This window comes from Amborella trichopoda, chromosome 1 (assembly GCF_054954075.1).
Source record: "Amborella trichopoda isolate Santa Cruz 75 chromosome 1, AtrichopodaSantaCruz75HAP2 v2.0, whole genome shotgun sequence".
Classification (NCBI taxonomy): Eukaryota; Viridiplantae; Streptophyta; class Magnoliopsida; order Amborellales; family Amborellaceae; genus Amborella; species Amborella trichopoda.
The window spans coordinates 36,860,314-36,932,402 of NC_142336.1; the positions used below are offsets into that span (position 1 = coordinate 36,860,314).

The 72,089-nt window shown below is 39.5% G+C and overlaps 1 protein-coding gene and 1 long non-coding RNA gene across 2 annotated transcripts; both read left to right on the forward strand.

Annotated features, from left to right (window-relative positions):
- Window positions 1–13,955: 13,955 nt before the first annotated feature.
- Window positions 13,956–29,762, forward strand: LOC18433229 (VAMP-like protein YKT61). Its single transcript, XM_011624654.3, has 6 exons — window positions 13,956–14,374; window positions 22,492–22,589; window positions 26,227–26,331; window positions 26,529–26,594; window positions 28,672–28,758; window positions 29,471–29,762. Exons 1-6 carry the CDS (start codon window positions 14,179–14,181, stop codon window positions 29,519–29,521), a joined length of 603 nt encoding a protein of 200 aa, XP_011622956.1. The 5' UTR covers window positions 13,956–14,178; the 3' UTR covers window positions 29,522–29,762.
- Window positions 24,705–25,012, forward strand: LOC148783808 (uncharacterized). The gene is made up of 2 exons (XR_016053330.1): window positions 24,705–24,771; window positions 24,867–25,012. It is a non-coding gene; the product is annotated as an uncharacterized LOC148783808 (long non-coding RNA).
- Window positions 29,763–72,089: the final 42,327 nt, after the last annotated feature.

Genomic DNA, 72,089 nt, shown 5'->3' on the forward strand with positions numbered 1-72,089 from the left:
AGCCAGCTCCAAGTCATGAATTGGATATTTTTTCTCATATTCTTTCAACTGTCTGAATGCATATGCCACTACCTTCCCATATTGCATTAATACACAACCCAAGCCTTTATGTGAAGCATCACTATAAATCACAAATCCCCCACTCCCCTCAAGAATAGTTAAAATAGGTGCTGAAGTTAATCAAACTTTTAGTTCTTGAAACCTCTCATCACATTCACTTGTCCACTCAAATTTGACATTTTTCTGTGTCAATCGAGTCAATGGAGTTGCAATTCGAGAAAATCCTTCTACAAATTTTCTGTAATATCCTGCCAATCCCAAAAAGCTTCAAACTTCAGTCACATTACCTGGTTGTTTCCAATTAACAATGGCTTCAACCTTTGAAGGATCAACTGATAGACCTTCTTTTGATATGACAAGTCCTGAAAATGTCACTTGTTCGAGCCAAAATTCATATTTACTAAGTTTGACATACAGTTTCTTTTCTCTTAATATTTGCAATACCATTCTTACATGCTACTCATGTTCCTTCTGATTCTTGGAATAAATTAAAATATCATCGATGAATACCACAATAAATTTATCCAAAAGGGCTTAAAGACTCGATTCATCAAATCCATAAATGCAGCCGATGCATTGATTAATCCAAAAGGCATGACTAAAAATTCATAATGGCCATACCTTGTTCTGAAAGCTGTCTTGGGAACATCTTCAAATTTAATCTTAAGCTGATGGTACCCAGATCTAAGATCAATTTTTTAAAACACTTGTGATCCTTGTAATTGATCAAATAAATCATCAATTCTGGATAATAGATACTTATTTTTCACTGTCACTTGGTTCAACTGTCTATAATCGATACACAATCTCATGGTCCCATCTTTCCTTTTAACAAACAGTAGCGGAGCACCCCAAAGTGACACACTGGGCCTGATAAACCTTTATCTAATAATTCTTCCAATTGTTGTTTGAGGTCTTTAAGTTCTACAGGTGCCATTCTATAAGGTACCTTAAAAATTAGGGCTACCCCTGGCAATAATTCAATAGAGAATTCAATTTCCCTGTCAGGCGGTACTCCTGGCAATTCTTCAAGGAAAACGTAGGGAAATTCTCAGATAACCGGAGTGGTATCCAAATTTATCTCTTCCTTCCTATCTTCTTTGATATAGGCAAGAAAGCCTTGACACCCTTTTCGAATGAGGCGATTAGCTCGAATACAAGAGATTAAATATGATGGGGAGTCTTCTTTCATACCATTGAAGTAAAATACTGTTTGATTCAGAATAACAATCAATATTTGCATGGTATGCAGAAAGCCAATCCATGCCTAAGATTACATCAAAATCTTGAATTTCTAGGAGTATTAAATCAACCAACAGTTCCTTTTCTTCTATCATTATTACGCATGATTTGTACACTATATTGGTGTCACTTGAATTTCCCATCGGTGTGGCTACCTCTAGAATATATTCTAATTGTTCTGGTTCTACCTTTGAGTGCATGCAAAGTGTGATGACACAAATGAATGAGTAGATCTAGGATCAATCAAAACATGAGCTACTTTTTTTAAGATAATAAGAGTACTTTGGATCACTGATTTTGAGGCCTGAGCGTCTTGCTGGGTGATCGCAAATACTCTTCCCTTCATCTGAGGCTTTTGAGCTAGCTCCCCCTGCTTTGGAAGCTGTTGCATCTGTAAGCTAGGACATTCTCGAATCTGGTGCCCCAATTTTCCACATTTAAAACAGGCTCCAGTATTCCAATAACAAGGGCTCGATCCATGGTTTTTCCCACATTTTTTACATAGTTCTATTGGGCTTTGAAGTGGCAAGAGCCTTGGCTTCTTGTTTGCCCTTTCAAACTGATATCGATTAGATGGTGTGGGTCTAACCTGACTCTTCTGATTTTTCGTCTTTTGGTAATCTTCAAAATCTTTTTCGATAATTTGGGCTCGATCCACTATTTCAGCACAAGTTCTCAATTTTAAGACTGATATTCTGCTTCTAATAGCTGGTCTGAGACCCCTTTCAAATTTCTTCACCTTTCTTGCCTCATTGTTAATCATATGTGGTGCAAACCTGGCCAATTCAGTAAACTTGGCCCTGTACTGTGCTACTGTCCAGTTTCTTTGGATTAATTCTAGCAATTCCATTTCTTTTTTGTCTCGAATAAAATCTGAAAAATACTTTTCATTAAATGCCTCTATAAATACTTCCCAATTCAAGGGTTTATTTTCTTTGACCAATACTCCTTTTGCCATTCGTCACCACTGTTGTGCTTCACCTTCTAACATAAAAACTGCCAAGGCCACCTTCTTATCATCAGGACATTCCATTACCTCGAATATTTTTTCCAATTGCATAATCCATCCCTCGGCTTCTAGTGGGTTTACAGCACCCTTAAAAAGATGTGGGTTCAATTTCTTAAATTGTTCGATATTACTCTCACCATTTCTCGTAACTGACTGCCTGGGTGGATTGTTGTTTTCCATCTGATGTTGCATTAAAGCAACCATATTTTCCAAGGCTCTGTGAATTCCTTCCATATTAGCTTCAGCTATTCTGGATCTTGACTTCGTCCCAGTCTGTACACACAATAAATGTGATTTTAAGTACATTCTTTTTAAATTTCTTAAGACTCTTGAACCTATCGCTCTGATACCATAATTATCACACCCCAAGAATTTACAAAACTGATATTCCTGAGATGTGACAGTCAAAACATATATATATTTCTTGATAGGACAAATTTACAGTGGCGAATTCTTACAAGGTAACAAACGAAAGTTTAAGCACAACTACAATATCTTCCAGAGTTGATCGTGGCGAGCACTCAAAAGGAAACCGTAGTTAGCCTGAAAAAAATGTCTACCATAATTTGATGAGTTTGGCTACTCAGTAAGTGATCATCATAATCCTAAAACTAATCATGGTTGAAAGTTATCAATATTTGAAAAAGGAGATCTATTAACATAAATGCATTAACAGTTTCACTTTCAAAAATGCATAATTAAGTATAATCCGAATAATAGAAATGCATATATCATTTTAACAGCAACGCATAATTCAAAGGATTTCACAATTTACCCTACTGGCGTCCCAAGTAGGTCACCTATATACCCCATCAGCGTCCTGATGGGTCCACTTAATCCCTATCGGCGTCCTAGATAGGTCCACTTAATCCCTCCAGGTCCACTTGTACCTCACCGGCATACCGGATGAGTCCACTTAATCCCTACCGGGGTACCGGATAGGTCCACTTATACCTCACCAGCGAATCGGATGAGTCCACTTGCATACTTAAAGTATTTCTAGATCTCTTTAAACATTCGAAAGCAGCAATATCATGTACTCAACATATCATTGGAATTATTAATATAAATTTCACTGAAACCATAATAACAAGCACTTTCAATAACACTTCAAAAATAACCAATCAAATATTTTGGGCTCAAATTTAGAAAGTTAGCAGTTCGTAAAGACATTTTAGCATAATTGCCAATCTAATATGTATAAAAAAAAACTCTTATAGAAATTCAAGAATACGGAATTATCACAATTTATAGGATGTCAATTCGCAAATAAACATTTCACAGACAATGCTATAATCAATTGCAAAAATATCAGTTTTCAAATAATAAGGCAGTCATTTGCACATGAAATTTATCATGACTAAATATTCAAAAACAGTAAAAAGAAATCTCACAATTTTAATAGAAGCAGAAATATCGCATTTATTTTTAATAATTTTACAGTATTTAAAATTTCTAACAATAGACAAGAAAAATAAATAAATTTGTTTTTCTAAGAATTTACAGCATTTAAGATTTCTAACATAGATAAAATATCATAATTTTTATTAAAAAGACTATTTTTTCAAAATAATGAGGTCGCTTGCGCATAAAATTTATCACGCCTAAAATTCATGATAATAAGCTGAAGTAATTATTTCATTTCATTTTTATAAAAAACGGATTATTTTTTTCAAGATAATGAAGTCACTTACCTAAAATATTTGAGAATGAGCTTCCGATAAAAATTCGGCTAGAAAGGGAAGCTTATTGTATTTGTAAGAGGGAGAGCGAGAAAGGAGTTGTTAGTCGACGTCTTACCTTTCGTCCTATTTAATTTTTTTTGAAATGCCTGCACCTCATGTATGAGGTGTCTCGTAAAAGTCCGCTTTTAATACGTGAAAACCACGTCCACTAAAGGACGTGGCAAAGAGCAAAAGCTTTTGAAAGTAGTGATGGTCCCTAAGGACCATCATACGCATATGAACCATCACTTATTTAAAAGTTTCTTCTTCTTTTTTTTTTTTTTGAAATTTTAGGATTATTATGATGCACCTTACCTTGTCTCTTTTCTCAAAAGTTTCAAAGCTAAAAGTTCTCACCTCCTTAAATTGCTATTTATAAGCGAGAAATTAGAAAAAGAGCCTGTGCATAATTGGTTAGCACTTGATGATTATTTTAGTGGCACGTGTCCATCTCCCTATTCTTTGTCTTTCTAAAAAGCAGATCAAGTGTTATCTCTCTTTTCAGAAATTTCAAAGCTAAAGGTTTCTACATCCTTAAGTATCTCAAACAATCTCTCCCATTAAATTAAATATCTATCGTAATTTCTTTCTTCTGATTTCTTTCTTCACTCTCACTCATCCCTCTCTCCTTAAATATCTTTTTCTTTATTTCTCCTTAAGTCTCTCTCCCTCTCCTCCTTTCACTCTCTCTCATTCTCCACACTCTCTTCATCTCTCTCTCTCAACGTGCCATCTCTTTTTTTATCTCAATTTTTTCTCACGATATCTCTCTCCTTTCCCTTTAGAGTCACTGTGTGTATGCTTATGTGTGTTTTTTCTATCTTATTTTGTGTTGTTCTAATTTGGACATGTTTTTTTGTCAGATTGTGATTACGGCCAATATTTCATTTAATCATAGATTTGTGAATGGTGTCAAATTTTAAACATCATTTTAAAATGTTAGGTAAAAAACTGAGTTTCTTTTATTTGTTGTAGCTAGGTACTACATTACTTTGTGTCGTTTGTAATTTAACCTAATTACATTTTTATTTATTAAATTCATAAATTTTAATTATTGTTTGATTCAGAAATAAATATCATTTGGTTCTAATTGTTGTATTTATGTTCATAAATATAGTGTTGTATACAATAATGACAATTATATATTTTAATTAAGGAAAAGTTTATATAAGGTTGCAACATTAAAATGTAGAATTACATATGCACCTAAAAAATCCATAAGAAAAGGTTGTTTTAATGTTGAAAAAACTTCTAATTCATCATCTCGACATCGAGATGTATGAATATGGAAAAAAAAAGATCATCTCGACATCGAGATGTATGAATATGGAAAAAAAAAGATCATCTCGACATCGAGATATATGAATATGGAAAAAAAAAGAAAAAATTCAGTCCCAGAAATAGTGCATCTTGCAATATATTATCCAAACGGTCCATTTTCAAGATTTTCATATGTTTATAGATCTAACCATTTTTGGAGTTTAAAATTTTATAATTAGACACGAAAAATAATTTGAGATAATTCTTAGAATTTTTCCATCAAAATTACATATTATGATAAATTTTGGAGGTACGCCTTAATTGGATTGTTCAAGGTTGCAACTTTATAGAAACCACACCCTTTAATTAATTGATTAGTAGAATATTAATTTGATAGTAACAATTAATTACAATGGTATAATGAAAGTTACATAAATTAATGTATTAGCATCATTTATGAGTGACAAACGAATTATATATAATTAATATATGTCGTATAATTAATCAAAGGAATATACATAAATTGAAAGTTATTAAAACTTTATAAAATTTAATATTTATTTAAAAAAATTTCATTATCATTATATAATTATTTATGAAAACTTCATTAGTGAAGATTATGATAATTATGATGTAGTATCAAATAATTATAATTACATAATTTTATGGATAATAAATAAATTTTTAAAATTTTATATATTTATATATTTATATCAATTAATAATATCTATCATTAATGATTAACATGATGATAATTAATCATTTTGATTCAATTAATTATAACTTATAGCTATTATATTATTCATAATGAAAAATAACTATAACTATTATTCATAATAATTAACATGATTATATATATTAATATGCATATATTTAAAGTTATTAAAACTTTATAACATTTACTATTTATTTAAAACTTTATTATTATCATTTTATAATTATTTTTTATAATTTCATTAGTGGAGACTATGATAATTACATCATAGTATCAATTAATTATAATTATATAAATTTAATGATAATAAATAAAAATTTGCAAATTTTATATCAATTAATAAAATTAGTCAATAATAATTAACATGATGATAATTACTCATTTTGATTCTAATAATTATAATTAATAGCTACTATAGTATTTATAACAAAACTATGTACAACTATTATTAAAAATATGAAGTCTATAATTGTAATATTTTACTAAATAATTATATTTTGTAAATGGCAACATAAAGCAATACAAGGATATATATATATATATATATATATATATATATATATAAGATGCTACGGTACGCCGATGGGTGTACCTGTAAGAATACGTCCAACAGCCCAGATTGAATCTGGGCCGATTTGACGGCCACAACCTTATTTTTTATTTTAATTAATTTTTTTTTACAAATTAAATCACTTGAAATTTTAAGCGTTTGTTCTTCTCATCAAGGCGCACCTAATAAAAACATCACAAAAATAATTCGTAAAAAGTAAATTAATCAAAATACCCTTGGAACTTTTAGAGGGTATTTTGATCAATTTATTTCATGTAAAATATTGTTTTGATATTTTTATTAGATTCGCCTATTTTTAAAGAACACATGCTTAAAATTTCAAGTGATTTAAATTTTTTTAAAAAAAGTTAAAATTAAAATACGAAATGAAATCGTAACCATCAGATCGGTCCAGATTCAATTCGAGCTGTTAAGCATTTACTGTAGCAGTACGCACATGAGCCTACAAAATCTTTTTCCTACCGTATAACTAATCATACTTTTGTAAATGGCAATAGAAAACAATATATATATATATATATATATATATATATATATATATATATATTCATGCTGATGTAAACCATCTGATTTTAAAAAATCTAACCACAACAAAAAGAAAAACTAAGAGGAAAATCCTATGTCATTGGTGATTCATGAATAAAAAAAGGGTGATATACTTCTTGTCTGGTTTTTGCAACGATGTAATTTGAAAACAGGTTTCTTGCGTCTGTTGCGCATGTATTCACATCAGGGACATGGAGAGCTTCAACATGCCGGAAACAAATTTAACGCTTAAAAACTTGTCGTTAGCGTATCAATGAGAGGATACACATGTAGTATACGTGTCCAAATTTGGGCACATATTTTTTCAAAATGAGAAACGTGCATCCAAAGTTTGCTACGTATACCTAAATTTTAGACATATGTCTAGAATATAGACATGTATTCCATATTTTGGATTTACATATCTAATTTGAATAATAATACCACACACATGTGAATAGGGTTTCAAAAGATCATCATTATATTTTGACACGGATTTTTAAAAAAGTTATCGATTAACCCATTCACCTAAATCCAACACCAATGATAACTTTTTTACAGAATGTATCAAAATTTAATGATAATCATTTTGGGTCCTACTCACATAAGTGTGGAGGCGTCTCATAGTGTCATTACTCATCTAATTTTTTTGATTTATGAATCAGCTTTTATTTATGGGTGTGGTTTATATAGAGCCTAGGCTTTAAACAAGCAAATTACAGCCTACCTTCAAATAGTATGGAATAATGTGATTTCAATATTGAAATTTTTTGTGATAGCTTTAAAATATATTTTCATCTTTCCTTAAAAAATTTAAGGGCCAGTTTGGATGTCAAAAGAAAAAAATATTCATATTGAAAAAAAAATGTAATTTTTTTATCCTCAATTGAGAAACGTTATCGTTTTATTTTATTATGTTGGTAGACTGTTTGGATGTCTCTTAAAATATAAGAAGATAATTTTATTTGCCAGATATGTCTGTTTGGATGAGTTGCAATTAATCCATAAGAAATTTCAAATCCGATTTATACAATTCTATAATTTAATTATATTGATTCTATACTTTAATTATATTGATTCATTTATCTAGATTTGCAGTTTATTCCTACAAATATGGGAGACAAAGAGAATGCGAAGAACCAGAAAGCAGGAGCAAGGAGAAATTCAATATTATTATTAAACAAAAGAGCAGTAAGAAGTTGAATATTATTATTAGATAGAGGAGCAGTGATAAATTGAATATTATTATTAGAAAGAGAGTAATGGATGGCCAAAAGAGGCTTTGTTTGCAAATGTTTTGAGGTTTGGGCAAAAGAAGTTTGCTCTGTAGGTATTTTGAAGTTGTAAAACATCTCGCTCCGTATACTTAAAAAACCATTCCATTAAATTTAGAGAGAGAATAAAGGCTCTTAGAGATATCGAGCAAAAGTTTGAATTGAAAAGGAATTACTATCCAGCAATTGTCGAAATGCTAGAGAGAGCTCTATGAAATTAGAGGCTTTATAGAGAGAAAGATGAAAGGATTCTAGGGAGAGCTCTATAAAATTACGGGCTTTCTAGAGAGAAAGATGGAAAGGATGATAGGAAGAGCTCAGTGAAATTAGGGGCTTTCTAGAAAGAGAAAGACGGAAAAAAAATGTTCATTTTTTAGAGAGAAAAAAATTCGATGGGATGTTAGGATTTGTAGTTGAGGATGAGAAAAGAAATAGCAATGAGATGGTGTAAAGGCGAAGAGAGAAGCGAAAGTTTGGGGGAAAAAAGGAAAGGCCAAAAGAGAAACGAAAGTTTGCGGAAAAATGCGAAGAGAGAACCTAAAAAAATTACGAGCCAAACAAAATTTAGTCAAATTCAAATTTTTTCAGCTCAAATTTTTTGGCACATTTGGCTTAGTGTCATTATCTATTTTGTTGAGAAATAAATGTTGATGGGGTTATCCAAACAGTTCGAGTGCCTATCTCAATCTTTTTTTCTTGTCATTGAAAAATATTGCAATTTTGGGTACATCCAAACTCATCTTAAAGCTTAAAAAATAGTGCAGATCAACAGATCTATGAAAACTTGAAAATCTTGAAAATTGACGGTCCAAAAATACGTTCCAAAATACGCTATTTCTACATGTTTTTCTCATATCCATGCATCTTGATGTTGAGATGATCAATTTTAAGATATTTGGGCATCAAAACAACCTCTTCTAATGAAATTTTTGGTTGTTTACAGCCTTAGCTTTATATAAACTTTTCCCTTTATATAAATATATGAAAATTTCAAATGAAGGCATTTTAACGATTCAACAATATATGAAGGTGTCATATCCATCATGATGAATCTTTTAGTATCCATATACGATGCAGTGTGTCCAAATCCGACATCAGCACACAGGTCGATATCTTTTTACGCTGTCGAGAAAAAACCAAAGCACAACAAAATATGTCAACTAATGAAATTGAGGGACTTCAAAAAATATATGTGCAAATACAATTTAAGATATTTAAATAAAAAAAAAAAAAAAAACCACGGCCTAGCGTTATTTCAAAGCCAATGATTATTAGCAACGATTATTAGATTATTGATATCAATATGCCAATAATTGACATGATTATAGATATTAATCTGCATAAGTTTAAAGTTATTAAAACTTTATAATAATTACTATTTATTTAAAAAATTATTATTATTATATAATAGGAAAAGTTTATATAAAAGCCGAGACTCTAACCAATCACATTAGAGCCTACCATAAAAATTTCACTAGAAGAGGTTGTTTTAATATCCAAATATCCTTAAATTGATCATCTCTACATCAAGATGCTTCGACATTAGAAAAAAATGGATTTCAAGTTTTTGAAATAGTACCATCTTGTAACGCATTTTTGAAGATTTTCAAGTTTTCATAGATATACTCGATCTACACTATTTTTGAAGCTTTCAATTTTATAATTAAAGATAAAAATATATTTTAAGGCTATCACAAGTATTTTCAGTATTGAAACCACATTTCTTGACACTATTTGAAGTTACACTTTACTTTGATTGTTTAGAGCCTTGGCTCTATACAAACCACACCCATAAGTATTTATTATAATTTCATTAGTAGAGATTACGATAATTTCATCGTATTATCATTAATTATAATTACTTAAATTTATTGATAACAAATAAAACTTTTTACAAAATTTATATATTTTATATCAATTAAAAAAATTTATCAATAATACTTAACATGATGATAATTAATCATTTTAATTTTATTAATTATTATTCATAGCCATTATAAGGAAAACACTACGCAACGCCTATAGGCGAAAATGAACAGTGATTTCGTCTATCCTAAAATCTTTAAAAAATATAAAAAAAAATAATTTACAAGAACCAAAATACCTCCGAAAAGTTTTGGGTGTATTTTGGTCAATTAGTTTTTACATATAATTTTTTTTATATTTTTATTAGATGCGCTTCAGTAAGATGTACATACCCTCCAAATTTCAAAAAATTCCGATTTGTAGAAAAAATAATAATAAAAAAAATATTACCGGACAATCGTGACTGCACAATAAAATTTGGACGATGATGAGGGTAAATAAAATCGCTATTTATTTTCACCTATAGGCGTTGGAAAGACTTTTCCCTATTATAATATACATAACAAAAAGAATTGTAATATTTGACTAAATATTATACTTACTGCACAAACACTATAATTCATTCTTACACATGTTACTATATATATTGATAATAATATTATTATAAAGAGATATTCTAGGTCCATTTTTTTATTTTTGGAGATACTTTTGTTCGGCATTATAAATGTGATCAATATGCGTATAGCCCATATGGTTACTTTCAGAGGACAGGAGCCAAAAAGTTCATACTTTTTGTTTGCCGTACAGTTGCGAGGAGAACTCCACCTGGTAATAAAGACCACCTGTTCAGCATGAAAGTTTGTTTCTCTAAGGCCGGGCCCTTTGGGACGTTGCCAGTACTTCTAGCATGGAGAGAGAGAATACCAAACACATTTTATTTCGGCAAAACATTATATGTTCTTGCGAAAAACTTGAAAATTGATGGTTCAAAAATGCATTACAAGATGAATTGTTTCTAAAATTTGAAATTTATTTATTTTATCATGTCCATGCACCTTGAAGTCGAGATAATGAATTTGATGACATTTGAGCATCAAAATAAGCTCTTTTAGGGCCTGTGTTGGGTACATGGATTTCTAATATTTTGGATTTTGCCAAAATCCAACGTTTGGATTACTTAATGACTAGGATACTTAAAATCAGAAAAATCAAAATCATCGAAATAAGACTTACTTTTCCATGATTTTATTTCTTCACCAAAACCTGTTTTCTTTTTTACATTTCCAAAGTCCATGGCTCACTGGCTCCCTCGACCAGAAACATAGGAGCATTTGGTAGGTATGAAAATTTTAGAGAGAGAGTACCAAAATTTTTTAAAGAGAGAAACTATCTCAACTTTTACCTTTTAGAGAGAGAAAGCATGTTCAATTTTAGAGAGAGGAAGTATGTTAAAATTTTAGAGAGAGAAAGTATATTAAAATTTTAGAGAGAGAAAGTATCAATTTTTTTTAAAGAGGTGAGCTATCTCAAAATTTTAGAGAGAGAAACTATATCAAATTTTAACTTTTAGCGAGAGAAAGTATGTTAAAATTTTAGAGAAAGAAAGTATGATAAAATTTTAGAGAGAAAAATGTCAAAAAAATTTAGAGAGATAAACTAACTCAAAATTTTAGAGAGAGAAACTATATCAAATTTTAAGTTTTAGAGAGAAACTATCATAGTTTAGAGAGAGAAAGTATATGCAATTTTTTTAAGAGAAAAACAATCTCATATTTTAATTTTTAAAGAGAGAAACTATATCAAATATTAAATTTTAAAATGAGAAAGTATTCTTAAAATTGTAGAGAGAGAAAGTATTCTTAAACTTTTAGAGAGAAATTATTATAAATTCTAGAAAGCGAAACTGACAACAAAAATTAGAGAGAGAATTATCTCGCTTTTTAGAGAGAGAAACGACATCAAATTTTAGATAGAAAAAGTACATGAAATTTTTAGAGAGATAAACTATCTCAATAAAAATTAGATAGAAACTATCTCAAAATTTAAGTTTTAGAGTGAGAAAGTATCTTAAATTTTAAATTTTAGAGAGATAAAGTATATCAAATTTTAGTGAGATACTATATCAAATTTTAAAGAGATGAACTATTTCACAATTTTAGAGAGAGAAACTATCTCAAACTTGAAGTTTTAGATAGAGAAAGCATCTTAAAATTTAAGAGAGTAGCTATATCAAATTTTAGAGAGAGAAAGTACATAAAAAAATTTAGAAAAATAGACTATCATAAAAATTTTTGAGAGAAATTATATCAAATTTTAGCTTTTAGAAATAGAAAGTATATTAAAATTTGAGAGAACAACTATATCATATTTTAGAGAGTGAAACTACTTAAAAGTGTTTAGAGAGAGAAACTATCTCAAAATTATTGATGAATGGAACTATCTCAAGTTTAAGTTTTAGAGGGAGAGTATCTTAAAATTTTAGAAAGAGAAATTATATTAAATTTTAAAGAGAGTATCTTAAAAATTTTGAAAGAGAAACTATATTAAATTTTAAAGAGAGTAAAGCACCTAAAAATTTTAGAGAGAAATTATCTACAAAATTTTAGATTAACAATTTCTAATTTTAAATTTTGGATAGAAAGTATATTAAATTTTAGGAGAGAGAAACTATTTCAAAATTTTTATAGATACACTATCTCAAATTTTGAGTTTTAGAGAGAGAAAGCATATACAAATTTTAGAGAGAGAAATTGTATCAAGTTTTGTTACCAAATAATAGACATGGAAGTGATTGCAAGGAATCCATAAATTTTATATTAGTTTATCCAAACTAGAGATTTGAAGAATCCATGACAAAAATCCTTGATATTGAAAATCCATAGATTTATTTAGGATTTCAAGTATCTAAGATTCCTAATTCTCCTATCCAAACAGCCCCCTAGTGAATTTTGTGATGTGCACTCTAATTTGATTGTTTAGAGACTTGCGCTAATATAAACTCTTTCCATATTGTTTAGAGCCTCGCACTTATATAAACTCTTTCCATATCAAATTGTTATTTAACTTTGAGATATTCTACCTCTGCGCAATGTTGTATTTTGATCATATAAATTGAAGGGAAAAAGAAAAAAGAAACAAAACTAAATAAATCGACGAAGCCTACGATAAAAGGTGTTGCATTAAAGGCGACTAAGCCTAATGACGATAAAAGGTGTTGCATTAAAGGCGACTAAGCCTAATGACGATAAAAGGTGTTGCATTAAAGAATTTCAGGTTGTCTACCCTTTTGCTCGGCATGAGGGCTGCAAGAAATTGGAAATGGAACTGGATGAGATCAATTCATCTCTTTGTTATTTTTTATTTATTATATTAGTAAATTTTGTTTAAAAAGTAGTTTTTTTTTTTTTTTGGGGTGAGTTAGTGGCCTAGATGAGATCAATTTATCTCTTTGTTATTTTTCGTTTATTATATTAGCAAATTTTATTTTAAAAGGTGGCTTCTTTTTTTTTTTTTTTTTGGTGAATTAGTAAGGCCCCTATTATTAGTAAAAATTGAGCTTAGGACGTAGTGTTGCAAATCGTTCACCACTAAAGGCTGGCCCTTTAATTGGGCATCCAAGGTCCAAAAGTATAAAATATTTATCTTAAAGATGGATGCAAATATGTGGTCCATCTAAAAATTAATTGAAACTAACGGTCCAAATGTTTTTTTAGAAATATTATTTTTAATTTTTAAAATTTATTTATTTATTCATATTCATGATCTCCATGTTAGAGATAACCTATCCTTGAAAATTACGTCAAAAAATTAATCTAAAAAATAGATTGATTAAGGAGCCCGTATTTTTACATGTGCGGGCGTGGCCCGCATGCCAACCCCGTCCAATAATTTGTGCAGTTGTTAATATCAGTTGTCCGTTATTAGAAAAATTCGCAGAGAGAAGCTCAGAAAATATATTCATCTGACTATTAGAGTTTGTGGATCATCAAAAAATGAAGATCACGGCATTGTTGCTCATGAAATGCAGCAACGATGAGGGATCTGAGCCTCTGGTTCTTGCGAGCGCTTCAGATGTTAGCCAATTTGGTTATTTTCAGAGGACTGGAGCCAAAGAGTTCATCCTTTTTGTTGGCCGTACAGTTGCGAAGAGAACTCCACCTGGTCAGAGACAATCTGTTCAGCATGAAGGTCGGTTTGTTTCTCTAATTGTTTTCTTTTGTAATGAATTTTGAGGGGTTTCTTGTTTTTATTGTTCTATGAGTAAATTGTTGGAAATGGACAGAATTTGATGATTATGACTGGAAATTGGGATCATATGACCTGCATTTTGGATCTGGTCCTTCTATTTGCACTAACAAAGATCTGAACCGTCAATTTGACCTGTTTGCATTATGGGATATATCATCAGAAATTTTCTCTGTAATTGTGCAAATTGTTTAAATTTTTACTTTATTTTCTATCATTTACTTTTTTATGGGGTACGGATTTTTTGGTTCGAAACACAATTAGGGCTTGTTTTTTTCCTTAATTTTTTTAATTTATTTTTCACATTCAGTTTGTCTGTGGTGAGTTCTTTTTCTTGTGTTGTTATGCCCTTCTGTTTTATCATAAATAGGTTTCCAAAGATGTGGTTAAGGGATCAATTGTTTCTCCATGTTTATTTTTTGTTGATATCTATACTTTTGGATTGTTTTTTTTTTGGGGATGCATTTGGAATGCATTTGATGCATAATTGGGTTATTTGGGGTTTGTATGGTAGGGGGATCATTTGTTTTTGTTTGGTGGTTTTGGAACGTAATTCTCTTATATGGGTGTTCAAGTAAGAGTTATATTATTGAACTACCAAAAAAGAAGAAGAGAGTAACAGTTTTAAGGATGGGATTATATTTTGAGGGGTTGCTTGGAAATTGATACAAGTTTTATGATATGATACGGTTCTCTTTTAGCAGAAGTTAACGGTTATTGTTCAAAAAGGCAATCTTGAGATATCACAATGAGCTCGCCAGATGGAATAAGAAAAATGTTAGACATTTGATTCTAGGAGGCTACCATTCTTGTGACTATTTTCTGGTTCATATATGTAGCTCTTCTATAAATTGATGGTCATGTAGCCCCCAACTTTACTCTCTAATCTAAGCTATCCCTTTGAGGGGGAAAATGGGCCATTTGATACAACCATTGGTGCTCTCAATTTTTGTGTTAATACATGGAAACCGAGTATCCACGGTTGAGCTGAAAATCAAACTGAAGAGAACATGACTCATATTAATATGCTCTCTAATGTCAAGTTGGCGACCTCAGAATTTGAAAAAACTAGAAAATATAGAAGATTTGTGAAATCTTAACATTTCAGATGATCACTTTCGATACTAAACCCAAAATTGATAGAAATTTCGATTTTCTAGTTTTTAATCTCATCAGCCTTGAATCCCTCTAATATTTGATGAATCTTCACTCTAAACCTTCAAAATGATGCCCAAAACAATATCAAACAAATATGAAACAATTACTCAAAGATGTGGGGAAAAAATTTCTATAAAAACTTTTGGAACACAACTTTCTTTTCCTTTTCTGAGTTTTGATCGATAAGACCTGAAGCGGCATTAATGCAAAGTTAGAACTTTGGAGAGATGCTCTAGAATCTAAAGGTTTCAAACAAAATTAGCCGGACTAAGATAGCGTATGTGAAATGCAAGTTTGGTAATAATAGGAGTAGAGACGAGGAAATAATTAAGATTGACGGCCAAGAATTACCAAAAAGAGCGCACTTTCGACATCTTGGGTCGATAATCCAAGAAAATAGAGAGATTGAGAAAGATGTCACACATAAAATAAGAGTTATATGGGTGAAGTAAAGATGTGCAACTGGAGTTTTATATGATCGTCGCATACTAATGAAGCTGAAGGGAAAGTTCTATAGGACAACCTTGAGACCAGCTTTGTTTTATGGGTCGGTATGTTGGGCGGTCAAGAAAAAACATACACATAAGATGAGTGTAGTTGAGATGAAGATGTTGAGATGGATGAGTGACAAAAAGGGATAGAATTCGAAATGAATACATTGAGGAGAACTTAGGTGTGGCTCCAATAGGCTATAAGATGAGAGAAGTAGACTTAGGGGGGCTGGCCATATGTAGCTTAGATTGAGTATGAGCAAAGGTTAGCCCCTGAGAATTCCAAAGCACACCTGAATCGTGGTTAGGTGGTCCCCAAATTGGAGGATCTTGATACGCAATGTGGTCCAGATGGCAAGATTGCTTTCCAATTGCTCACAAAATCAGCCACAGAGTAGGCCTTAAACGCCTCAGTACCCTTTGCCCAAAAATAACCATTGATCCATGATATCCTTCCATGCTTGGAAAGAAGCTTCCTTCCCTTCAAAGATATGGCTGCTCCTTTTTAATCAGATAGGCCCAAAGGTTGCAAAAACCAAGGCCCACCACAAGAAGACGCTGGATGAGGGGAATGGAGGAGAGTAAAAGGACACCCATGTCTAGTCAAATGATTGGAAGAGGCCAGACCACAGCATGTACACAACTGGGTAATTGAAGAACAGGTGATTACACATGATAGAGCAAGTGGGAAGCTGAACATCTCTTCTATGCAAGTGGTCAACCATAAGTGTCTTTTGAAGAGTGCACTCCAGTTGAAAGCCTGGATTTTGGGAGGGGTAGGAGCAACCCTAGCCTAGTTCACTATTGAGTGGCCAGGAGGGTGTTGGTATAGGGCATGGTAGAAGGATGAAACTGAGAATCGACCAGAGTTAGTCGGAACTAAAACTAGCTTGTCTATGCCCAACTGTGGCAGGTAAATTGAATTTGAATGGACTATGTTTGATGGGGCAGTGAAATCACAGAGCTCAGAGTCTCACAATGACATGAACTGTGGTTCCAAACTCTATTCCTCGTAAGACATCATAGGATTGAGCAACTGAAGTACCAGGGTGAGTGACCACTCTGAAACGTTCCTGTTGCATGGACTCTGCGACAGTTCACTCCAAATTTAACATTTTCTCCCCTTCTGACCCTGAAAAGCATATGCTTCTTAAAGTGTTGGTAGCTTACCATCAGGATCCCCAACCACCAGATGTCTTGGCTTTAGCTCCACTGCATTGAGGAACCTTGCAGTCCTGTTGAACTCATTTTTTAATTGTACCATAATGCCACAATTGGTTTCTGGACTTTCTAGTTCTGTAGTTTGAATGACTTGCCTCGTCACTATTTCTACCATTATGGTCGCACTTTGCTATGATATATTTTCTTTTAGTTAACAAAATTGTCACCTTTCTGAAAGAAAAAGGGTCACATTGCTAAGGTCCTACACCATGATAAGCCCAGCAACATGTATTTTCTGCAACACTATTTAGAATAAACAGTGCACATGAATATCCAGCATTCAATTAAAGAAGAATAGCTGCTGAGCTCCCCTGCAAATCTTCATTCTATTGGATGATCAAAATGGTTGCGGAAAGAGCATTAGGGAGTCCATCTGAAGATACATGGAATAAAGGATTAAGAATGGCCAAGGAGATATTGGGACACTACCTTGTGATCTCACTTGTATGTGTGGATACCCATGTAGGACCCATGACCTCCAATATTTTCCAAACCTTCTATCTCGTGCATGTCCTTCCATGATGTGAACACTGTATTTGTTATTTGTATGGTGTGTTGGGTCTAGGGTTGTTACCATCCTCCTCTAAATTTTAATTTCCAGAAGGACCATCTTCATATGAACAAGAGTTTTTGTAATAATACATTTGTTGTGCAACTTCCTGCTAATTACTAAAGCTCTTTGAGAATGTTTTGCACTAATTTCTTGAATTTCCTATACAAGCCATATTGGAAGCTCTTTTACCCCTTAGATCTCTTTCTGATTTTGATCTACTCTTGGTTTAAAACCAAAGCCTCAAATGCTCTAGATCTCTTATTCTTAGAACACACAAAAAGATTTATCACCTTGTGATGACAGACTAAAGAAAGGTATTTGGAACATCTCATCGGTGGAATGGACCATGCAAACTAGATCACTCATAAATATCATCATATGAGTTAGTTCAAGTGGAAGGACTGAAAAGGGCAAGGGTTAGGCCCAAAACGACGTGGTTGGAAGTGGTCCCAAAAGATATGAGGACTTATGGCCTCATTGAGGATATGGCCTTAATAGAGCAGAATGGAGAACCACGATTCAGCTAGCCGACCCCAATTAATTGGGAAAAGGCTAAAATGGTGATGACGAGGATGATGATGATGAGCTGTCACCATTTTAGGAAAGACTCAGAGAGTTTAAATTTTCCTCCACTTTAATTTTCTTTTTGGGTATTGCTATAAGCTATACTTGTATTTAGTAATGATGATGAAGTGATGTGAACTTGTGGGTCTTATACCCAAGTTTGAAGGATTGTTGACAGAGGAATTTGGTGGTATGACAGTGATATTGGTTCCTATGGTTGTCGATGTTTATGTCTTGTTAGTAATGTTCGAAAAACGGGCGGGTTGAGGACCATCCCGAATTACTCGGACTAGACAGGTCCGGTCAATCGCGGTTTTGTTGGTCAAGCTTGGGATCTTAAAAAAAATTCAAAAAGATTCATTAAAAAATCCAAAAAGATAAGAAATCTATGTGTGATGTGTTTTTTATGTTTTATATCATTTTGGCACAAATTGGAAAGTGTTTTGGCCATAAATACTTATTTTTATATTTTTCCTTCTTTTTTGGATTATTTTTAAAATACCCTTGATCACAAATTGGTTTTTCAAACTTGACAGATTCCTCATCTCAATTGAGTGGGAATCTATCTTCCCTGTTTCCCATGCTTGAGCCTTGCTTAAATCCACCTCCAACCACTACCCCATCCTCCTTGATACTATACCAGTTTCTAAAGGCCCCCCCCCCCTCTTCAGTTCGGAATGGCATGGTTGGAGGAACAAAATTTCTCAGCCTTCTTCCTAGTTGGCGGGCTTCTCTCTCTCCCCTTGTCTTGGGTTGGGCGGGCTTCAGGCTCCAACACAAACATCAGATGCTCAAATCTCACCTCAAAGAGTGGCATAGACTACTCCCTATAAATTTTCGCTCCCATAAGGAGGCTTTACTTTCTTCCATCCAACTGTGGGATTCAATTGAAGAATCAATTGAAGAATCTAGAGGCCTTTCACCTGAGAAGCTCCAATCTAGGGCTAGAGCAAAATTGGACTACCATCTCCTTTTGAGAAAGGAGGAAATCTTTTGGGCCCAAAGGTCTAGGGTCAAATGGTTCAAGCATTGTGATCTCAATATGGTGTTCTTTCACATAATCGCAAATTGTAGAAGGAGCAATAAATCCATCTCCCATATTAAGGTTGGAAACTCTTTCCTTGTCGAACAAGCAGTGGTGGATTATTTCACAAATCTTTTGTCCCTCCCCCCCGGCCCCAGCCCTAGCATGGCTGATCTCTCTTTCCTCTCCGTACCTCAAGACAAAGCAACCTGACTGGAAAGACCTTTCATTGAGGAAGAAATCCTAGCAGCCATCTCCTCCCTCGGGCAAGACAACGGCTCGGGCCTTGATGGGTATCCAATAGCCATGTTTAAAATTTTTTGGGACACTTTCAAACCTAAAAACTTGGTTTTCTTAGCTTAATTCCACTCTCGAGGGGTCATAAGGAAGGCCATGAATGCCACTTTCTTGACCCTCATCCTGAAGAAAGAAGGGGCCGAAGAGCTTAAGGACTTCAGGCCCATCAGCCTCATCAACCGCTCTTACAAGATTCTCTCCAAAGTCCTGGGACTTCTGGCTTCCAGGCTGAAAGGGGTCCTCGACTGGGTAATATCCCCGTCTCAGGGGGCTTTTGTCAAAGACTCCTCAACGGAGCCCACATTGCGCATGAATGCATCCCCGCTCGCATCCTCTGCAACATTCTTAGCCTAGTCATTAAATTGGACTGGGAAAAGGCTTACGACCATGTAAGCTGGGATATCCTAGATGAGACCCAAAGAAGGATGGATTTTGGGTCTCTATGGCATCTTTGGATGTGGGTTTGCTACTCAAACCCTCACTTCTCTGCTCTTTTGAATGGCTCTCCTGTGGGCTTTTTCCTCTCCTCGAGGGGCTTATGCCAGGGCGACCCCCTCTCCCCTTCCTTTTTGTTATCACAGCTGAAGTCTTTAGCAGATATTTATCCAGATTTTATCTCCACGCCTACCTTGTCGGCTTCAAATCTTCTAACTCTGGCCCCACCATTTCCCACTTCCAATATGCCGATGACACCTTCCTCTTTTGCAGCGCTTCTTTGGAACAAGTCGACTCCCTCTATCTCTTCTTGAAGTGTTTTGAGTTCGCCACTGGTTTTAAGGTTAACCTGAGCAAGACCAAAATGATTGGAATATGTAGTTGTCCACTCTTTGGCTGAGAGATGGGGTTGCTCTAACGGAGACCTCCCCTCCACTTACCTCGGCCTCCCCCTGTGTCATGGTATGACCAAACTGGATCAATGGAGACACTTGGTTGACAAGTTTGATCGAAGACTTGCTGGGTGGAAGGGTAGATTTCTTTCCCCAGCTACCCTCATCAAGGCTACCCTCTCCATCACCCCCATTTTTCAACTGTCTCTTTTCTTCATGCCTGCCTCCCTTTCTGCCCTTTTGGTGCAAATCATGCGCAAGTTCCTTTGCTCTGGAACGAAAGGCCGCAAATATCATCTCATATCCTGGGACAAAGTCTGCTACCCCATTGCATATGGGGTTCGCAAGGTAAAGCCACAAATGAAGGACATTTGTCTGCATCTTAAATTTGAATATATTGATAATTTTTGAGAAATTCATCCTTCTATTAAGCCCAAGAATATTCCTTTTCATCTATTATGCTCAAGAATATCCTAGGATCTACACATGATCTCTTGCTGGTATCAGGGTTGTCTTCTTAGTGTAAAAGAATCCACTCTAAAAGTGAGAACTAGGATTATTACCTCCAACAGTCAATTGAAATCTAAGATACGTAAATATACATATGGACATGGAAGAAAGGACGAGTGACCTCAACATTTTCCAAAATCCGAGAAATGGATGCTGATACAAGTTTCCTATTCGACTACATGAAATGATGAAAACATATATGTTTTGTTTTTACTATATGTTTATATTCATGTCTTTTACTAAAAGTACCTAGGGTTTTTTTTATCTATATCAGTGTTCTTTTGTGTTGACTCCCATGCATTAAGCATATACAAGTATCCAATATTGAAACTGTTATGGGGTTTTCAAAGTGGCATATTATCGTTTTTAAAACCTATTCTAGCATGATATACCTTCTCAGAAACTGTCCCTTTAGACATGTTTGATGAAGAATAAAATACTCTCTAGCTCTAGAGAGTGGGACCGAGTTTTGGAATTGATAGCTTAAGTTGATTTCAGTTACTTGGCATGTTGTTCGGAACCTTGTTATGTGAAAATTTTATTGTTGTTGATGGTTTCTACAATCATTTTAGGATAATTCTCGAACATCTCATGGGAATGTACTTTTGGAAGACAAATTTGATTTCCTTTAGTGAATTTTGTAATTATAGTGCCATGTTTAAATAGCCTAAAGTCGGGGTATTGTTCCGAAGTATTAATCTAGGAATTATGATTGTTTTCTTTTAGTTTTCTTTTTTTGAGAGTTAAGTTCAGGGAAATGGATGCATTAAATTGCTCCCTGAGGTGCAGACTAAGGAAAGGAAGACACATAGTATAGGGAGAAAGGGAGATGAAATGGTAGGGAAGTTTTGCATTGGGGCGACTCCCATGAAAAGTGTTTCTTGGATGACTCCAGATTTACTTATGTGAAATATGATTTGAATTGACTACTAATGGTATGTAGAGAAGCATAAGTCCTGCAGTTTATAGGGTTAATAACAGAATATGCTGACACATATGTTTGACGGGAAATGAAATCGGAGGGGAAGTTTTGCATTGGAGCGACTCCCATGAAAAGCGTGTCTTGGATGACTCCAGATTTACTTATGTGAAATATGATTTTGAATTGACTACTAATGGTATGTAGACAAGCATAAGCCCTGCAGTTTATAGGGTTAATAACAGAATATGCTGACATATATGTTTGACACTTCTTTTATTTTAAATAAGCATTAGTATGCATGTTGAACAAAATGGGCTATTACTTCATAGATAATATTTTTATATACAAGTGGCATCTAACCGAAGTTATGTAGTAAAATTTCACTTTCAAACCTGTTTACTTAATTGTAGAGTTTGGGTAGCTTCTGTAATGAGTTTTGCTTGAGAAATCAAAGACAATAAATGCAGTAATTTGTGTTTGGTTGTTTCATCAGAGTACAAGGTGCATTCTTACAGCAGAAATGGTCTTTGTGCGTTGGCTTTTGCGGATGATCATTACCCCATCCGTAGTGCATTCTCTATTCTCAATAAGGTACAATCTGATTTTTATTTTGGTATTAGGATATTAGCTATCTGTTATTGCTCATTTAGCTACAACCATTTGCGTATTACCTTATTGAATTATATTTCTAGTTTTACATCTTTTAGTGATTTACATAGTCTTGTTTTGAGTTTTAGAAAGTAAAACTTGAGTTTTTATGATTTGTGTACTTGATTTCTATTGACTTCAGAAAGCATACTGATTTACGCTATCTTGTGGATTGTGAGGTTGTGAGATTTCCGTTTAAACTTGTAAAAGTAACATAATGTATTTGGCTTCTTCTTATTATATTTTTGTTGTGGTTTAGATTTCTTGCTTGAATGCTTATAGCTAGTTTTACTTGGATCTGCATATGTGTTTCATGTTTTTCATGAAGTAACGATGCTGAGGTTTGTTTTTTTTTCTTTTCTTGGATTTAAATAGGTTAATTTTTATTTGCACATAAATTTTTTGAAGTCCTCAATTTCATTTGTTGACATATTTTGCTCTACTTTGGTTTTTTCTCGAAAGGTTAAAAAGACATCGACCTGTGTGTTGATGTCTGATTTGGACACACTGCATCTGATATGGCTTCTAAAAATTCATCTTGATGGATGTGACACCTTCATATATTGTTGAATTGGTAACATGTCTGCATTTGCATTTTTCATATATTTATATAAAAACTGATTCATAAATCAAAATCAATTAAAAATTAGATACATGAATCCAAAGTACGGAATACAGGTCTATATTTTAGACATATGTCTAAAATTTAGGTATACGTGTGCAAAGTTTGGATGCATGTTTCTCATTTCGGGTACTGCAAGTGTGTATCCTCTTCTTTTTTTTGAGTGTTAAAGTTGTTTCTAGCATGTTGTGGCTCTCCTCATTGATGTGAATACATGCACAATAGAACCAAGAAACATGTTTTCAAATTATATAGTTGCAAAAACCTAACAATAAGTATCACTTAACATGATCACCCTTTTCTGCTTCATGAATCACCAATGATATAGGATTTTCCTCTTTGTTTTTATTTTTTTGTGGTTAGAGTTTTTTAAATCAGATGGTTTACATCAGCATGGATATATAAGTAATGCCTATGGGTGAAAATGAACAGTGTTTTCGTCCATAGGCTCGGTGCTGCCCAATCTTTTTGGACGGCGAGGATTAAAGACCACCAGGGACCTAGCATGACCATGGCAGTACCCTGTCACGGAAATAGCATGTCCGTGGTGGGTCGAAACACTGTTCAAAATCGCCTATAGGCGTTTTTAAGAGTTCTCCTATATATATATTATTTTTATTTATTTTTTCTTTTATTGCTTTCTGTTGCCATTTGCCAATATTTATTGCCACTAATTTTTAACCTTGTTAAAACAAATTTTTTTTTTTTTTGAGCAAACTATCACTTAAAGGATTATATGTTCATCACATTTGTACTTGGGAGTATCGACGGACAGAAGTACAGCGAAAGAAGAGGAGAAAATTTGGGTTGGATGTTTTGACTAGAAAAAGGGGAAAAGAAGAAGAGAGAAAAAGTGGATCGGCTTTGGTACTGGCATTAGCCAATGAGTCCAGGAATCTGTACAAAACTGCAAAATAGTCCGTCATTTGCTGACCTTTCCCACCACCACGTAGAAGCAATTCACAAGAGTGTGTTTGAGATGGAAAATATATGTATACACCTTGCTAGGGTGTGTTCAAAGGGAAGGCATCTACCCTTGCCATTTGGTTATGGTGTTTGGTCTCTAAATGTTTAGGTTAAAATAAATCTTTTAAAAGCACAGCTTGTCTTATTGTAAATACTCGAGGAAGATCCTGAGATGCTTTGAAACTGTTTCCATGCCAAGGATTAACAGCAGTGATATAATCAGGACATGCAATAAGATGGCAATAATGGAATATGAGGAAAGTTGGTGGTAGGGTTGAGACTCTTCCCAACAAGTACTCGGTGTTTTTTTGTTTACCTGCCTAGGAAACAGTTCTTGCATTCGGTGATAAAGAGATTCAGATGAAGATTAGTGCTTTCATTCCTTGAATTATGGAGCTATGGTCTTGAGGGCTTCCTTTTACAATATCATTTTCTACTAATTGACACTTTTCCATATTTATTGGTATGCCAAGGGCCAAAACACTAGGAGGAAGGGAGTTCCTGTTGAGCGGTGGCGAGAATTATAAATTCCATTGGGTAAGTTGCACTGGAGCTTTTGGGAAGGACCTTGCATTTTATTTTTAGTTTTTTCGAACTGATGACAATGTATTAATGTATAATATGTTTACAAGAGATGGGATGAGGCAGCCCACAGGTCAGGTCCTCTACAAGAATGTAGAATATCCGGGAGGAGACAGAAAAACCAGAAGAGAAAGAAAAGAGCCCACAGGTCAGGTCCTCTACAAGAATGTAGAATATCCGGGAGGAGACAGAAAAACCAGAAGAGAAAGAAAAGAGGCCTGCTGCAGACAAAAGAGTAGGGCCATTAAATATTCAGAACAGGGACATCTTAAACCTGTTGGTTAGGGTAGTATGTGTTATAGTTGCACAGTGAGTACATGAAGACAATAATTGGTTAGGGATTCATGATCTTGGGAGATATTAAGGATTCCAGGAGCATCCAGGTTTATGTGCCCTGTTAGCGGTTGCCAGTTGGAAGCCTGGACGTTCATTTCCCATGGTGGCCTGTTTATATTCACCTCTTGAAGTGTTGGTTGAGGATCACTTCAAGAGGAATGTTTGACTTCATTGCTATTGAGGTGGTTTCTTTGATAAATGCTATATGGTGTTAGAATAGCCACTTAGTTCTATTTCCTTTGGTTAGGTTAGCTTGGTGCCTTAGGGGCACATGTTGTTTTGAAAGTTGGCGACTACGGACAAAACATAAAGGTTTGAATTGTTGACCACCCTAGTGTAACCAGGTGTCTTACCACCGGACCAAAGACCGAGAGTGTCATGGCTTCCCAGGTAATGACTTTGAGAAGAAAAGTTTGAACCATTTGGAGCAACATTCTTTACAATTTTGGCACCTGACGCTTGGTGATGACTCGGTAAGTAGGGTTAACCATCTGGATATTGCATGATACTGATTCTCAAATATTTCAATGCTATATACTGTCACAGGCCTTACTGGGATGGTATGCAGTAGCCATTTATTTTCTGTTGCTGTTCTGTCACTATGAATTCAATTTCTATTTCAAAATACAATGCATGGTAGTATGGTTTTGTAAATTCATGAATGTGGTTTATATGACTGAAATTACATCTGCAATATGGTTATGTTTTGTGTGTACTGCATCTCTATGGAACAACTAGTTTCTTGATTCCCAGATGTTAGTAGTTCATTATTTTTATAGTTTCACTAATACTAATCTTTTATATTCTGCAAACGGCAAGAAGGAACAAATAGTATCTTGATAATCATTGATTCCCACATGCAGTACTTCATTAGTTTCCTAGTTTCACTAATAATAAATCATTTTATGAAAATGACAAGAAGTGGCAATGTTTCATTTTTGACTTCTCTATTACAGTCGGTTATATTCCTCCTGTGGTGGCTGTTATAATTTTAAGGTTCCCGGAGGAGGTTCTGAGATTGGCAGTCAGTAGTTGTTTGGTGAATATTGAAATGGGGTGCTCACATTATGGCAGGTTGTAGATGAATATCAGAAAAACTTTGGGGAGTCCTGGAGAACCATGCACACTGATGCAAATCAACCTTGGCCTTATATAAGTGAAGCTCTCACCAAATATCAGGTAATTAAAATTTTTGCTTCGTTGATTGCTACGCATCATTACAACTAATTGATCTACAAACAGTTGTTATTTTTCTTTAAATGTTTATTTAAGTTCACATTTGAAGAAAAACAATTTTATTTAAGTTCATGTGCCCTGCTTTGTATTTAATTTTTAGCCAAAGTACGCAAATATAAATGTATTTCCCTCCTTTTCAGGACCCTGCAGAAGCTGATAAATTGCTAAAAATTCAGAGGGACTTGGACGAGACCAAAATCATTCTTGTAAGTTTATATCCTTGATTGGGTTACTTCATCTGGTATGCATAACTCATACTATTTGTAGTTGTGATTTAGGCTAAATGTTGAGAATTTTGCCTGGTTATAATCTAACCCTAGAGTTTGTTTTATTGGGAGCCTTGTTGGTTGAGACGTCTTGATTTTTCATAAATAATGATTTTTCATAACTTATGATTTGGACTGTCTCATTTTAAATATGTTGGCTCCTTGTTTTCTCTTTTAATCTTGAACAATTGGACAAGCGCATGGCATAGTAATCAAGGTTTTATAGATTTTTAATTTTCAATAAAGAAAAAGGCCTTATAGATTTCTTTTTGCACCAAACAGGACTATTAATGGGATCATGGGATCTGATATGTAAAATTGGGTTGTGGAAGAACAATTGTACTTTGCCAATCAGCTGAGATTAGCATTAAACACGTTATACTCAGAAAATATTAAATGGGTAAATGGCAGAATCCCCCTGAAGAAAAATCCTATTACAAATGCATGGAGTCTCTATTTACGAAGGACAAAAAATTCCTTATAAATGACTATTACAAACATTACATACACCCTTTGATACCCTCCCTGAAACTAATGCTCTAAGTCCTTGTTTGACAAGTTAAATCTCATGCATCATGGGCTTGGTAGTAAGAAGGTTGGCAACTTAAGGGCAGAATATGTGACGAAGCCTGATGAGATTGTCCTGGTGCTCCTCCATAATGTGGTGACTGTCCACCTTGATGTACTTCTCCAGCTTGGGAAATTCTGGATTAAGTATTGTCTGCACGACCTTCGTATTGTACTTGTGAGAGATGTCAGCCTAATAAATGTTATGAATTCTCTTATCTAAAGAATCTAGCAGGATATCAAAAGTGTGGCCTGAGATGTGACTTCTGCTTTAATTTTTGAATCTCCTCTGCTTCTTACTGTCTCAAAAAAAAAATGCAGGAGGCAGGAGCATATGGTAGCCTGACAATCATTAGGTCATGCCACTCAACTATAGTTTGCATACAAATAGAAAGAAACAAAACATGAATAATGTGCCGCCATTAGATGAATCATGTGTATTGCACAATGTAATAGACACTGTTAGGATGGAGCTTTTGTGTGTCTAAAACAAATTGGCTTGCCATGCATGTAGCATGAGCCATATATTCAGTCTAGTGCATAGTCTACTAGAGCTCCAACAGTCTGGTGATGAGTTGTTGCACTTATGGTAGGCTCTCTACCATTGTGTGTTGTTTTACATTCACTTGAGAAGTATGTGGATAAACTTGTAATATGTGAATCCAATGGGATGATACTCTTGAGCATAATTATGGGAATGAAGACAGTTTTGAGGAGAACATGTTTTTTTGTCACATATCGTCAGCATAATTTAGAAGGATGATATTCCAGCAATGGGCAGATGAACATGGAATAGTCAGGTATGATAAAGGAAAACATGGAATGGTCAGATACACTTTGCATGACCCTACCTTGAAGAGCAATAAGTATATGGTTTTCCAAACAAGCAAAAGAGCCCTATTTGAGATTAAGTGTGAGTAGAACTTATCCCACTCTTATTGTGCTATTTTTTATGGCTTTCTTCCTTTTTGCCAGATTGAGTCTGGCAAATATAGGTTATTGTCCTTTCTGAGTAGGCCAAGGGTTATATATATACAACAATAGGACGGTATGAACACAAAAGATGGGGAAGTAGTCCAAAACGGGCCAGACGCACTGAGAAATTTCTCCAGAAATAGAAGGGAAAAAGATGGTTATTCATCTATCCTTGTCCGATCCTTATGGCAATGCTTGAATGATTTTTTGTGAAATTTGCATCATACAAGAATTGCCTTTTGAGGAAGCAATTTCATTGCATTGTTTCAATTTTGAAACAATGCTATGTAAAAAGAGAGAAAATGTGGTGTATTACTGAAAAAATAGAAAATGGGGTGTGAGATAACTAGGAAAAGGGTATGCATGGTATTTTGGGGGCTTATATTGTTATTGCCTTTTCCCGTTCTTTGTTCTTTGTTTATTTCCTTGGACTTGAATTATGACCAACTGATGATATTGTTTTTCTTTGTCACAGCACAAGACAATTGACAGTGTGCTTGAAAGGGGAGAGAAGCTGGACAGTCTGGTGGAAAAGAGTTCAGATCTGAGTGCTGCATCGCAGGTTTATCATATGTTTCAATTATTTGAATTATCCCCAAAAAGAGGAAATTATGCTCTTATAATCTGATGGGACATGGAAAATCATAGTCCATTGTGTCATTACCCTCTAGTGAAATGATGGATGGTGATGGACAATGAAACTTCAGCTAGAAAAGACATGGCCCCAGTGGTGGTTTACACTTTTTCCTCTCTCCCACTGCTGTGCGTCTTTTTCAACTGATAGTGATGGCCCATGGGCTATGGCTTTCCTAGAGTCGATTGTAGTAGCATGTCTGTCCCTCTTTTATCCTTTTGTATCTTTCTTCATGTTTTTAAATTTGGGATCCCAGACTGAAAGGACCTGGTTTTTTCGCGATTGTTCATTCTACGGCCCCCTCTTTGTATTCTATACATACAAGGAATGTGTATCATAATCAATTGAGTTATGTTTTGTTTTGGGGTAAGTTAATCCATTGGATTATAGTATGGGTTGCTGGACTACATCCTCTATTCACAATGATGGATGGTTCGAGATGAACTTTACTAGAGCGAATGTCTCCACTGACCTTGTTCAAGTTGATCTCCGACCATTCATCATTGGACTTGGTTGATGTAACCATGCACCATAATCAATTGGACTTTGGTGTGGTTACCCTAACCTGTAATCACACTACACTTCTTGCATCTGAAAGTTTCGGATTTTAGAGCTGAAACAAAGACATTATGCATGGCAGATGTTCTACAAGCAAGCCAAGAAAACCAACCAATGCTGTACCATATTATAGACCGATTCAATTCTTGTATTTGTGGAAGAGTTAATGGTTCAGGATCCTAAAGAGTGAGATGATGAAAATATTGTGGTGGTTGTAATAATGTCTATCCCTATTATGCCATTGTGGGTTTGCCTTAACTCTTGGGGCCGTGGTGGGTAGACTTTCTATTCTTCTGTCTTGTGCTTTTCTGGTATATTTGGGACGAAGAACAGGAAAATTTATCTAGATACCCAGTAGAGATAAAACTATTTAATATTCTTCCCCTATTTTTTGATTTAGTTTCAAAATGCTAATCAAAAATCCATATGATTATGAGTTGGAATGGTTGTGAATGGGTAAAATGTTGAATAGTCAATCTCTTATTTGTATTTCAATAAATTTCCTTAAAAAGGAAGCAACCTGCTGGTCACTGTGATCGATATACACGATACAGCACATGCGCATGACATTGGAAAACGAAGACAAGAAATGGAAATTTCCTCTGAAATGTATGTTTTTCCAGACAATTCTCTCAAAATGCCTGTAGTTTATAATATGTCAGCTTTTGAAATTTTGTTAAGTCTATAAACTGGTATTGAAGTCGTTGGATTAGTCTTCAAGATGAAGCTTGGGTTTCCCCGAAAGTATTTGATAATAACCTACGTCGGATAGAAAACTACCGCTTTCGCCATGAAATCACTAGTTTTTCAGCAGAACATGGAGATAGAGATATATATGCAGTTTTGAAAAAAGTTGTTTTTTATATCTAAGCAGTTCAGGAAAAAGTTAGTTTTTCTGAGGGAAATTGAGGATGAAAAAGTCAATATATCGAATTGGCAGTAGCAAATCAGAGCGTACATGGAGTTTTTGACCAGAAAACTAGTTTGGTAGTTCTGTGAGCGTAGTCTCGTTACTAAAATCTGGTGGACGAGTCGAGTGGTTTCCCAAAAACCATTAGTTTTTGCCTGGAAAAGCCGATCAACAGATGTAAACCGATCAAAGATTAGAAGTTAGCTGTACGTGACTAGAAACCACAACTTTTGCAGAAAAAGCCTCTTAAACTTAGTCAGAAATTGACAAGACAACAGCAAACAAAGATTTAGTACACAAGTAGTAGGGAACCCAAAAATGGAAATTGGAGAGAGTAAGAGGGATATGGAGGGGGAGTTTTGGTTTTAATGTGTGCCATAAAACGTTGAAAGAATCAGGTAATCTTTTGAGTGTTTTTTGTGGGTGAAATCTTTTGAGAGTTTTTGAATTTGAGATTTTGAGAGTCTTGGGATTTGAGAGAGAGCGAGAGCGCTTGTGTTTGACGATTCCTTAGAGAAAGAAACGGGGAAAGGGGAGAGAAATTTTGGGTTTTGTTCCGAAGAGAGAAGTAAAGGGGAAACCTGACTAGTTTTCATTGACCCACCAAAAAAATGTGCAAAGGAGGATGTTTGGGAGTAAAGAATAGGTTGGGGACAGGAAGTCTAGCCATAAACCACAGAATGGGATTTTGGCGATAAGGTTTTCAGGTGGGGGCATAGCGTTTGTTTTTTCCTAGAGAGAACTTATTGAATCTATTAGTATCAGAGAATTATAAAGACACACACAGCAAATTAAACAAAATTAGAATGAACAATGAATAACAGCTAAACCCGAAAATGTAACTGTTTGTCTAGCCAAATGATCCGCTTCATGATTAGCTTCTCTGCAAATGTGAGTGAATGATATATTTGAATTATCAATAAAGTCTAAAATTCGCATCCAAAGTGATCAAAGGTTTCATGGGATTTTGTGCTCACTAGACACCAGTGGATTACATCATGCGAATCTCCTTCCACTAACAATGTACTGCCAACCCTTCGTCTTATTAGCAATTACATTGCTACATCGACTAGAAATGAAAGAAGTAATTGTCTCCGGTGATCTTTGGTTAATCCTTCAACTCCTGTCGACATGGGTTCTCTAACTTCCATCAATGTTTAATTTAAGCTAAACCTGAAGTGGTGGTTCCCATCCTTGAAGAATTCTCCTTCTCGATACACCCAATCTAACCACATTGACCATGTTTAAATAAAGGTCCACTTTAGTAATACTTGAACAATCCTTATTGGCTGCCACCCAACTGAATAAAGCCATAATCCTGCTTCTGATATCCAATGAAAATCCTTCTTCTCTATAAGTTTTCCAAATGATTTTCCTTATTTTTGAAAGATTAGGAAGATTTGAATGATCCATGATATCAGAATATATCCTCTGAAAATTAACAAAAACAACCAACTTATCAAAAGTCCAACTCCAAATATGCTAAGTAAACATAACATCTCATAAATAGGTGATCCCCATTTTCTTCATCATTCTTGCAAAGTATGCAGATATTGGCCATAACTCTCCCTCTATTCCTCAATTGATCCACAATTAACACTTTCCCCGTACACATAATCCATACAAATGCTTGAATTTTATGAGAAAAATGCCATTTCCAAATCATTGCCCTTCGTGGTTCAGCCCATCTTAATTTACCATGAAACAACAACATATACAGTGATCAGGTAAGAAAAAACCATTTGTTTCTTGCTCCCATATAACCTCATCTTCAACCTTCGTTCAAATATAAATATTATTCAATTCTTACCATAAAAATGTCAATTGAGTAATGATCACCGTATAATTGCAGCAAATATTCCAAGTGCCTCCAAAACCTCCTCCTAAAGTCACCTTACTCATCTTAAGAAATATGTCATAAATAAGTTTGCATAAATCAAGATATCTGACTTTTAGCGGAGTATCACCCGCCCATCTGTAAAACCAAAATATAGTCTCTCTTTTTCCCACCATCCGTCAAGGATTCCTAGATCCCTACGTTGCACAATAACTTTCCAAATAGGAGAGACATGCTTTCCTTCCCTCCCCTATCAATAATAGGTCTTTATTCAATCCATATTTAGCAATGGTCACTTCTTCCCATAGTTGAGTCTCTCAGTGTGTGCTTCATCACCATTCTTAATTCTCAATTTTCTAATACCAAGACCACCTTCTCTTTTGGGTGTAAAAACTATTTTTTGATGTTGTAGGATATTTTTGATACGCTTGTATTCCCAGTGCGAATAATAAAGAAGCTGGTGGTGACCCAGACCCACAGGTACCAAAATACCTGTAGACTACAAAAACCGTGATCAAAATAAGCCTAATTTTAGAAGGATTTGAAAAAATATTGTATTGACCTCAAAAAAAATTAAAGGGTGGTATTCGGTATTTTAAGAGTACCCATCAAGTTTCATCCCAATCTGATCAAGATAAAGCAGATCAAGATGAAATTTACATTTCGTAGAACCACTCAATCATGCTGAAAAGTACCTTATAATTGGAGCTATATTGTCAAGGTCTCAAATGAATACCAGACCACCGCCATTAGGTTTGTAAGGCCCAAAAACCCCCAGATACCAATTCTCGACTCGTTTGGACACTTCTTCACCATCCTAGAGCCAACTTATCCACATGGGTGGGCATTACACAATTCACATGATGTTTTAAAGAACTAGTTTCCATAAATGGAAATTGCTCCTTTCACTTTCGGGAATGACTTCGAAAGCTCATAACTCACTCATCCAGAGGCCAATCGAGCCCAAATTCGGACATATGGTAGATCTCATCGAGTTACACGTTTTGATATAAGATACGGCTCAAGTCAATATCCGGATTGAGAGAAATCGTAGAGAGAAATTACATTTCGAAACTCATGCTTTGCAAGATTTTTAAAGAGAAACATCCACCCATTCGATGGGGCATATCTCGCGGTTCCAGCATCGAATAACTTCAAGTATGGGTCTGTTACGAGCATGATATGAAGAGCTTCGACTTGAGGTAAATTTTGCACATGAATGAGGTCGGGAAAGCACCCGATTTGAATCTAAAAGAATGAACATTTTCCGGTGGCCAAAATCCCATTTTCCGACCACCTCCCCAATTTGGAAAGTGACCGTTTGACATCCAAATCGAGAGAGTTTATTGCAAAATGATTGAAATAACTTTCCTTGCGATTTGTGATAAAGAACATGATTGGAAACATAAAGAAATGAGCTTAGATCAAATATTTAAAGTTGCAAGTTGTGGGTTTGGCCGGATTTTGATAACAACCTCAAAACTCTGACTCAACCTCAATAATGGACATCAAAACGACCCCCTCGACATGGCAATCATTTTTTCGATGATTGATGTACCGAAAGCTTGCCAGATAGTGCCCAAAAGAGCCCCGAACTACAAGCAAGGCAAGAGGCCCCTTTTTGAGGATGATTTTGTCATTTCAAAGAAAGTTAGGAGGGGCAAAAACGGTCATTTTGCCCCAAAAACAAAACTCACTTTTAATTCCAAAAATATGTAATTTTTAGCAATTTTGTGTTGTATTAATCATCTATCCATGTTTGGGTGAGATCATATATAAGCTGTTTATCACTCATTTGTAACCTAAGATGAAATTTTATTAAGAGAGTTCTTTGTGTTAGCTTCTTTCTTCTGATTTTGCCTTCATTCTCACCCTAAGAGAGAGGAGAGAGAAATATTTTATAATTGAGAGACTAACCTTGGACTACCCTACCCAAGCCTTGGACCACACTACCCATACCATCCAACCCTAGTCCATAATCCACACTACCCATAGTCCATACTACCCTTAATCCATACTACCTATAGTCCATACCACCTATACTCCATACTCCATACTCCCTATACCACACTTAAGCCTAGTCCATAGTGGTCGGGGCATGGTTTTCTTTGTGAGAGACAACCCTCTATCAAACAACTGTGAACGGTCCACGCGCGTTGGCGTTTTATGCTTGGGCGTGTACTCTTCTTGATGCGGATAGGAACCAACAACGAGAGAGATTTTTAGACAAGGGTGTGTTTAAGTGCCTACCTCGTCGTTTGGGGGTTCGGGGATATGCCCAGGCAGTCGCCCTCTTGTAGCAGTTACGAAGCCCTCTGGCTATCTGCCAGTGTGGTTTGGACACGAACTCTTCTTAACATATCATCTCATTCTTTTGTCTTGAAACTTGCAATGTGAATTCAAAGGTACTCCTCTATGATGGTTCACTCGAGTAGGGGTTGGCTGGCAAAGAAAGAATAAAGGAGAAATGATGACAGAAATCCTTTTATCCCCATAAATGCTACGAAACTTGGCAATCAAAGCGACTAAAGAATCGAAACTCTCTCGACTACCAACTCAAGATGACTCCACCCGAGTGAGTGAGGGTGAGAGCATATATATCTATCGTAACTCGACTCAACTGTATAAAGAGGAAGTTAGAGTGGTGATCTGAGTGTTAAAACTCTGTGCAGTAGGTTTAAGGGCTGTACATTATGACAAAGAAATCTTCGACCAATTCGAGGGGCTACTGAAAAAGGGCTGAGGAGCTGAAGCCCTTCAATGCGAGTCTAAAGCACATGTGTCCTATGAAGCTTGCTTGGCTTCTTCTGATGAGACTTTGACCAAGCATCAGGCTCTTATGAAGAAGTATGAGAAGAGGAAGGCATCTCTTGTTTCTCATTAAACCAATTTCAAGAAGGATGAATTGCTACTCTTGGAAGAGATAAGGGTCGCTAAAGATGAAGTAGCAAACCTCCAAGCTCGTATTGTGCAACTGCAGACTCAGAGGAGCGGGCAACAAGAAAAAGCCTCAAGGAAGCTTTTAGAGATGGTGGATAAGAGTAAATGATGGTAAGGGAGATGGTGCTCACACCTAAATGCAAGCCCAAGCTTTCAAATGAGAGATGGGAGTTTGTGAGTTTGTGGTGAGATGAGTTTGACAGTCCCACGCTTAAGTGTGGGTCTCGAGCTTTTAAACGAGAGGCGAGAGTTTGTGAGTTTACGGTGAGATGAGACGGGCACGTGGCTAGGTGCGGGCCTCGAGCTTTTAAACTAGAGGTGGGAGTTTGTGAGTTTGCAGTGAGATGAGTTTGACAGACCCACGTCTAGGTGCGGGCCACGAGCTTTTAAACGAGCGAGAGAGATGAGATGAGTTTGGTGGGATTTTGATGGGTTCGCGCTTAAGGGCGGAGATGAAATGTTATTTTGATGGGGACACACATGGGAGGTGAAACGACCATGGGGGGGAGATGAAGCAAGAGGAGGAGATGAAGTGATAAGGCTAGGGAGATGAAATGACATTCTAATGGGCCCTTGCCCAAGGGTCTATAAAAGAGACAAGATAGAAGAGGAGGGTGAGAACTAGGTTCTTACCTTTCACCACTCTTCATCATTTTTCAATCGTTGACAGATAACTTCGACGGCGAAATGATCCTAAAGCCACAACCATGGCTAGCACCACTTCTTGTAAAAAAAAAGGGTACTTTCCATAGCCTTTTCTTCTTGGTGCCTTCGCCCAGTAAAATTTTCACCATCTTTCCTTTGTTACTTTTAGACTGTGCACCATGTGTTTGTTATTGCGCTCGAGCATTTCGTTTGGTACAACTCAGATGCCTTGGCCTTCTTTTAAACATCATTTCATTGTGCCTCATCATTTTGCATCCCTTTGTATTATACTACCAGAAATTTCTTTGAGCACGTTCTCGAGCATTGTCAATTTTCTCATCTTCTTTCTCTTGTGCTTCTTTTGCGGACAGAACTCTTGACGAGTTAGTTAAAATTTGCTGACTTTTGTGCTCGGGGGGAAGACGAAGTCTAAGGCTATGAATAGGATTTTGAAGGTCAACACACACAATCCCAATCTCATTCATCAGAACATGATAATGAGCTGGTCTTGTAGTACCAATTGGCTTATTTTGAGCATATATGTAGAAGTCATAGTTTCGAGTATGACATATCACAGGATCCACAACATTTCTTGAGAGAACATCATCATTAGAATATTTATGGAATAACTTTGTGTGGTGAAAATTTTTGGCCATCTTCGAGGTGGTTGCATGCCTGAATGATTTGATCGACTTTCATGTTCAGCGCTGGGGTAAACTATGATTCGTTAGTCTCATTCTAGAAAACTATCACCTGGTCAGGCTTACGCTTGCTGCTGCCTTGCAAAAATTCTATTGATGTCAATATTCCCAAATCGTAGACCCAACAGGAGGAAACGAAGATGTTTGAAGACATTTTTCAGTACCTTGGGTCCCCAATGCGAAATAAAAAAGAGAAGTCGATCAATAAAGCCTAAATTACAGTGGAATTCTCTACAATCTCATAATTTTCCTAGAAAAAGTGGAAATTTTCATAAGGACTTCAAAAGGCCACCTATCAAGTTTCGTCACAATCCAACATGTTTAAGGTAGTGCAGACAAAGAAACAATTTCAGAAAAATCAATCTCTAGCACCTCTGTGCGTCAAAAAGCTGTGAGACCACTACCATTGGATCAAGCATGGTCAAAAATCCTTATGGATCAAGTTTCAGCTTAATTGGGTACTCCAGGACAAAGTTATGGGTAAAATACCGAAAAGGGGTAGGTGCACACTATTCCCGTATGCCCTCCCTGCACCAAATCACCATTAATGGTGACAATTTTTATAGTCTCAGAAAAGTGACTTTCATGAGCCATATCTCACTCGTCCCAAGTTGGATCATGCTCAAATTTTGTGAGTATATTCGCCTTGTCATGACGAGCGTTTTGATATGTGGCACGTCCCATGACGACACCCGAGCATGAAGAAAAGCTAGAGAGAAGTTAATGATTCATGAAGGAAGTTGCACGAAATTCAGCAGCGACACATCCCACTCGAGCGGCCATATCAAGGCGCTCATGCATCGGATTGACACGAGACTAGTTCCATCGCATGCGTAAGGTCCAGGGCTACCATTGGTCCGAATCCCGTGCATGATGAATGGTCGGATTTCATGCGGAAGCCAATAAAGTTGCTTTAAATTATGGCCATCGAAATTCATATTCCGGCCAAAAACCCAAAACTGTTAAAATCTTCGTCCGGGCATGAAATCGAACAACGTTTATAGCCACGTGATTGTGATGGCATGCTTAGTGCAATACAACAAAGAAATCACGAAGAAACATCAAGATATGAGCACACTATCGATCCAAAGTTTTCAAGATTCGCACGAATTTCAAGTCGCATGATCATGGTCCAAAAATACGGTCTGTGGTCAAATCGATCACTATGATGAGCCCTATAAGAAAGCAATCATCCTTTTTTCAAACGGGCACCAGAGCAATCTTGGATCATCCATGGAAGATCACGCACGTTCTAAGGTAGCAGCAGGGATTGTTTTGAAATTCCATGTATTATTAGGCAGGGGCAAAACAATCATGTTGCACCTATTTTTAGAATATCTTTTAATTCAAATAAATTGTAATTATCATCAATTAGGATAGTTTTTGGGCATCTACCCATGTTTGGGCCCAATTCTTAAATACATACTAAACCTAATTGTAAACAAACCCCCTCAATAAAGTTCGAGTTTCTATGTTGAGTTGGAGAGGCACATCTTAGAGAGAGAGAGAGAGGAGAGAGAAGAAAATTTTTTATACCTCTCGACGAAGATACCTTTCTCTCTCCTCTTTTTTTCTTTCTTTCTCTTTCGTCTTCTCTCCTCTTTTCTCTCTCCTCTTTCTTTCTTTCTCTCTCTTCTTCTTCTCTCCTATTTTCTCTCTCCTCTTTCTTCCTCTTCTTCTCTCTGTCTCTCTCATCTCCTTCTCAAACATGCACAGCAGTAACCATTGTCGTGCATGTATCACTCCCTTCTTCTTCTTTTCTCTCTATTTTCTCTTTTCCTATTCCCCCTCTTTATTAATCTTCTCCTTCCTTCTCTCTCTACTTTCCTTTCTTCTTTCTCTTCCTTAAACCCTCTTTCTTCTATCTTTCTTTCTTTCTCTCACCCTGTTATTTCCTTTCTCTCCCTCTCCAGTCATGCACGGCGATACCCATCGCTGGGCATGACATTCTCATTCTTCCCTTATCCTCTTGAAACATGCACAGTGAGCCGGGCCTTAACCTGAGTGGCGGGCCGGGTCTCTGTCCAAGTTTCCCCTTCCCCATGTTGTGCATGGTGATGCTCATCGCCACGCGTGACATTTCTTTCCTCATTCTTTGACAAGGACACTGAACCAGGCCCTTTTCCAAGTGGCAGGTTGGGTCGTGTCTGAGTCCCTTACAACACAAGCAGCGATGCCTAGCGTTGAGAGCGTCTTTCCCTTTCTCATTCCTGCCTCTCTCTCTTGACATGAGCGGTGGAAACCCATTTCCATCCATGTTCTTTCTCTCTCTTCTTTCCTCTATCATGGGTGACAGAAACCCATCGTCGCCCATGTTTTCTTCTCTCTCTCCTTTCATAGACAGCGAACGCCCCTCGTCGTCCATGTTTTATTTTTCTCTCTCCTATTATGGACGATGAAACCCATCGTTATCTATGTTCTTTCTCTCTCCTCTTTCGTCTGTCATGAGCGGCATAACCCATCGTCATCCATGTTCTTTCTCTCTCCTCTCTCGTTTCATGGACGACAGAAGCCCATCGCCGTCCATGTTCCCTTTTTCTCTCTCTCCTTTGTCATGGATGGCGAAACCCCATTGCCGCCCATGCTTCTTTCTTCCTTCTCTCTCCTTTGTCATGAACGGCGAAAGTTCATCGCTGTCCGTGCCTCTTTCTTCTTTCTCTCTTCTGTCATGAACGAAAGAAGCTCATCACCATCCATGCTTCCTTCTCTTTTTTCTTTCTCTCACTTCTTCTCTCTCCCCCTTCCTTCTGGCTCTCCTTTCTTTTCCTTTCTCCCTTCTCTCCCTTTTCTCTTTTCTCTTCTTTCTCCCCACATTTCTCTCTTCTCTTTTCTTCTCTCTTCTTCTCTTCTCTCTCCTTTCTCTTCTATCTCTTATCTTTCTTTTCTTCTCCTTTCTTTCTCTTTTCTCCTATCTCTTTTCTTCTCTCTACTCTTCTTATCTCTCCTCTTTCTCCTTCTTTTCCTTCTTCCTCTCTCATTTGACCAAGGGACAAGTCTATTGTCGAGAAGTATTGCCATCGTGTCAGTCTTACTGCCACACCAAACTCACCGTTGTGCCGGGCTAATTGGTGTTGGTGTTCTGTTGTCGAGTAGTATTGTCGACGTGCCGGTTCGCGTTGTCGTGTCTATCTTGCTACCACGTCAAGTCAATCATCATGCCGATCTAGCCACTATGCTAGGCTGGCCTCCCGGTCAAATGTCTCTTTCTTTTCTTTTCTTCTCTCTTCTTCCTTCTCCAACCCACATCTCATTATATATTCTCTTTTCTCCTTTGAATGTGCACGCCTGTGTGCATTCATCCAAAGACAAGGTGGGATCCCTAGGCCCACTGGTCTTGTAAAATTAACCATGTATATGTTATTACAGAAACAGGAGAATACAAGCCAAGGGAGGCGATTCCAAACCAGTTGTATGACTGGGGGGCTTTCCAACATAATCTAAGAGGGCTCCCACGCGAGCCAGCCTGAGTGAGTCATGAATCCAAGTGAGGTATGTCCCGCCTCACAACAAATTCATCTCTCATTAGTTGGTACGCCTATCCTTGTTCTTGAGCAAAGCTCTCGAGAGAGCTATCTCAAGTCTTGGGTTCCCTTTGAAACCCGAGGCACATGTCACCAGATCATCAAGATCCGGAGGTGAGATCAAGGCACCTAAACAGCTTGGTGACTCCACTTGGGACTTACTGCCCCTTCATCAGAACGTACTTGTTTGGCTACTTGCTCCTTTGTTTTTCTGTTTTCACACACCACATGGCTTCCAGGTTTCCTAACCCATTCATCCAGATCGCGCGAGCTTCCCTTAAGAACAAGTTCCTCGAATTTCATTCCCAACCTTTCTTTTGAGCAAAGACCCAGTGTCCAGCTCTCAGGTCTCAACCTGGATTGGCACGAGAAGGGACTTAAAGGTCCCTAACTCCCCATCTCTTAGCTCTGGTGGAACCCGCATCAAAGAACTTTGCATTGGTAGTGCAAATCTTAGAAGCATCTCCCAGCATGGGGCAAATGAGCCTGAGATCGGGTAAAACGCTGCAATCTCCACCTCAAAAGCCAGGTATCTTGAAGTTTCCTAGTCCACCACTTTTCCCTCACTCGAATACTTCAAACAATTTACCCATCCTCCAGCTCCCTAGGCTCCTTCCTCGCTCAAATAACCCCGGCAATCCACTCATCCTCCAATTCCCTGGGATGCCTCTGGTCCCATATACACAACCTCCTAAGCCTCAACCTCAAACCTCCACCACACTAAAGCAAATCCAGGTCACTCAATCCTCGCAGACCACCCAAATCAAGCCTGCTGCACAATCAAGCCAGCCAGCAACCCAAAATAAACCTCTTCCACCTAAACCTACTCCTCAACCCATTATATCACCAAAGCTGGTGGCAGGACCAAGAACACAAAAGGTTGACGAAGAAAAGGTGAAATATGATGTGATAGGGCACCTAAGGAACCTTACAACCCTTCTCAGCATCTATGATGCCCTCATGCTCTCAATGGATTACAGTATGGCTCTAGTTCAAGCTCTTTCCAATCAAGAGGTATACAAGACCGAGGTAGAACCCATTGAGGTGGACCCAGCGATCTTAAGTGGATGTATGGCGATCACCTTCTTAGAGGATGATTTGCAATTGGGAGAAATATTTCACAATTGCCCTCTCTATGTGACTGGTGAGTTACATGCATGCCCCATCAACCGAATTATGTTGGATGGAGGGTCAACAGTTAAATCATCCCAAGGAGAATCCTCACTCATTTGGGATTAGGGTCTGAGGATCTCACTCCAACTCACATCACAGTCCAAGGGTTCAGTCAAGAGAGAAGCTGGCTGGCATGGTCCACCTTCGTCTCAGAATCGGTGAATGAAATGATTACGCCCAATTTCATGTGATCAACACCGAAACATCTTACAACATCCTTCTCGGCCACCCATGGCTTCATGACCAGGAGATGGTTCCATCCACATTGCATCAGTGCTTCAAGTATAGTTGAGATGGGAGACAGTATATGGTCTATGCTGATAGAAGACCATTTCCTTTAGCCAAAACTCATTATGTTGATGTCAAGTATTACTTCACAGATTCGGTGTCACCCCAAAAGTCAGCAAAAGGTGATCACAAGTTCGTGAAGAAGGTGGAACCTTCGCTTCATGACGATGTTGAGGACATTGAGAGAACGCTCGTAAGCATGTTTAAAGAGGAAGAACGACAAGGCACAATTCTCCCTCTGACTCCCATTCATCCCAGTATGCCATCCATCATCCCTAAGGAAAATCCCTCTTCCCCTAAAGATGAGGTTTTCCCCTCTGCGTCCAGTCTAGGGCCACCTTTGCAAGCAAAGGAACCTGAGGTCACTCCTGAGATTGAAAAATTCATGAGGACAGAACTCCTGGCTCCAAAGGTCACCTACACGTCAGCCTATAAAAAAGTCATGCATGTCCCTATTGCCACTGCAAAAGGTCCTCCAAATCCCAGTTGCTATAAGCGAAGAGTATGCTTCTCGTCCCACCGCAGCGTCAGTTCAAACTAGTAGTCAGCCATAAGTTCTGCGCTTCTTTGATTTTGTGGGAGGAGAGCAATTTGATAAAGGACAACCTTCTCGCCCTCAAGAGCAGGATCCCCTATCAGAGTTAAGAAGTGAAGTTCGCAATCTCCAAAGCCAATTGAAGGTTATGCATATTGCTTCAAAACATCTAAAGGAGTTCGTGCCTGAGACCAAGAGCTATGAAGAGCTTGAAGTAAATGCACCTCGAATGGAAGCCGAAGCCCCTCTTGATTGGACTATTTATAGTGAGCAGGCTCATCAAATAATGAGAAAAATGAATTATGCGCCCTTGTCCAATCAAACGTTAAGGGGAGAAGAAGCAAGTTCTCCCCCATCCGAGGTCACTAAAGCCACAGTAGCTTATCGCAAGATGAAGCAAGGAATATGGTATTCTGTCTTGTCCCCTTGAGACAATGAACATTTTGAAAGGCGGTCAAGCCCAAAAGAAGCAAATAAGGTGCTGGAAGAAGTACACTCAGGCATCTGTGGATTGCATTAGTCTGGCCCAAAACTATGAACAAATACGCAGATTGGGGTATTATTGGCCTTCGATGACTATCGACTCCTTAAACTATGACTGGAAGTGCCAGGTGTGCCAAATAGACTCGAGCCTTGTTCATCAACCTCTAGGGCCTTTACACCCTACAGTGGCATCATGGCCCTTCTCACAATGGGGTATGGACATTGTAGGGACTATTGACCCTCCTTCGGCAATGGGTCATGTATTTATTCTAGCTGCAATAGATTATTTCTCTAAGTGGGCTAAAGCGGTCCCCCTCAAGCAAGTTCTTGGGACCACAGTAGCTAATTTCGTGCGACATCACATCATATACCAGTTTGGAGTGCCTGACCGGACTATATCTGACAATGACCCTCAATTTAGAAGTCATCATATTGATCGCTTGGTTAATCAGTTCGGTTTCAAGTGGAAGTACTCAACTATGTACCAACCTCTGGCAAACGGCTAAGCTGAGGCCTTCAATAATACTCTATGTGTTGTTTTTAGGAAGTAAGTATAAAAAACAAGGAAAAATTGGCATGAGAAACTTTTGGAAGCCTTGTGGGCCTATCGCACTACCATAAGAAATGCCACCGATTCCACTCCTTATTCCTTGGTCTATGGGGGTGAAGCGGTCTTACCCCTCGAGATTCAACTGCCCTCGATTCGTGTCGCCGTACATCAAGGACTAGCTGAAGATGAAAGGGTCAAGCTTTGTTACCAAGAGTTGGATGCACTTGATGAAAAGAGATTGGAAGCTCAACAGAATCTTGAGCTCAAGCATGGGAGAATGAAGAGGGCCTTTGACAAGTCAGTCAAGGTCCGCACATTCACCCGTGGAGATCTGGTTTGAGCTGTCAAAGGTCGATTGTTATGCGTGGAAGGCGTAACGGAAAGTTTGAACCAAAGTGGGAATGCCCTTTTATAGTCAACAAGGTCTCACCAAATGGTTCTTACATACTAGCACATTCTGATGGAGAGGAGGCGATGCCCCCCATCAATGGGCGATATCTGAAGAAGTACTATCCCTGATACGTATTTAAAAGACTCAACATGCGAAGGAGTTAAGGAAAGAAGAAAGAAACGACAATGAAAAGGAAAATGAGCAAGTCAATTCAAAAAAACTTAATTCTTTTATTGAAGAAATTACAAGTTACAATCAGAAAACCCATTATTAAGGAAGTTACAGGGATATATTATTAAGCGTTACTCTTGCATCTGAGGAAAAGAGAACGGTTGATCCCAGTGTTGCTCTTACATCTGAGGAAAAGAGAACGACTGACCCCAGCGTTGCTCTTACAACTGAGGAGAGGACGGTTACAGGCCAAAAATTGCTCTCGCATTAGAAGCATTGCTCTTGCATCTGAGGAAAGGAGGACAGTTACAGACCAAAAGTTGCTCTCACATTAGGAGAAGGTGGAAGTGCTTTGATCGAGAATATCAAACATACAAAGAAGCCTTCTCTGGCAAGGAACTTGCCTATGATGAAGAGCGTACCCAGTTCACAGTGAGGGCCCTTCCACAAAACAACATGGAGTTCACAATTGTGCTGGAGGGCTTGGCTTCCAACAGGCTTAATAAGCCAGGCCTCACAATTGGTTACCACCCTTTGCTAACCCAAGTTGTCACCGTGCACGATCACAACAGAACACGATTCACCGCCGTTCATGAAAGGATCAATGAGGGAGCAGCTACTGCCACGCATGACTAATGTCATGTGCATCATGTTGATGACCATGCGGGACTAAGGCACCGACTAGTGTTGTTCGAGACTAATGCTGGACATTTTCAAAAAGACCAACACCGGCTACATTTTCAAGGGCTAACCTCATCTGTGTTTTCAAAAGACTAACGCCAGCTGTGGCTTCGAGGAGTAATGCCGGCTATGTCTGACAAAGGGCTAACGCCGGTTGTGTTCTCTATCACCGCGCGTGCTAGCTCGTGATGCTTCGATTGCCAATGATAGTGACTATTCAGCGGCCTTAAGACCCTTCGTCTATTCGCGACTGTTCAGATGCCCAGCGACTGTTCAATTCTCATGACCCTTTGCTGTTAATGATTGTTCATTCCCCTACGACCTTCCAGCTACTCACCAGGAAACCGCTTCCACTTGCCAGAAACCCACCAGCGGACTTTCCCCTCTCCCTTCACAACATTGAAAAATCACCGCAAAATCAATGGAATTTCACTGGCAAACCCCTGCAAACTACTTGCTTCCTAACCCCCACAATAGTGACCCTCGCGAAGGTCCTTGTGTAACCTTACCGGAATTCTCTCTTCCTAGCCGGAGTTTCCTCTTCCTTGCTTGAGTTATCACTGGCGGACCACTGTCAACCTCCTGCGAGTGTTCTGCCAAAACCCTTCACGGCTCGTCGGACTTTTAACGACTGCCTGCATCTTGCGTGCTTGCCGGAAGTTTCCTTTCCTCTCTCTCACTGATAATTTTTTTTTACTTAAGATAAAACGGTGAAAAATGGGGTTTACCCACTTATATAGAATACACTTTCTCATAGTTCCCTTCACAAAGCAAGAATGCCGGACAAGCCAAACGGCAATGGGCTAGACCAGGTTGGGCTCAGACCCGAGACTCGAGCAGAGGCTTACCACTGTCAGTGCAACACCTAGCGTCATGAACTAAGGCCGAGCTGGGCCCAACTCTCGAGGCTCAAACTCATACCAACGTCACTCGTAGCTAAACGATGCGTGTGAAAGCTCGTGACTAATGTCACGCGTCAAACTCCCTCATGATCGCTGCTTGTGACTAACGTCGCAGGTATCAATGTTGCACGCTAGCGACTGCTCAACACCGTTCGTGCAACTGGTGACTCCATGCTAGTGTCGCGCATGGCTGAACTCGATCATTGTCATGAACGTTCTACCATCATCCCCAATAGGAGTTACACCTGTCTTGCAGCCCATCATCCCCACTGGAGTTAGGTGTATGCTAAAAAGAGTCATTCTTACCCCTTCACTCCCTAGTGGGTCAGTCTCGCACCAAGCCATCTTATCTCCAAGGAGTCAGGTTACCTTTCATAAGCCCATTCTCCATGGAGTCTCATTTTTCACCAAGGGTTCACATTTACCCCCTAACCCCCAATGAAGTTCTCTTCCATTTTCCACTCCACATCAGGTCACCATCTCCATCAAAGCTCTCTGCTTGTGTATAGCCTTAACTATTTTATCCACAAGGAGTCAGATTGCTATACACAGACCTACCCCCCATGGAGCTTCACCTACATGACAACCCACACAAATGGTCTGTGTTGCATGACCTTAAACTGCACAGCTTTGATTTGTGCTTCATGACCCTAAACTGCATAGCCACGGTCTAAACTATATGACCTTAAACTGTAGCGGAGGTATACTTGCACGACGTTAAATTGTATGGTCCTAGTTGCATGACTTTAAACTGCATATCCATGGTCCAACTGTATGACCCTAAACTATAGTGCACATCCTAGCCACATGACGATAAACTGCTTTGCACAGGTCCTAGAGGCATGACCTTAAACTCGCCCCCAGACATGCGTACACGCCTTTTACATGCGTCATCATGCACGTCTTTCCTAACTGACCCGTCCGTGTGTGCAAATCACCTTCATCAACTCCCTAGTAAATCCATCTTCCTTCATTACCATTCATCATTCCCTAAGTCTCACCCTCGCTAAAAAATGACGAGCCATCTCATCATCCATACTCGTCGTCAGCTAGTGGGCCACAACTTTCCACCTTTCATCCACACGTCATCTATCCCTTATGGGCAGCACTCGTGCCATCTCCCCAAAGTAAGTCAAACCACCATCATGCTCACTTTGTAGCCTCCACAGACTCTCGTCCACCTCCGCCACGGTCCAAGCTATACGACCCTAAACTAATAGTGCACATCCTGACTGCTTGATGTTAAAAGGCTTCGCACTGGTCCCAAAAGCATGACTCTAAACACGCCTTCACAAAAAAAAATAACTGGCATGGTGTAAACCTGAATAAGGGAACGCCATGAGTAAAAATGATGGACGGGCATGGTCATGAAACCATGAGTAAGAGAGTTCTGTGAATAAAAACCCCGGCACCGTGAAAACTCAAAAGGGCACCGTGAGTAAAAATGGAAAAAAAAGGATTGACGTGGCCAAAAGGTCATGGGTAAAAGAACCTCAAATAAAAGGAGGATGGTGAAAACCGTTTCTACGGCCCCACTTCCCAGTCCAAGTGCAAACCCATAAAGGGCGCTCGGACCAATAATTAGGTTGATGCAGCGCTCGCCTCTATAGTCAGCTTCAACCCGCATTCAAAAGAAAAAAAAATCCTCGGTGATGATGTTAAACGAGCACATCCTGACTAATAGTGCACATTCTGACTGCATGATGTTAAAAGGCTTCGCACATGTCCCAAAGGCATGACCCTAAACACGCCTTCACAAAAAAAAATAACTGGCATGGTGTAAACCTGAATAAAGGAACGCCATGAGTAAAAATGATGGATGGGCATGGTCATGAAAACATGAGTAAGAGAGTTCTGTGAATAAAAACCCCGGCACGGTGAAAACTCAAAAGGGTATCGTGAGTAAAAATGGAAAAAAAAATGATAGACATGGCCAAAAGGTCATGGGTAAAAGAACCTCGAATAAAAGGAGGATGGTGAAAACCGTTTCTACGGCCCCACTTCCCAGTCCAAGTACAAACCCACAACGGGTGCTCGAACCAATAAATAGGTTGATGCAGCACTCGCCTCTATAGTGGGCTTCAACCCGCATTCAAAAGAAAAAGAAAAATCCTCGGTGACAGAATGCCCTGATACCAAGATCCAAAAAGATAAGCATCAAGGAAATATTTCGACAGCTTGAGTCCATTCGCAAAAGAACTCAAAGGACAGAAGACTCGCTATGAAGGCAAGACAAGTCTCATGAAGAAGAGCATCATTCCCACGAGATCACTAACGCATTCCAAGATGTTGAAGATGCCTCAAGAAAGCCAAGTCAGCCAGGCCTTGGACCTATTATGCAGCAACATGATTGAGCCCTCAGGCGATGCCTCGAACAAGGAAGAGAGGTCTATTGATTGTTGAAACTGCTAGTAGTAAGTAGGGGTTATACCCAAAGTCGGTCACCTCGATAAACTGAGGTACCCTGCCCGCTAAGGACATTCTGGTGCACAACGCAAACGGACGCCAACCAAAGGCCCTTTAACAGACCATACAAAACCAGCAACAAGACAAAGAAACCCGGACCAAATGGGAAGATTTCCCTAAATCATGACACTTGGCCTCCAAACAAGCCTAATTCTAACCAACGAGGTCCGTACAAAATCCTCAGCTGTTAGAATCACAAATAGTCCCTTGAGGGTGAGGACTTTGACAGGATCCCTCAAAAAAGTCTCTTCTCCCTCTAAAGTCTCCATAGATGGACCTATGAAATATGCATCCAAACGTCTGAGCATCCTAGTTACAACATTGCGTGGATCTCCGCGACGTTCACGTGGTCCTGTGGCTAGGAAGAAAAAAGTAATAAAGCCAAAGGAAATTTTTTGAATGTTGTCCTTCTCGCTTCTCTTGAAGCACAACATTCGGCGGGGCAAGCTATTTGAAGAAACTTTTCAGCACCTTGGGTCCTCGATGCGAAATAAAAAAGAGCAGCCGGTCAATAAAGCTTGAATTATAGCGGAATTCTTGAAAGTCTCATAACTGTCCCAAAATAAGTGGCAATGTTAATAAGAACTTCAAAAGTACACCTACCAAGTTTCGTTGCAATCCGACGTATCTAAGGCAGTACTGACAAAGAAAAAATTTCGAAAAAATCAGTCTCTAGCACCTTGAAATGGACCATGTAACTAGAACCCTATTTTCTGTGCGTCAAACAGTTGTGGGACTACTGTCATTGGATTCGACACGATCGAAAGCCCTTATGGGTTAAGTTTTGGCTTAATTAGGCTCTCCAAATCACCCTGTGCTCCCTCCCTGCACCAAATCACCATTAATGGTGATTGTTATTACAGTCTTAGGTAGTGACTTTCGTGAGCCATATCTCACTCGTCTTAAGTCTAATCATGCTCAAACTTTGTGACCATGTTTATCTCATCAAAAAGAGCATTTTGGTATGTGGCACGCCCCGTGACGACGCTCGAGAAGGGAGAAAAGCTAGGGAGAAGTCGATGATTCGTGAAGGAAGTTACAGGAAATTCAACAGCGACACATCCCTCTCGAGCAGCCATATCACGACGCTTGTACATCAGATTGACACGAGATCAGTTCCATCGTGCGCGTAAGGTCCAGGGCTACCATTGGTTGGAACTCTGTGCGTGATGAAAGGTTGGATTTCACACACGAACCCGATAAAATTTTTGTAAATTTCGGCTGTCGAAATTCATATTCCGGCCAAAACCCCAAGACTGCAAAATCTTCTTCCAGGCACGAAATCGAGCTACGTTTATTGCCACGAGATCATGACGGTATTCTCAATGCAATACAGTGAAGAAATCACAAAGAAACATCAAGATATGAGCACATTATCGATCCGAAGTTTTCAAGATTCGCATGAATTTCAAGTCGCATGATCGTGGTCCAAAAACGTGATCCGTGGCTCGAAGTTGATTTCAAATCGTTCGCCATGATGAGCCCTACAAGAAAGCAATCATCTTTTGGTCAAATGGACATCAGAGCAACCCCAGATCATCTATGGAAGATCACGCACGTTCTAAGGCTGCACTAGGGCCTGTTTTGGAATTTCATGTATTCTTAGGCAGGGGCAAAACATTCATTTTGCCCCCATTTTTAGAATTTATTTTAATTCAAATAAAATATAATTGTCATCAATTATGATAGTTTTTGGGCATCCACCCATGTTTGGGCCCAATTCTATAAATACATGTTAAACCTAAGTGTAAAAGACTCCCTCATACTTTCAATGTATCAATAAAGTTCGAGTTTTTATGTTGAGATGGAGAGGCACATCTTAGAGAGAGAGAGAGAGGAGAGAGAAGAAAAAGTTTGTTACCCTTCGATTGAGGTAACTTTCTCTCTTTCTTTCTTTCTCTCTCCTCTTTCTTTCTTTCTCTCACTTCTTCTTCTCTCCTTTTTTCTCTCCTCTTTCTTTCTTTCTCTCTTCTTCTTCTTTCCTTTTCTTTTTTCTCTCTCCTCTTTCTTTCTCTCTCTCGCTCTTCCTCTTCTTCTCTCTATCTCTCTCATCTCCAACTCAAACATGCACGACAGTAACCATTGTCGTGCATGTCTCTCTCTCTTCTTCTTCTTTCCTCTTTTCTCTCTGTTTTCTCTTTTCCTATTCCCCCTCTTTCTTAATCTTCTCATTCCTTCTCTCTCTACTTTCCTTTTTTCTTTCTCTTACTTAAACCTTCTTTTGTCCTCTCTGTCCTTTTTCTCTCTCCTCTCTAGTCATGCACGGCAACACCTATCACCGGGCATGACATTCTCAATCTTCCCTTATCCTCTGAATATATGCACAGTGAGCCGGCCCTTAACCAGAGTGGTGGGCCAAGTCTCTGTCCAAGTTTCCCCTACCCCATGTTGTGCACAGTGATGCTCATCGTCCCGTGTGACATTCCTTTCCTCATTCTTTGGCAAGGATACTGAATCGGACCCTTTCCCAAGTGGTGGGTCGGGTCGTGTCTGAGTCCCCTTACGACACTAGCGGCGATGCCTAGCGTCACTCACATCTTTCCCTTTCTCGTTCCTGTCTCTCTCTCTTGACATGGACGGTGGAAACCCATCATCGTCCATGTTCTTTCTCTCTCTTCTTTCCTCTGTCATGGGCAACAGAAACCCATCACCGTCCTTATTTTCTTCTTTTCTCTATTCGTTCATGGATGGTTGAAGCCCATTGTCATCCATGTTCTCTTTTTCTCTCTCTCTCTCCATTCATGGACAGCGGAACCCATCATCAGCCGTGTTCTTTCTCTCTCCTCTTTCCTCTATCGTGAGCAGCAGAACCCATCACTATCCATGTTCTTTCTCTCTCCTCTCTCTTTTCATAGACTATAATGAACCAAAATTCATGAACTTGGTGAGCTCGTGCGGCCACGCGAAGAAGGAGGTGTAACGTCGCACGAAAAAGAAGGGAGAAACGTTGCGCGAAGAAGGAGTAATGTCACGTGAAGAACAAGGGAGAAACGTCGCGCGAAGAAGGAGTAATGCAGCGCGAAGAAGAAGGGAGAAACGTCACGCGAAGAAGAAGGGAGAAACGCCGCACGAAGAACGTGAAGCAACGCTGCGTGCGAACTAGACTGGAGTCGTGTGCGAGGAGAGGTTATCGTCGTGCACGAAGAGAGGCAAGCGTCGTGCATGTACCGTCGTGAGTGTTGTGAATGGACCACTGGGACTGTTGGAGTAGGGCAGTCCATGAGGGACTACCTCTTTTCTCTCTTTTTCTCTTTTTTTTTCCCTCTCCAAGTGTCACCCTTTTGCTTACCACTTGGAGGAGGCTTGTCGCCACCTCACCCCTTTTGCTTGCCACTTGGAGGTGGCTTGTTGCCACCTCTCCTCCCCTTCTCTCACTACCCATTTAACCACCTCAACTCTCATCTCTCATCCCTCTCTCTCTCCCCCACATTTTTCCCCTTTTGAACACTTAGAAATTCCAGTCCTTTGTGCCCATTGTTGAGAGACTTGAAGAGTGAGCTGTGTGAAGGACTTGAAATCACCATTGAAGTACAAGGTAAGTAGACTACGCTATTATGTATTCATAGTATAAAGTATGATTCTTATGTATGAAATTATGAGATTTAAGTATGAATTAAATGTGAGTAAAGTGTGATTTAAGCATAATAAAGCATGGATTAGGCTTGAAATTAAGCATGTATGTTTGTGTTCTGTTTTTCCAGCAATTAGGTCTTCTTTGTATGATAATTTGGGTACTGTTATCACTCTTGTTGATCCTAAAATTCAGTGGAATGATGCTTGTGTGAGTTTCATTTAAGATAGAAAAGGTTTCATGTTATTATCATGTATGGATTTGAAGTTATGGAATAGTCTTTGGAATGTGTCATGTTTGTACTGTGATTTTTCAGGGAATTTACATGCTTTTGTCATGACATTTTGACTAAGAAAATGATATCCAATTGGCCTCAAATCACCACCATTTGAACGGTTAGTGAGTCTAATCCGAGTTTGGTGTTTATGACTAGCTAAGATTCTTGATAGTTTGGAAGATATGCTTCGTTTTGTGTATATATGTCACTGTTAGCAGACAATGATAATTTCCAGGAATGTTACTTTTGTTGTACTGAGAGTTTGACTAAGGAATTGAAGTCCAAATAATACAAAATTACCGCCATTGGAAATATTTCTAAGTCTATTTTAATGTTCATGTTCACATCTTGCTATGATTCTTTTTTTATGTAAAGTTATACTTCGAAACATGTCAGTAGATCATTGTGGATAGTTTTGGTAAAAACACAGAGCTAATGTCTCTGATGTCAAGGGTTTTGACCAACCAACTGAGGTTCATTTTCTTCCAAACCACTACCACTTGAAATAATTTTGAGTAAGCTTGAGATCATATGTTTAGAACTTTTTGAATTTCTCCCTAATTTGAGAGTTATATGATTAATTGTAACAATATGTCACCATGGACAGCTTTTATAAAACGTAGAATTTCTGCCTCCATTGTCATGGATTTTGACTGACTAAAAGGAGTCCATTTTCTTCCAAACCACTATCATTTGAACTCTTCATGAGTAAGCTTAAATTCACATGTTGATCACTTTTTAGAATTTCTTCTTGATTGTGAGTTATGGAGGAAATTTTAAAGACATGTCACTGCTTTCACTGCACAGTAGATTTTAGATGAATTATCTCCATTCTTTTGAACTTTTGAGGGGCCAAACAAGATCCAATTAATTTCAATCCACCCGATTTGAAAGATAGGTTTGTCTAGTATAAAATTGGTCTTGGAACCGTCTTCAAATTCCAAACGAATCGAAAGTTATGACCCTATTTACGACCAGATGTCACGGCTTGAAATTGCAGCTGTAACACTCATTTTGTGATATGGACATCGTTATCCTGTGAATTTGATACTGTCATTCTGTGATATGGATACTATAATTTTGTGATATTGATACTGTTATTCTGTAATATTAATACGGCCATTATGTGACACTGATACTATCTGATTCTGTTATATGAATACCATGATGCTGTTATTTTTTGCACTAACCACTACACAATGGGTCCTCCATTAGTAGTGAGTATTCTGACTCTGTTATATGTAAAACTAATATCTGTAATAGGACCACTACGCAATGGGTACTCCATTGGTAGTGGGGTATACTGTACTGGAATATGTGACTTCTGAGCACACATGAGGTGATATGTAACCGTTGGAGTACTGTGAATGTGTGAGCAGATGTGATATTAACCACTACGCAATGGGTCACCTATTGGTAGTTGGATATTGTGATATTGTGACTGTTATGTCATTATTTAGCATGCTTTAAGCGTATTACATGGCCATGATAGACACTAGTGAGGTGTGCACGAGGTGATATGTGACTTCCCGGCAATGCCTTAGGCAAATTGCAACGTTCGACATGGGTAGTCGCCTGAGTTATGTAATTGACTTGAGATGTGTGATTGACCTGAGTTATGAGATTGCCTTGAGATATATGATTTCCTAAGTTTTATGATCGATTTGCAAGATATGGGAGTGGCCTGATAGATAGCACTAGAGAGTGAGTTAGTGTCTGCTGATCTTGTTATGCTCTCTTGATTATGTTGATCTGTTGAATCAGATAAATTTCTAGTGTATATGATATCAGATATCTTATATTGCGTCTTCTCTACCATGAAAAGCATCATCCTATAATTATGACAAAATCGTGATGCATGACTCATGTTCTATGAGCATGGCTTAGAACCTTGATCTGTGTTGCGAGATAGTATTCATAGGCAGGGAAGCATGATATTGTGATGTACTTACTAGGATTTTTAGCTCATTCCTTTGCTTCCACCCTTGTAGATTGACGACTGCAGGTCGAAGACAGGCGGGCAGTGATCGTATTTAGTGGACTGAAGGCCCACGTTAGATTAGAAGATCTCCTTGTTTTTGTAGGTGTCAGCTGGCTATCGGCCGTACAATATTGTTTGTGAAGCTTTGTAATTTTATTAATAGGCTTTGAGGCCTTGGATGCATTGTAATATCTTGGATATTGTTGATGACCTTGGCGACTGTATATCCGTAATTTAATGGTTTTAATTTATTTCAGTTTTTAGTGCTTGGTGGACGAGTTTTATTGATTTCTTGTGGTTTACTTTGATTTTGCACTGTCAACACGTGTTGATGCCACTCCCACCTGAGTGACGTACGTGACCTTCGGTCGCGATCCCGCACTCTGTCGCCCTCTGGTTTGGGACGGCAGGGGTCAGGGGGTGGGGTCGTGTCATGGATGGGCCTTCTTCTCTCTCTCCTTTGTCATGAACGGCAGAACCCCATCATCGTCCATGTTTCTTTCTTCCTTCCTTCTCTCTCCTCTGTCAAGGACGGCAGAAGCTCATCGTCGTCTATGCATCCTTCTTCATTCTCTCTCCTCTGTCATGGACGACGGAAGCTCATCATCGTCCATGCTTCCTTCTCTCTTCCTTTTCTCTCACTTCTTCCTTCTGTCTCTCCGTTCTTTTATTTTCTCCCTTCTCTCCCTTTTCTCTTTTCTCTTCTCTCTTCTTTCTCTCCACATTCCTCTCTTCTCTTTTTTTCTCTGTTCTTCTCTTCCCTCTCCTTTCTCTTCTATCACTTCTCTTTTTTTTCTTCTCCTTTCCTTCTCTTTTCTTCTATCTATTCTGTTCTCTGTCTTTCTCTCTTTGCTTTTCTTATCTCTCCTCTTTCTCCTTCTTTTCCTTCTTCCTCTCTCATTTAATCAGGGGACAAGTTTAGCACTATCACAGTAGTCTCGTCGTCAAGCAGTATTGTCGTCGTGCCGATCTAAGTTACCATGCCTGTCTTGCTGCCACGTCAAACTCGTCATTATGTCGGGCTGATTGATGTTGGTGTTTTGTCGTCGAGTAGTATTGTCGTCGTGCCGGTCCACGTTATTGTGCTCGTCTTGCTACCGCATCAGGTCAATCATCATGCTGATCTAGCCACTATGCTAAGCTAGCCACTCAGTCAAATGTCTCTTTCTTTTTTTTTCTTCTCTCTTCTTCCTTCTCCCAGCCCTCATCTCATCAATTTTTCTCTTTTCTCATTTGAATGTGCATGCCTGTGTGCATTCATCCAAAGACAAGGTGGGGTCCCTTGGCCCACTTGTTTTGCAAAATTAACCATGTGTGTGTGATCGCAGAAACATAAGAATATAGGCCAAGGGAGGTGATTCCGATCCAGCTGTATGACTGGGGGGATTTCCAATGTGATCTAAGAGGGCGCCCATATGAGCCAGTGAGGTGTGTCCCGCCTCACGACAAATTCCTCTCTCGTTAGTTGGTATACCTGCCTTTGTTCTTGAGCAAGGTTCCCGAGAGACCGATTTTAAGTCTCATATTACCTTTGAAACCGAGGCACGTGTCACCAGATCATCAAGATCCATGGGCAAGATCTAGGTACCTAACCAGAAGAAGGCAGAGTTATCATAGGCAATGAAGACCGAAATTCAAGAGGCCCTTGAAAACGTCCAGAAGATCATGAATTCTAGGGCATTTTGAGTGCTTAGACCTTTTTCCAATCCCTTTTTTTTTAAAAAAATTGTAACCACAACTGTGTAATCCTTTTTGCATATGGAATGAATGATCTATGCTCTTCATCTTTGATTTGTAAACCTCTCTTTTTCATTTCCATGGTTTGTTCTTCTTTACTCATGGCTGCATCTTTTGTTTATCTTTTTTGACCAACCATTGTCAGGGGGTAAGAGATGAGCTTGGAGATCTGTTTTACATGAGAGTGAGATTGAACTACATCGTATGTGACTTGAACGCCTACTCGGGTTTTCGTCCGAGTCCTTGGGGTGTGTGTCATTTCTAGTTTTCACAAGAACCCCGTATCTTCTTTTTTTTTTTTTTTTTTTGTGGCTCTTTTACTCATGGTTTTTAAAGCATGTCCACCATTTTTTCATTTTTACTCACGATGCCCTTGCGGGTTTCCATCATGCCCATTTTTTTGTTTTGACATATTTTGCTCATAACAGATGATAACACTATTACGCCCATCATTTTTTTCCTTTTTCTTTGACTCGTTTTACCCGTGACGCCCTTGTGGGTTTCTGTCACGTCCATTCTTTTTGAGGAGGCAGTTTTAAGGTCATGTTGTCGTTACCATAGAGAGGCATGTTTAAGGTCGTGCCTTCAAGACTGCCGATTTGGTGTGTTTTAGGGTCTTCCACCAAGATCGAATGAAGGAAATTTAAGGTCACACCTTCGAGACCATATGTGATGAAGTTTAACTTCATGCCACTAGGACGTGTGTTAATAGTTTAGAGGTCGTATAGCTTGGCCCTTAGCTCAGGAATAATAATTTTTCAAATATCTCCCATTGATTAGGGGCATAGTGTCTTCACCTTTAGCATTGACCAATACATAGGCTCCATTAGGAAAAGCCTTCTTAACCACAAATGGCCTTTCCCATTTTGGTTCGAACTTTCCCTTAGTTCAACCATGAGTGATGATAGGTCTCCTTACTGCTAAAACCAGTTCCCCTCTCACGAATGACAATATTTTGATTGACTTATCAAAGGCTCGTTACGTATGGTTCTTGTGAATCTCAAGGCTTTGTTGTGCTTGCAATCTCTTTTCATCAAAGTGTATCTAGTTCTTGATGGCGAAGGGTAGCATGTTCTTCCTCCGTCTTTCCATAGTGAAGGGATATTCTGAGAGAAGGCAATTGAATTTCTAAAGGAAACACAGCTTCGCCCCTATATACCAGAGAGTAGGGGGTCAGGCCGTGATACGATAAGCCCATAGAATTTCAGAGAGCCTTTCATGTCAATCTCTCTTAGTTTTGGAGACATACTTTCTTAAAGCAACATAAAGGGTTTTGTTAAAAGCTTCGGCCAATCCATTAGCTCTTGGATGGTACATGGTTGAGTATTTCCATTTAAACTTGAATTGGTTGACCAGTTGGTCAATTTGATTACTTCGAAAGAAGTGATTCAGTCAGGCACACTGAATTTGTATATGATATGGTGACGTACGAAATTGGCCACTGCAAGTCTGGGGACATTTTTGAGCTGGACAACCTCCACCCATTTAGAGAAGTAATTTGTGGCAGCAAGTATGAACACGTGCCCCAAAGAAGAAGGTGGATCAATAGGACCTATAATGTCCATGCCTCACAGAGCGAAAGGCCAAGACGCCACTATTGGGTGAAGAGGTTCAAGAGCTTAGTGAATGAAGCTTGAATGAATTTGACATACCAGACAACTCTTTGCAAACATAAGGGAGTCAGTATTCATAATAGGACAATAATAGCCTATCCTGATGATCCTAATGTACAGCTTAGGACCAAAGTGACGCATCCCACAGACTCCAGCATGAACTTCTTTGAGCACGTGGTTTACTTCTTTTTTATGGATGCGTCTGAGCAGTATATCATTATAGGATATTCGAAATAAGATATCGTCATGACACACATATCGTGTGGCTGACCTTCGGATCTTATTGCACTCAACAAGGTCTTCGGGAAGCCGATTATGTTACAGATACTTTGATGGGGATGCGCCAATCTGTTACTGGTTCCACTTCTGCACACATATGCTTTATTAATTCTGACTCTTCCCCTCTTTCCTCATTTCCTTCTACAATCATGGGAGATTCTTGAGAGCTGCACGAAGTTTGTGCATTCTTCTCATATGTAATTACTGCCCCGAATGGGAAAGGAGGGCATTCTTTCAACAATTGCTCCTCGCCTTTATTGTCGAGTTTTTTAACAAACTCAACACATCTCCATGCTGCTACCTATACTAGCGTGGGCCCTTTTATCGTTGCTGCTAACTTAGCGAGCACGTCGGCTTGTGCATTAAGCCTTCAAGGTACATGCTCAAGATTAACCTCCTCGAATTCAGCTATCAATTATTTGGCAGTATTGAAGTAAGCCTTGAGATTTTCCTTCTTTAGATTGTATACTCATTTGAGTTGCCTGATGACCAACTCTGAATCTCCATAAACATTTCAGGTTCATATGGGAAGCAATCTCCAAGCCTATGATGAGTGCTTGATATTCTGCTTCATTATGCGACTCTATCACCAAGAGAGAGAAGGACAAAGGGACCAAACCATCGCGAGGGGTAGAAAATACTACTCCGACACCACCTTTCTCGGATTTGAATGTCTCGTCAAAGTGCATCTTTTAGTCGCATCAGACTTCGGCGTGAAATACTTCTTCATCTGGTAAATCATCGATTAAGGGAGTATCAGCTGATAGAGGGTGTACAGCCAAGAAATATGTAAGGGCTTGACCTTTGATATATTTTTATGGAACATATGTGATGTCAAACTCCATGAGGATTAGTGACCATTTCACAAGTCGGCCTGACAACAAGAGAAATTTTATAAGAGATGCTCGAGAGATGGGCAGAACCGAATGTGCAAGCGAATAGTGTTGGAGTTTTTGTACTGCGAAGATGAGGGACAGACACATCTTCTCTATTAGGGAGTAATTCTCTTCAGCCCCTTGCATCCTTCAACTCAAGTAATATAGAGTTATTTCTTTCCCCTCGTCATTGTTTTGAGCAAGCAGAGCTCCAAGTGACTCATCTAGTGCAATCACATATAGAGTAAGGCGTCTTCCTGAAATTGGTGCAGAAAGAACCGGGGTTTCTTCATGGAGCATGTCTTCAAAGACAGTGGTCATAGCCTTTGATAGGCGGCTCTAGCATTTTTGAGGCTGAAAGGCATCACTGTGTAACAAAAGACTCCCTTCAGAGTTAATAAAGTAGTGAACTCTTTGTCTTCTGAAGCCATCCTAATTTGGTTATACCCTGAATAACCATCCATGAAAGAGAATTCTTGGCAGTTGGCGGTTGAATCTATCAGAAACTCTGTGAAAGGGAGTGGGAAATCACATTTGGGACAAGCCGTATTCAAGTCATGGAAGTCAATACAGACCCTGATCTGCCATTTTTCTTCTTGACTGATACAACATTAGCCAGCCATTTCGGGTATTAACTTCTCAAATAAAATGTGTCATCTTAAGCTTGTTCACTTCTGCTTCGATCTGGATTTCCAAATCAACTCTGAACCTTCTCGATTTTTGCTTGACGAGCTTGGAAGATGGGTCAATTCCCAACCTGTGAACTGCAACTTGAGGATCAAGTCCCAGCATTTTTTCATAATGCCAAGCAAATACCTCTCTATTGGCTCACAAAAAATCAATATACTCCTTCTTTTCTTCAGGGGGCTTAATGGCTAAGATAAAAGTGGGCCTTGGGTCAATTTCATCACCCAAGTTTACTTCTTCTAAGTCATCAGCCATGGCATGGCCACCATCTTCCAAGCCTTCCAGAGCCTCTCTTATCTCTTCTTTACTTAGTGGCATAGAATTAGCGGCTTGCTCAGGAATTTCAAGGACCTCACTGCTTGCTTCACAGATGATGGTTATTCTTCTGTCTCTTTGGCTCCTAAACTCTTAGGCTCCTGAATAGTCTGGGTAACTTTTGTTATTTCTTGAGGTTCATGGGAAGTGACCTCTTGAAAAATAAGTTCAAGGGGAGATGGTGATTGATCAGTGAAGAAAGACCACGGGGGTAGGCTTGGGTGCCCCGGGTAACCAATGCCTTCCTTTTTAATATGCTGAGACGATGTGGTCGCGATGAGGGCGAAGGTGCCAACATTCCTTTGCCATTGTTCAACCCCCGGTTGCTGGACCGCTTGTGTAGTCCATCTTCCTCATAATCTGGGGTAAAACATGGTAAAGGAGTGGGAACGGGTCTTGGGGGAGCAACTTCCTCCCTCTTGGCATTTCCTTTTCTTATAACCTCCACTTGGCTAAGCAAATCTTGTACCTATCCCTTCAGCTCTACAATAGAGGCTTACCTTTGAGCTTCATATTGCTGCTCAGGGGTGCTAATGTAGTCACAAACAGGGGAGGAAGGACCACTCATCCTCTTCTGATGTGTGATTCGAGTTCCCATTACTGAGGTTGGGAAAATACAAGGTTTTTTAGGAATCTCACATGTAATTGGCTTGATCGACAAGGTAAGAACTACCCTTCTCCCTTTCAAACACTGGGCAATGCAAAATTTCAAGAATTTGCAAGACTTTGGGGGAATCTTGTTGGTAGAGAGATGAAGGAACGGGGTAAGAAATATCTTCCTCCCTTTTAGGGATTGGGATATGCAAGATCTCAAGGATTTGTAAGACTTTGAGGGAATCTTGGAGGACTACCTTGAGCTGGTTTGTGGGATAGTTAACCTGGGGAGTAAAGGAAGCATCATTCTCCACTTTTTAGACTGGCATGTGCAAAACCTTTTGGTCAGTTTTTTGTTCTACTTTAGCCAGCCGTGCCATCTCAGCCTCAACGAAAGAAATGGGGATATGTAACACCTTCATTCCACCATGAGCATAAGTGACTGTAGGTCTTAGCTGGCTCAAATTTGTGGCTTCCCTTTTACCATACTCAATCTGAGCCTCCACCAGAAGAGATTCTTGTAAGGAGGGAATAGAGGGTGAAGCTTCTCCTTCGTGTTCTTGAAATGGTATATCTTTCGGGGATGTGGGGAGATTTCCATCAACAGGTGTCAGAGGGATCACATTTTCATATCTCTTTTCTTCTTGAAACATGTAATTAAGTGAACCTATCATGTCTTCCACATCTTCATGAGAGGTCGAAGCAATCTCTCTCAATTTTGGGTTCATACTGGTTTCCATAGGTAACATCTGCTCTTGAGAGCGCATTGAGTCTGCAAAATAGTATTTTGCATCAACATAGTGTGACTCAGCTATGGGAACAGCCTCTTGTTAGCATAGATCGTGTGTTGCCTTCCATCCCGACTATATTTGAAGTATTGATGGAGTGTGGATGGAACTACCCCATGATCATGGAGCCACGTACAACACAATAGGATATTGTGAGAGGTGTATGAATGAATAACATGGAAGTATTCAAATCTCCAATCTTGAGCTTAAGACAGATGACATCAGCTGGTTTTTCTCCTGACTGATTAAACCCTTTAACTATTAAGCTTGTAGGCTCAAGCTGCTCAACGCTTAACCCAATTTGAGTAAGAATTCTTAGAGGCATAAGGTTCAGTATTGATCCCCCTTCGCGCATGATCCAGTTGATCTGACATGCGTGCAGATCACCTGTCACAAAGAGAGGTCGATTATGGAACTTCTGTCCCAATTGTAGGTCATCATCTAAGAATGTGATAGCCATGCAACTGTTAAATATTGTAGGGTCTACCTCAACTCGTTCGACTTTCGTTTCATATACTTCAAGATAGGAGAGAGCCTGTATCAAAGCCATACGAAAGTCCTTGAGTAACATGAGAGCATCATAGACACTCAAGAGAGTAGGAAGCTTCCTCAAGGGCCTAATCACATCATATTTGACTTTGTTGGCCTCATGAAGGGTGGTTCCTTGGTTTACCATTAGTTTTAGAGGGTCAGGTGGTGATGGAGTGGTTTTTGAAGAGGAAGCTTTAGCTAGAGCCATCAAGGAAGAGTCAGTTGTAGTTATGGGATTAGAAAGAGAAGGTTGGCAGGATTTTGCAGCCGGAATAGGCATAGGTAAGATAGGGCAAGATGAGGGTTCTGACGGTACAGGAATTTTAGTGTGCGAAGGTGAACAGTCAGAGTAAGAGACAAGTAGAGGCCCAGGGTTTTTTAAGAGAGGGGATGGTTTATGAAGAGAGGTGGATGGGTATGAATAGGGAACCAGTGGTGGTCCAAGATATTTCAAGAGCTTAGATGGAGCTGGTCTCTAGATTGACTTTAACCTCCTTCCTGACCACAACGTATTTGGTCAACAAGAGCTGTTGTGCTTCCTTCATGAAACACCAGCATATGACATTCCTCATAATTTGAAGAACTTCCTCCCTTTTAGTTCCTCCGTAGCGACGTGATTAGGAATTTGAGAAGACTAGCAACCCTATTGAGCATCTACGATTCTCTCATATTGTTGAACGACTTCCACATGGCCTTGGTACAAGCCCTTTCCCAGCCTGACATGTATCAAGCTGAGGCTGAACAGGTCGAAGTAGATCCCACAATTTTTAACAATTGCATGGTCGTTACCCTTTCAGATGATGGTCTCCAATTGGGGGAAAGATTTCATATCCGGCCTTTGTTTGTAACCAGTGAGTTGCATGCTCACCCAATAAACCGAATCATGCTCGATGGAGGGTATGTGATAAATTTCATTCCAAAGAGAATCCTCACTCGTATAGGGGTGGGGGTCAAGCGAATGAAGCCTACGAACCTCACAATTCAAGGGTTCAACCAATCGAGGGAAAAGCTAGCCGGTACCATTCGTCTTCGCCTTCAAATCAGTGATTTGAATGCCTATGAACAGTTCCATGTGATAGAAATTGATACCTCTTACAACATACTTCTTAGTCGTCCTTGGCTCCATAACCATGGGGTGGTTTCATCCATCCTCCACCAATGTTTCAAGTATAGTCAAGATGGAAGGCCATGCATGGTATATGCTGAATAGACCTTTTCCAGTTGTTGAGGCACACTATGTTGACGCAAAGTACTACTATACGAACTCAGTGCGAACTCAAGAGTAAGAGTTGCCTATGGAAGCCAAGACGAGCCATACCATGAGAGAAATTGTTGATACTGCTCCTGAGGATGTTAAAGATATGGCTGGATCACTTATGGACATGTTCGAAGAAGAGCGACGGTATGGTAAGATAATTCCATTGACCCCAGTTGATGCAAACCTTCCCTGCTCCCCTTTCGAGATAATGCCTCACTATCATGAGGGAAAAAACTCATCCTCTCATCCCCACCTTGAAGAGCCATATTTTGTTGTAGCCCAGACAGATCAAATCAAGAGAGAAGAGGAGATTAATGATCTCGCCACCTTGGCCCAATGATCACCTATACCCATGACAATGAGTAGGTGCTCTATATCCCAATTCCCATGTTGCAAGCAGAGGTTGCCAGTCGTGCTGTCGAGTCCAACGATAACCATAAAAAGGTCTTACAAATCCCTGCCTCTTTGTCAAAGGTAGATGCGCATGACTATCAAAAGGTCTTGCAAACCAAGAGTGGATGCGCACGACCATCAAAAGGTCTTGTAGATCCCAATCTCTTTGCTGAGAGTGGACCCAGCTCGTCAAGTTGCAATAGTTAATGTTCCGCCTCCCACCAAAATCTTCACCAACACTCCCACTTCTTAGTATGAGGTTGACAATCAATTCATTACTACTGAGCTTAGGATGTAGTTACAAGACTTGTTAAGTCAAATAGAGGCTATTAGAAAAGGGAAAGTCAAGGTGAAAGCAGTATTGCCTCCACCCCCACTTCTTCCCCATTGCCTGGTTTTGTACTGGAGTACCAAAATGTCAATACAACATGACTCTCCCAAGGCTCTACCTCTATAGCATCATGGCCCCACCAAATGGGATCTATATAGTTCTTAAGCCCATCAAATCATGAAAAAGATGGACTAGGAGCCGGTCATTAACCAGGGATTGAAAGACGGTAAAGCGATGATATCACCCTTTGTAGTCATTGAGACCATAGCATCTCAGCATATGAGAAAACAAGGCCTTGGATATACAGGGCATGCTTACTCACCTCCCCGTCATTCTTAGTATACCAAACAGCCCATGTGACGGTATCCCAAGAGCTGCCATAAAGACCCCTAAAGTTGCCATTCTTGAAGAGGTTGTCCCTTTAGGTTCTCAAGAGGATGAAGCAGAAGCTCCTCATATCCCTCAAGAACCCGAAACCATGAAAGTAAAAGAGCTACTGACCATTGAGTAGAAGATGGAAGTGATCGACTTCAAGGAAATTTCTGACCCTTTATCCCCCGATGAAGCAAAGAAGGAAGAAGAAGTCTCTCCTAGCCCATGAGAGCCTGAAACTTGCGAAGTAAAAGAGCTATTGTCTGTCAACCAAAAGATGACAGTGCTCGAATTCGAGGAGGAACTTTCTCATCCCCAACTCTCTAATGAGGAGGAGATGGAAGAAGAACCCGAAGTGTTAGAAGATAGCAGTCAAGCCACAACTGATGACTTAGAGGAGATAAACTTAGGTGATGAAACTGACCAGAGACCAATCTTCATTTTAGTCATCATACCCTCTGAAGATAAAAAGAAATATGATGCCTTCCTTCAAGCCAACCAGGATATCTTCACCTGGCATTATCATGAGATGCCCAGACCTGACCCCGAGGTTGTAATTCATCAGCTTGGAATTGGCCCGTCTTTAAAATTGGTGAAGAAAAATTCGAGGAGATTTTAAGCTGATGCTGAAATACAGATTGATGCTAAGGTGAAAAAGCTCAAGGTGGCCGGTTTCATCAAAGAAGTGAAGTACCCAAAATGGCTGGCTAATGTTATGTCAAACAAAAAGAAGAATGGTCAATTCGGGTCTACATTGACTTCCGTGACTTGAACACGGCATGTCCGAAAGACGACTGCCCACTTCCTTTTACAGAAATTCTCATTGATTCAATTGCCAATTTCCAGGCCTTCTCTTTTATGAATGGTTATTCGGGGTATAACAAGATAAGGATGGCCCCTGAAGACGAAGAAGCTACAGCCTTCTTGACACTCAAGGGAGTCTTCTGTTATATTGTGATTCCATTCAGGCTAAAAAATGCAGAGACCACTTATCAAAGGGCTATGACGACTGTCTTCGAAGACATGCTGCATGAAGAAGTGGAATGCTACGTAGATGATCTCGTAGTAAAGTCTGGTGAGAGAAGCACCCACATCCAGAATCTTGAATGAGTCTTTGAGCAACTCCATCTTCACCAACTCAAGATGAACCCCCTAAAGTGTGCCTTTGGCATGCGGTCAGGAAATTTCTTGGACAGTGACCATGTGAGAGGCTTCAGTGGTCTCGAACGCCTTCTTGAGGCTTTCCAACTGTATTTGACCTTTTTGAATCAGTCCTTCGATGTAGTCTATAAGGGTGAAGCAATCTTGGATTGGATGCCCCAACATCCGGTATTATGCACAATACCTCTTGTTGTTCACGAGTCCGACCTCATTTGGCCTTTTTGCCTCAAGAAGGGCAATTATTCCTTGTTCAAACAGCATCCGACGGAGGGTCGGGACCCATTCCTTGTCGAAGATGTAGACCTTGTTCCTCTTTCCTTCCCAATAGTCCTTTCGATAGAGGCCTTGAGGTGGGGGCACCCTATTGTAGGACTGTGATGGTTGTTGCCCTTGCTGAGGGGTCCCCTAAGTTTTTAAGGGCAATATGTCCCTGAAAGTGTCCAAGGTTTGAAGAGGGGCTTGGTCGATAGGCTGTTTGGCCGTTGAAACGGTGACTGCCGCGCTAATCTCACTTCTTTGCTCGCTGCCCCGAGGATTAGTGCGACTATTACCAGTATACCAATTGACTCCCCTGCCCGAGGGTTGCGATCGGGCTCCCCGTGGTTCTTGAACAAGCTTTCTATATAGACTGACTTAGAAATCAGATCCGAAATAGTAGTGGGGTTTGAGGCTTCAACATGCAAAGAGATCTCAGGTCGCATATTGCGAACACAAGTATGTACTGCATTAATTTATGGCATAGGGTTACTTTGGTACATGGCTAAATCCATTCATCTGGCGATGAACTGATCAACGGGTTCATCTGGTCCTTGGGTCATGGTAAGAAGTTTTATGGCTTGCACTTCCCTCTCAACCTCATAGAAGCGTTTATAGAATAAGTGCTCCATCTCTTCCCAGGATTGAACAGAGTTCGACGAGAGACAAGCATACCACCTGAATACCGGTCCGTCTAGGGTTTCCACAAACTTACGGAGAAGGAGTCTACCTTCTGAGGTTGTTTCTTGCCATGCAGACACAATGTCTGCAATATGCTGATGAGGCGAGCCCATGCCATTAAAGACTGGAAGTCTCCCTTTTGGTAATTAGCTGGGAATGGCAATAAGTCAATGAATGCAGGGTAGGACTTGCAATAGATGGTTGTCTCCCGTACCCCTGGAATTTGCCTATTCTGTAACTTGTGACTGACCATAGCGTCAATATCGGCTTGCGTAACTGGGTGAGAAGGAGGAGCCTGAGGCATCGTGGGGAGAGAATAACTATATGCCGACGGAGGAGGTGGTTGCCTAAGCACCTCATCTGCGAAGTGCGGTATCTGTGGTGAACTGGACCCATGATGGGATGAGTTTGCCAGGGTTCTGGCATCTCTACTTGATTAAGCCTCTCCACCATTAGATTGATGAGCTCTTCAAATTGGGTTATGCGATCTTGAGGCTCATCATTAGCTGGGTTAATGACCATAACATGAGCCCTCTCCTTGGGAAATGAGGCTTCTGACTTATCAGGGGCTCTAAACCACCGGGTGACGCAGTCCGGGAGGCCAATCATAAGGGGTTGGGTGTGCCCCGACTGAGCTTGAGCTATAGTGGTAGACCGAGTCATCATTAGTTCGCGACGGTCTTGGGACCATGAATTTTGATAACTTAGGTCATCTCCAACAACTTCGATGGCCATGCATTGTTCCCCCCTTCTTGTCTTGGACTCCATTGTTGGTTGTAATGGGTTATCCTTTAGGAAGTTAAGGGACTCATGTACCGCCTGTGTCTCAGGCTTCTTCTTCTGAGTGAGCCGCACGCCTTTCTTGTGCTTGATCCTCAAATTCCAGTATACCTTCTCCCAAAACTATAACTAGAAGCAGGATTGAAGGTGGTTGGCTCTTCTTAGGGAGGCATAGGCCACCTTCATTAGTTGAGGCAGGGAATGAGGACCTGAGAGGGTAGGTTCTACAGCTTCCTTGGGTGGTCGTGGTTCGATTGGGAGAGATGGGGGATGTTGATCTTTCTTAACCATTGGAGCTCTCCCCCAAGCTCGTCTTCAAGAGCCAATGGTCATACAGGATTGGTGAGGGGACTGGAAAAGGGTACTCGTTGGGAACGTCTTTGAATACCAAGTAGTCAGCTGCTTTGATGGAATAGGTGAGGTGAACAGGGGCGAGGGCATACGCCAATGACCTTTACCCTTGGAGCTCGGGGCAGACCGAGGGTCAAGTGAATGTGCACGGTTCACATAGGGCTTAAAGGTGACTTGGGGGCTCGAATAGAAGGCCCGGCTTCTGGAATGCTGGCCTCAAGAGCTGATGTGCGTGACAAGTTGGCCTTGTGACCACCACTCATGGGCTATGCAAATATGTGTGAATGGGGCCGACGAGGAGGTCACCGTCAGTGGGCTCGTGGTGGCGTGGCTTTGGTGCCACCCTGAGCTGAGTGATAGAGATGCATCATGCTCAATGACGCAACCTTCAAGTTTCCCTCGTGTGTGGGGCTAGGTCCTAAAAGACTCTGCTTGTGACAATGTACTAGGGTAGTCCTGGGGAAACCCTGAGATGTGGACCCAGTAGGTAAATTGCGAGTCATAGCAAATGGGTGAGAGGGAGTGGCCTTGAAGCCTCCTCTTTATGTGGAACTGCCAAGAAGGCTGGCGGTTCGGAATGATGGAGAGTGGAGGGTGGCCGTGTGGCAACCCACAAAGGCAATAGTAGTCATTCTGTCAATTGCAGAAGAGAGAGAAGTGGCCTTTCGACTGCCCCGAGCAGTGGGACCGACAAGTGTTTTGCCAGTAACTGTGTAAATGTGATGAGAGGTGGTCGTAGTGCCACCAATGCAAGTGACACCAACGGGTGGGCCGTTGATGTCGGTAGATGATGAGTAAGGGACTTGAGGGTCCCTTCTCACCTCAAGCCGGGTGAGAACCCTAGAGCACGAAACTTGGTCCATGCTCAAAAGAAAGGTAGGGAGCGAGGTTTGCGAAACCCCGTCCCTAGGGGACAAACTCACTAGTGTGGGGATGAAGAAATCCCCAACTCGGACGTAGGGATTAAATAATCCCTAAAACATGTGTGTGTGTGAAGAGTAGAATGCTTGGTGAGCAAACTAAACCGACGATAGGGTAGTGATGTCCCCAGTGGAGTCACCAAGCTGGTTGAGCCTTGATCTCATCGGGTCATATGACCATGAGCGGGGACCCGGATGTGTGGGTCTGGCTCGAGATTGCCCTCTCGGAAACCATAGTGTGTGAGGTGCACATGAGGGTAAGTACAAACTAATGAGAGAGAATTATGGGGTGTGAGGTGGGACCTACTTCACGATGGGTTCATAATACACTCGGGCAGTTGTGGGCGCCCTTTTAGATCACGATGAAAAGCCCCCAAGCTTGAGGCTGGTTCGGCTCTAACTCCCTTGCTCACACTTTGTGGCTCACAAACACACACACATAAGATTGTCAAACAAGTGGGTTAGAAGACCTTGACTTGTCGTTAGATAGGTCTATATGTAAAAGGTGGGGTGCGGGGATGACAAGAGACTATTTGTCAATTTGACAACCTTCCGACGCCATCTCGACAAACTATCTTATGTGAATAAATAAATTAAAAGAGTTCTAAAAGATGATTCATGTGGTCAGGACAAGGTTAACATAACGGTATATGAGAAGGAATAAAAGTCAAGAAAGTAGAAGCTCGAGAAAGAAAGAGAAAGGAGCTTAGAAGAGATAAAGGAAGAAAGGGTGTAAGACGATAGAGAGGGAGAAAAGAGAATGAGAGAGAGAAGAGAGAAAGGGAGAAGAAGAGAGGAGGAGAGAGAGAAAGAGATAATAAGAGACAAGGAGGAGAGAGAGGGAATGAGGAAGAGAGACGGAGAGAGACAGAGCGAGTAAGAGAGGGAGAGAGAAAGATTAAGTAAGAGAGAGAGCAATTAAGAGAAAGAGAGAAAAAAGAGAGAGAAAAAGAGAGAGCGAGGAAGAAGAGAGAGAATAAGGAAGAGAGAGGGAATGAAAAGGAGAGAGAGGAGAGCGGGAGGAGAATGAGAGGGAGAGAGAGCTGATAGAGAAATAGAGTGAGAGAGAGAGGGAGAGAGAGAGGATGAGAGGGAGAGAGAAGAGAGAGAGACTGAGGAGAGAGAGAAGGGAGTGAGAGGGAGAGGAGAGAGGTAGAGAACGAGAGAGAGATTGAGGGGAGAGAAGAGAAGGAGAGGGAGAGATGAGAGAGGTAGAGAATGAGAGAGAGACATGAAGAGAGTGAATGAGAGAGAGAAGAGAGAAAGAGAGCGAGTAAGAGAGAGAGGGAGAGCGAGTAAGAGAGAGAAATGAAGAGAAAGAGAGAGAGAGAAATGAAGAGAAAGAGGGAGAGAGAGAGAGAAAGTAAGAGAGAGTGAGAGTGAGGGAGAGGCAAGGAGAGAGAGATCGAAGGGAGAGAGAGAAAGAGAGCAAGAGGGAGGGTGAGAGAATGAGAGGGAGAGGAGAGAGAGAAAAAAAAGAGAGAAAGAAAGAATGAGAGAGGGAGGCAGGCCGGCGGCTTAGCCGTCAGCCCAATGAGGCGGGGTGAGAGAGAGAGAGAGAGAGAGGATAAAGAGAGAAAGAGGGGTGGGAGCCACCTACCTGATTAGGCATAAAGAGGGAAAGCGAGAGAGCTAGAGAGAGAGGCGGGTCAACGACTTAACTGGCAGCCTGATTAGATGTGGAGAGAAGACAGAGAGTGAAAGAAAGGGAGAAGAGAGAGATAGAGAGAATGAGAGAGGGAGGTAGGCCGACGGCTAGCCCAGTTGGGAGAGGGAGATAGAGAGAGAGAAGGGAGGGGAGAGAGTGAAAAAAAGGGAGAAGAGAGAGATTGAGAGAGAAGGCAAGAAAGAGAGAGAGAGAGAAAGAAGAGGAAAGGGAGGCAGGCTGGTAGTTTAGCCATCGGCCTGGTTGGGTGACGCAGAGAGGGAGAAAGAGAGAGAGAGAGAAAGAAGGGAAGGGAGAGAGTGAGGGAGAGGGAGAAGAGAGAGATACATAGAGAGAGGAGAAAAGAAAGATAAAGAGATAAAAGGAGAAAGAGAGGCGAGCTAACGGCTTAGTTGCCTGCCCGATTGGGTGAGGGCGAGGACGAGAGAGAGAGGGAGAGCGAGAGGGGGAGAAAGAGAAAATGACAGAGGGAGAGAGAAGGAGAGAGAAAGAGGGAGAAAGAAGGGGAGAAGAGAGAGAGAGTGGAAGAAAATAGAGATAAGAAAGAGAGAGAGAGAGACATCGGCCCAGTTGGATGAGAAAGAAGAGAAGGGAGAGGGAGAGAGTGAAGGAGAGAGAGAAAAAGAGAGAGAAGGAGAGAGGGAGGTGGGTCGACGGCTTAGCCACCGGCCTGATTAGGTGAGGGAGAGAGAGAGGGAGCGGGAGAGAGAGAAGGGGGAGAAAGAGAGCAAGAGAGAGGGAGAGAAAGTGAAGAGAGAAAAAAGGGGAGAAGGGAGAGAGATAAAGGAGAGAGAAGGGAAAAGAAAAGAGAAGAGAGAAAGAGTGAGAGGTTACCTAGTGTGGCTCTTGAACCGGACTGGGGGCTAGGTTTGAAGTGAAGGATTTCAAGTGGGGAGTGAGGAGTTTTAGGGTTAGTGGTGTATGGAAAAAGTTTTCTCTCTCCTCTCTTTGGGTGAAAGGGGTAAAGGAAAATATTGCAAGCCATGGGAAACTCAAACCAATTTCATTGCTTTTTTAGCTTTTGGGAAAAGTCTCATTAGCGTTTTTGAACTTAGGGTTACAAATGATTATATAACATCCCCTTGAAATAAGGGTGGATGCCCAAAACTAACTTAAATTGTTGAAAATTACACTTTTATTATTTAAATTTAAATCCCGTTTTTGGAGCAAAATGATCATTTTACCCCTACCCACAATCTTAGAAATGGCAACATCCAAAAACGGGCCATGGGCTATGGTGATCATTTCGGGCTCTTCCAACGACCTCCTAGTGAAAAAAATATTGTGAAAGTGATGGTCTCGAGAAGGTGATCGTTTTGACAAATTACTTGATCCTCTAATCGATGTGTTGAGCTCTTGACTAAATCCAACAAAAGATATGAAATTTGTGATCTTAGATCTTAGATCTTGTCCATTCTTAGACGTTTTGGTTTGATCTTTCTATAATAGAATGACGGGGAAGTCGCCATGATCGTTTTGTGACAAGAATGGCTCGATTTGGTGACTAGACCAGCTCTTTTCGAATTGATGAAATTGCTGGAATATGGATTCTGATCGTCAAAAAATTCCCCTTCTTGCAACCTCAAAATATAGCCTTTTCGATCGTTTATCACATATGATGCTTGCTTTGGATCGAAGCCCTTGATGACATCGTCAAAACTGACCCATTTTCAAGTCGATCCGAGGTCAGGGCTTCGTGATATAAACATTTCATCGAAAGGATCTCCTTCTTACAAAAACCTGTAACACATGAGTTTTTTTGAGCCTAGGATTTCTTCCATCTCGGTTTGTTATCATGGGTCGTGCCATAGACGTCGTTGAGATGAAGAACCTCCTAAAATTTGGGCTCGATTCGACTTAGGATAGAGAAGTTATGTATTTTGAAAATGATCCCAAAATCATAAGACACCGAGGGTACACCAGAACAATGTGTAACCTACCCTTTTGGGTAAGTTGGCCGTAGAAAGGTCCAGAACCGTTCAAATGAGCTGAAATTTGATATCTATGGGTTTTCAGACCTTTTGAATCCAACAGATGTGGTCTGGTGCACATCTGAAGCAAACCACGAAAGAAATCAAAGCAAACCACGAAAGAAAATAAAACTCCAATCACACAATCACAAACTAAAACTAGACAACCAAGCTCTAGACTGCATCTATAGATAAAGAGATCCAAAAGTATTTCTCATAAGTCCAAAGGCTCAATAACATTTACATGATTTCAAAAATAGACAAGGACCATATGGCTACTGTCATCCAAGATAAAGCATGGAGATCCAACTGTCAGCCACGATCGACAAACTGCCCGTCCACCAACCGTGGCTATCACTCTGCATATATGAAAGAAGAACGAGTGAGCTATAAAGCCCAATAAATAGATCAAGTTGCCATGCCATCCTGCCTATGACCACTCTTTTATAACAATACGCATGACGTTATGCTATCCTTATAAAACATGTGCCATGCCTCAAAAACGTCTCTACCAGTGTGTAGTGTATAAATCATGATAAAGCAATGACAATTCAGATCAATCACATATGTTACAGAGTAAACGTCAATTTAGTCATTCAACCATACAAGTCTTAACAAAATCAATGTATTTAGGTAAGTAACAACAATTTACAACTAACTCACTCCCTAGTTTCCCCTACTCCCGAAGTAGAAACCCTATTCATCAAGCTAAGTCAATTCCATTACTTAGGACTTCTACCATCACTCAGAAGGGAAAACAATGACAAATGGGTGACCTAATATCTTCACACAAACACACAGCCCCCAGCGCGCTTTGGGGATTTTGATAGGCGGTGGCCTTGCAAGACACGACCCTCTCCTTACGCCCTTCTGGCGAGAAAGCATTACATTACCAAATGATGATCTAATGCGTAGTGCCAACATAGATTTTGGGGGGGCGCACCCTGCCAACACACATTCATCCTAACTCACGTCCTATCATAAGGAGTCAGGGAAAAAATATCTTGACTCTCGGCACAAAGTCTGACCACTCAGGTCTTATTACATAGCACTTATCACAAAACACTTATCACATAGCTGACCGCACAGGTCTTATCACATGGCAATTATCATATGTCACT

Bases quoted from the DNA above. Each gene is read 5' to 3' on its own strand.
- LOC18433229 (XM_011624654.3), top strand. From the start codon at position 14,179: ATGAAGATCACGGCATTGTTGCTCATGAAATGCAGCAACGATGAGGGA. The intron at 22,590-26,226 runs GTACAATCTGAT...ACATTATGGCAG, and splicing joins CATTCTCTATTCTCAATAAG to GTTGTAGATGAATATCAGAA. The intron at 26,332-26,528 runs GTAATTAAAATT...CCTCCTTTTCAG, and splicing joins AAGCTCTCACCAAATATCAG to GACCCTGCAGAAGCTGATAA.